The following is a 69,175-nucleotide window of genomic DNA, read 5'->3' on the forward strand; positions in this document are numbered from 1 at the left end:
GGGAGTTCCCTGAGCCCTGGGTGCTGGCTAAATAGCAGTCCACTCTACACCTCTTTCTCATCCTCATTCAGAATTATAACTTTAGGTATCTCTCTCCATAGCAGAGCGTCACTTAACATTTAATAATTATAAGTAAAGGGTCTCTTCCGTACCTAAGCAAAGCAATACATTTTTCTATTTTTCTTTCTTCTTTCTTTTTATTTATTATACAGGAAAATATTAGAAATAACAAAGTTACAATATAAAACGGGCCTGTCTCAGTAAAATAGATGATTTCCAGCAGGTTCCTGTTCTGCAGCACATATAACATTTACATACAACACATAACAGGGGCATAGCACGTATAAGTCAGTGTTTGCAAGTGTATGTGTTGAGGAGTAACAATTTATATGCTTTTTTGAACTGTGTGATGGATTGTAAGGATGGATGGATTTTGTGAGCAGTAGTAAATCTGCAACCCTATTGCAGAATCGCAATAGTTTGCTGTTCTTGCTCCCCAATGGTGGAATGAGCTGTCCCTGACAACAGGGCTTCAGATACCCTACACGTCTGCTGTAACAGTCTGAGAACTCATCTGTTCAGAATTGATCTTGGCCAATGAAAAAAGACAATATAATATAATAAATATAAATATTAAAATAAATATAATAATAAAACTCTCATTTTTAAAACGTAGCACTTGATGCAGTTTGCTTATTATATCAATTGAATGTGCTTGCATTATTCTTGCAATCTCTGGGTTTAATCTTCATGGTTAAAGGGACTTATTGTAAGTCAAAAATTACATTACTATATACTATAAAATATATTCTTTAAACCCAGCATGAACTGAATTTTGTCCATGCAAACAACTGCCATCAATGCAACCATACATGATGAACCCACATTTGAATTAGGTCTGAGAGTACACTGCTATTACACTGTCGTAATTATCTTGGAATGATAACGCAAGCATTTATTGGCATCATTATAATTACAGGAGACAAATGCCATGCCCACAAAAAGTAGATCTGCCCGCATGTTGTGTATGATGTGTATGACAAAATATCAACGTCAAAGCAAAACATCCAGTGTCTGTGAAACCTTGCTGAATGTGAAAATGCTATTAAGGAAAAACCCTGAAACCTTATAATTAGGGGACCACATAAGAGAAACATACTAGTATTGGTCACACACAGTGTTTGCCCCAAGTTAATTTGATCGATTACTCTTAAAACCAAGGGACCATACAATTAATGCAAGCCACAATCAATACACCCACTGCACATCCATCCATTCTTTATCGACATACATAAAATAAATGGCAGAGTATTTATGGAATCACTATGAAAAGGTAATGCAATTCCAAATAACAAACTAGCTCCAGTAACAAAACACCTGGACCAGTACGCTACGGTACTGCAGGTGGTACACGGGATGTTATTCTTGATGGTTGAGGGCATACGGCCAATAATTAAATACAATGTCATTCAAAAAATATGGATTTATTTATGGGTTATGTTTTATTATTCATTAATCTTGACGTGTCGCACAAGCATAAAGGGGTACCGAAACGTCTTCATAAAAATTGACATTAGAGGTGAGACCCCACTGGCCTAGACCACACAGAATCACCCCTGGGATGGCTTACATTACCCAAATGGGAAAGCAATAAGCAACGGTTTCCTCTGTGTTTGGTATACGGCAGATAAGGAACCAGTGGAATATAGGAAGGAGCACAAGCAAGTGTATCAGTCATGCAAGTCACAGCTAACATTCTCAAGGGCTGCTAAATTTATGAGGAAATCAAGGGGAAAAATAAGAGATATGCAAAACGCAATCATGTTTTGTTTATGGGAATTCTAACTTTGATCATGGCATATAAGACGTGCGCGACACGTGTATATATATATATATATATATATATATAGAGCAAATCACCAATGACTTATCCTCTTGTATTCATACATGAGGGTTAGCATTAGGGTAAGATGCTTGTGGACACTGATGGTTAAGGGCATACGGCCTACATTTAAATACAATGTCATTCAAATTGTTAATGTGAATAAGCTGTTATGGATTTATTATTCATTATTAATTTAATAGTGTCACACAAGCATAACCATATCCACATGTTAATGATGGGTGGGGATCGGACTGAGATGTTGAAATGCAGCTGTGCCAGGGGAAGTGGGGTCACACGCTGCAATTTTGTGTTATTTCCATTAAAAAAATAAACTTGAAGAAAATGGCTTGCCCTATAATTTTCCAGCTTTGGAAGACAGTTAACTTGGTTTGTCCCAGGTCCAAGTCAATAAAACCTTAACCCATAGAACAGTTGTTTTTTTATAAAACATTCTGCCTGATTCTGTCAACACTCATTGAATATTCCTATGCTGGTTCTCGTATGTGTTTAAGATGAAAAGAGTAAAAATGTATAACAAAATAAACATATACTACAAATACTAACACCACTCATATCGTTAAGAGGAGGGTGATGATTAAGAAGATGATGATGATGATGATTATTATGATGATGATGCTGCTGATGAGAGAAGACAAAGTCTTAGAGCAAGATGAAGAAGAAAAAAGTGGGAGTAGCAGCAAAAACGTGTGAAGAATCAAGAATGAATACAGCATCCCGGTCCGTACAACCCTAGCTCCTCAAACTCTTGATCTAGAAGTACTACAGATACCACTATTTATTGACCTTACCTAGTGAGAGTGCAAACACACACACACACACACACACACACACACACACACACACACACACACACACACACACACACACACACACACACACACACACACACACACACACACACACACACACACACACACACACACACACACGGTAAACATGGTGCACGAATCACAAGTCCAAGAATGTACAAATTATAGGATATGCTAACCAACTTTCCTGAGCAGCCATATTCCATTAAATAAATGCCATAATAATAGAGAGCGGGACTTTGTTTAGTCAAGAATACCAAAAACAGCTCCAGGGAATTTGTCTGGGAATTGCTTATTTGTGAAACAATAGTGATAGATGTCACAATGCCGGCTATCAGTCAACCCCGAGAATTACCCACTAAAAAAACAAACACATAAACACATGTATTTATATTCATAGCAAACACCAATCTTGCGTGAGACTTTGACTTGAATACTTGAAGTATCGATGCAAAAGTTTCTTGTATGGTCGGGCCATGTACAGTGATGTCCTTTGTCGGCATTGTGTAAGGGTGTTGGGGACTGCTCAACTAAACAAACCAAACAATGAACTACTAAAAACAGATCAAGCGTATGAACAAACACAGCCTTCTACATGTGAATGTTGAATCGGCTATAAATACACAGCTAGGGCCATAATTGTTTTCCTCTGCCATCCAAACCAATGTGCCTATGAGCCTAGAGGTCCATTGCGGCACACTGATGGACCACATCATGGGGAAATGGCTCTGTACCTCAGAGCTTGGGCGCACCGCCTGTTGAATGCAGAGAGCCTGATCCAAAACACACACAACCATTGGGGCACTGCTCTCACTCTTTCTGGCTGCTCGAAAACCTCTGTGTGTGCAGAGCAGGAGCAGCCTTGTGGATGATGCTACTAATGTGACACACGGCGTGGATAAAATATTAATAAAGGTGAGAAGGAGGTGGGGCTCGGAAGATCCAACATGTTCACGTTTTGTTCACTTTGAATGATGAGGCTGCAGTGTGTGCGTGTGTGTGTGTGTGTGTGTGTGTGTGTGTGTGTGTGTGTGTGTGTGTGTGTGTGTGTGTGTGTGTGTGTGTGTGTTTTTGTGTGTTTTTGTGTGTTTCATGGGAAAGCATGCATTTACACACATCATAAGGCTAATTGTTTGGGTTATGTATAGTAATGCACTCTCTCCAGGGAACAAGAGGGGGACAGTAACAGTATAGTAGTACCTTAAGTTTCATTGATGATGCTGTGTGAATCACTCTAGAAGACCACAGGGTCAGAGTGTAAGCAAACTGGGACCATGCATAGACTATAGCTGTGGGGAGCCTGATTGCGATATCAATATTTGGCAATATAACAGATCTTCTTCATAGTATTCGTGTGTTGGCAGCAATACACACAGGACTTGAACATTGTACATAATAAACCTTGTGACCCCATGTACACAATCAATAATGCATGATAATAACATATTGACAATAATGCCCAGCATTAAGCAAATAATTGCATTTTCCACCCTTTCACCAACATTTTTTTTATCAATATGCCAGGACATTACTTACCAGACATATACTGCCGAGTAGTGAGATGAGCAGAAAGTCCAAATTGTGGAGCAGGAGATTGGATCCCATGCCTGACTTGAGGCTCTACTCTGAACTCCAACAGTCGATTCAGGGCTCAAAACAAACGGCGATGGTGGCGAGATCAAAACGAATGAATCTACTTAACTATCTTCAGACTGGCACGAGGCATGTCCCCTGCATCTGGCCTCTTGATGCCGATAGTGGCTTGTGAAATCATAACTCTATAATCTCTACTTTGGCCCTCAAATTTCCCCCCTCTAATCTATACCCTCAGATTGTGCTCACTCTATTTCTCTGCATCTGTCTCTTTTTTTCTTCTTCTGAAATTACATCCACATGTCAGAACTATTTATGTCGCTCTCGGTCTGCGGTGGGAAGTTCAAATGATTCTTTGTAGGGGGAAAAAACAGCGCTGTATTTTTAGGGCTTTTAAATTTCCCCTCGGTCTAACTTAAACACTTCAGTATGGAGCCTCGTTGTGTGCCATATCCCAGCCTTTAGCTCCGAAATGACTTTTTTTTGTCCAAATGTTGTGTCAATGCTGGGAAATAAAACGCCATCACTCCATCACGGATCGGAGACAGGAGTCCATACGGTTCATGTCCCCATCAGCGATGGGATGGACTATTTAGCAGCAAGTTGTTGAACAGAGTCTCATATGCTGCAGATAGTAACAAATAAGAAGTGGAAATGTGGAGAACACATAACACGTTGTTCTAGTAGAAACCTGAATGAATCAGAAACGTTGGGACTATGGCACTCTCAGTTCGTCCTGGTCAACTCAAGACATTTACTTTGCCCACGGCTCGCTTTGTGGTATCTCAGAGCATCGTGAAGTTAGCGTATTAAACAGCTTTTGGCAGGACAACAACAAAGTTTACACTTCGCTACACAACGTAGGCTATGAACCCTCCGAGTCACACTCACTGTTTATTCATACTGCTGAAGCTAACGCAGGGAGTCCGGAATACGGCCAGATTAGATTTAAGAATCACTACTTACTATTAAGGGTAGCCAAATATACCTTGAAGCACAAAAAAAAAGCTACTTCACAAACGAGTCCTATTCCTGTGCAGAGTTTATTGGAAGTTAACTTAAGTTAGTTGAGGAGAGAAAGCGTCTCCAGATGTGGACGGCAGCGGCTCGTGCTCCCTTCTGACCGCGCGGGTGGAAAAGGGGAGGAAGGAGACAGGTAGGGTGGAGCGTAGGGCTCCGATTGGTCTACACCCTCTTACGTTGGATTAAACCACGAGTCGAAATGACATATTTTCTCTCCCCCCCCCCCCCCCAAAACAAACTTTACATTAAAAATTTCGCAGGGGCTTTGCTTGCCAAACCTTTTTAACAACATGTCAGATTTGCATCTGGCTGGCACAAATGCGTAGGACAGAAGATCTCCAAACACAGCAGTCCTCTATTTGGTTGTCGCCATATTCTTACGAATGCATGCTTTAAAATAATGCTGGAAACATTTAAAATCGGTATAATGCACCGACTAAGGCAATAACTGATCGATGTATCCGTTTTCTCCTTAGACTATGGCAAAACTAAGATAATTACATTAAACAAGTTGAAACTCCACCTTTTCAAAGGAATATATTGAAAAAAGTAACTCAAGGCAAGGCAAGGCAAGGCAACTTTATTTATATAGCACTTTTCATACACAAGGCAGACTCAAAGTGCTTCACATATAAACATTGTTATACATTAAAAAAGAAAAGAAAACATATGCAAAGAAATTAGTAAAATAGAAAGTTAAAAAGGCTTTTTAGTAAGTAAAATTGAAAGTGAGTTAAAAAGGCATTTTAGTAAAATAAAGCTAAAGTATTTAAGATTTAGCAGAAAGCTAAAGCAAACATAAAAGTCTTCAATCTTGTTTTGAAGGTGCTCAGAGTTGGGGCAAGTCTTAAATCCTCAGGGAGTTTATTCCAGCTATTTGTTGCATAGTAACTCACACAGCTGTTGGCACCTGGGCAATGGGCATAGGCATGCTAATCCAAAGTATCAACTGTAATATGCAACTGAGTGGAATGCAATGGATATAACAATAACAATAATGCTATTTCATCAATCACTGCTGGAAATTGGGTTTTTGCAACATAATGACAAGGGCATTCAAATAAAGATCTTTGGAAGAATTCGGAAAACAATATAAAGATGTGTTCACTGGCTGAATTTATATTGATTATTCACATCTAACAAGCATCTAATCTATAGGACAGATCACTTCAGGCTCTATGACCTCTTAGCAAATGCTGAAAAAAGCAATGTTGCATCATTCAGAGGCAGAGCAATGGGGTAACAGTCCAATAATATTAGTACAATTATAACAGTGATTCTTTAACCAAAATATGTATATGTGTGGGTTTTGTATGCATATCTGTATGCATGAATGTTTATGTATGTATGTATGTATGTATGTATGTATGTATGTATGTATGTATGTATGTATGTATGTATGTATGTATGTATGTATGTATGTATGTATGTATGTATGTATGTATGTATGTATGTATGTATGTATGTATCTATGTATGTGTGTGTGTGTGTGTGTGTGTGTGTGTAAGTGTGTGTGTGTGTAAGTGTGTGTGTGTGTGTGTGTGTGTGTGTGTGTGTGTGTGTGTGTGTGTGCGTGCGTGCGTGCGTGCGTGCGTGCGTGCGTGCGTGCGTGCGTGCGTGCGTGCGTGCGTGCGTGCGTGCGTGCGTGCGTGCGTGCGTGAGTACGTGTGTGTATGTGTGTGTGTATGTTTGTATCAACTTATGTACAAATGTGTTTTTTCAGTTTTTATTATTTTTCTTTCAACAAGTTGCTATTTTTATTGTATTTCTAGGTTTTATCTCAGTTCTGTTTGGTTTCAATTTTTATGTTAAGAGGTTCCTTGTCGTTTTTATTATAGTTTTAGTTGAAAAGATCTCATTCTATAAGTTTTATTACTAACCCTTTTTTAATTAAGGATTAAATAATTAATTAATTAATAAGTTAGAAAATATTAAAACACCAAAGTGCCGATACACAATTACGAATACAGAGCAATACCAATTAGTAGAAAATAAGAGAGAGAATTAGAAACGAGCCACAAGCATATACCACAATAGATTGTAAATTCAAGTGCATCAAGCTGCTGCACACTTATATTTAGTTTCCATTCAACTATTTCAAGAATTAATACTTTTTTGGAATGACTATAAAAAACGCTGAGTTGTGCATTACTGGATATATCAACATACTTACTGATACTAATGGTTACATTGGGATTTATAAATTGTGGCCATTAGTATTAACAGAAAGCAAAAATAATGCTGTCAACAGACAGATACAATTCCCTCCACAAATGCTTGGGATCCTCAGTATTGACCTGAGTCGTGGCTGTGCGCCCATTATTTACAGCAAGATAGCTCCTGTTTCTCTAAATGAAGAGGTTATGGGTGACTCCGACCTTAGAGCAGAGCTGCTACCGCAGAGAGCCATGTCTGACAGTGTATGTTGCTCATCTGTGGTCGAAGGCGGTGAACTTCCTGAACGTTGTCGAACGGGGCACGTCTGAATCTGTAAACCCTGAGAATTCAGCTGTTCAGCCTTGCTGAGATATGAACAGACCTTGGTACTAGTGGACTTCTGTTTTCCAGACTGCATCCATACAGAAGGGTATAAGTTCTGTATTAGGTTTGACACATTATTCACTTTCTCTGTTGTGTGGTTGGTGGTAGAAGTTGGGAGATTTAAAAGTCAGGACAAATTAACAATGTCCGTGTAGCCATAACTGAGTTTGCTTGCTGTACTGTTGGCTAGTGTGTTCATAACAGGATTTATAAAAAGGGTAGGGTTAGGGGCTTTCTTTCTGGAAAATATTGATTGGTGTAGCTTAAATAGTTGACCAACAGGGATCTTTAGAGTATACAGTATGTGCTATTGTCTTAGAAATTGGACAATTTCACGTTGCATGAGGGAAGAAAATTGTATTGAACTGCACAAGGAGTAACAAATACACAAAACACCAAACTTAACAGACTTCTAAAACAGCGTCTTTTATCACTTACTTTCTTACTAACTTAGTGAGATGCTCGTTTACTTTGTACAACTGCCTTTGCAGCCCATTGTGACAGACTGCTGATTTACATTGAGCCAACATATCTATAATACATGCGAAAGGAGGGGGCTTCAATTCCAGAGCGATCGCCCACCATATGTTTCTGACACATGGAGAGTAAATGCTTGGCAATTTTTAGAAGAAAAGGGAAGAAAGGACGTCACCATAACGTCAAAGTCCTCCTTTTGTGTTGTCAAAACAGCATGGACGATGTCATTTCAAATCACATTGTAACGTGTCCCCTTAGTGCTTCCTCGTGTTTTCTAACCTGTGCCCAGGCAACTAAAGGCTAAAGATGTACAATCTCTTAAAAGATAACAAAAGTTAAAACAATGAGTGCTGGAGAGCCTGCTGGTACGATTTCACTCAGTTAGCTTTGAGATTCATGGAAGATCTTACCGATAAAAGTTATGGGTTGTTATGCAATATTGTATCTTAGTGGGCACGACAAAAATCATTTATACAGTGGTTTTATGAAAGACCTAAAGTCCTTTGAACGACAATCAATGGAAAAACATGAACCAATTACATTTCTTAGTCTGATTTCTCACTTTACTATACCTTCTGCCTTTCAACAACTGACATCATGAAAGAACCACCTTTCAACCTGTCACATCCTTTTATCTAATCTCCCAATGTCCCTGTTTCCCGGGGAGAGGGAAAATTAACCATATGTGTCCGTGTGTATGAAACAGTGGGACTCAAACAGCATGATGAGTGTCAATGACAACGTGTTGCATGTGTTGGACAACGCATCGCTTGAGTCTCAGCAGGCTATCAGAATACTGTGGAGCACACTGTTTAGCAGGGAGTTTAATCTTTTTAAGATGTATGAGTATTATGTCTGTCTGTCTTTCCTTCCATCCGTCTGTCTTTCTATCCATCCTCCAAAGATGAAGTCATTGTAAGTCACAGCATTGCAACACAATTATATGAAATGATAGGTAGTGATATCCCTTTTTCCCTGTTCTTGGTCCTATGACCCAGGTCAGGAGCCTTTCCATCCTATTGGTCATAGAACCGCTGTGCTTCTGATGATTCACCTCCTTCTACAATGATTAGCATCCACCTCAAGTCTGCACGCACCTGCTGAATGTTAGAGCTACTAATGGACGCGCAGCAGTTTGATTCAAATTGATTCAGTTAGAATACAGTGGCTGTTATGCCCCTGTAGCGATATTTATACTGTTTATTATTATACATTTTTCCGGCGCGACAAGTTTAGTCATCAATGCAACACCATCAACATAAAAAAACCTCAATCCATATGTTCTCAACGTGCATTATATAGTTTGTATCTTTTAATGCAGTCTTCTTAAATAGTAAGGTGTGTGAGTGAGTGTTTGATTGATTGTGATTGTGCATGTGTGTATGTGTGTGTGAGTGTGTGATTGTGTGTGTATGTGTGTGGGTGTGTGTGTGTGTTTGTTTGTGTGTTTTCTAGTCAGCTATGTTTTGTCAATAGTGTGATGGCAATCAGTCAGTAGACCACCTATGGTCAAGAAAGCAATTTCTGAGCATGTGGAAACTGATGGCTATCCCCTGGATGCTTATTTTCTATTAACACAGACTGAGAAAACAGGGGCCAAAAGAATGTCATACTTGATGATGTTTTCTATCCAGGTCGAACAGAGATAGTAGAGCAGTGGCAAACGTGCTTGACTATCTGTTATGTTTTTCTATTTTAACTTCACACAAAAAAACATCATACATTTTAAATGGTGTCCAATTTCCCACAGGACTTGAGAACAACGGTTATAACATCCAAGAGGAACTCTGGTTGGAATGAAGGTCAAATCAATCACATACCAAGACGCCGCTTATTGTCTTGACAGCTCGACCACTCAACCCTCCCAGAGGTGCATGTCTGGAGACTGGAAAATGAAGGGACTTCGTCGGGCTCCCAGATTGTGGGTGGCACTCACGCAAGTGTGGCTTCATCATATAGCCATAGTAACCATAGTCACCCTGTTCATAAATGGAAGCTGCTGCCATTTTTTTTAAATACAGTATATAATTTTTTTCCTTTTTAAATTATCTTCAAAGGCTTTTGTCATTTTTAAATTATTTCAGTTTTTTAACACATTAGCCTTGATTTAAATAGCTTGCCTTAGAGACATGACATTTATTTTCTTCGGGTTGTTTAAATTGCCTTTGATTGGCTGTTTGGGGTTACTGATTAAGGATCTGATTGGCTCGCAAATCAAGGTATTGCTAATGTGTTGCTTCCACATAAATTATTAGATCGAACAGACAGGGAGAGAAATCCATGGCAGATCTATTGGGAAAACATGTTTCTATAATTATCCTTTCCCTGTCAAAAAAAGCAAAGAACCGGACCGCTTAAGGGAGTTGATTGGCGCAAGGAACAAGCCAGATGCTTTTCAATATCAATGGAAATAATTGCCCCACAATGATTTAGTTGGAGGAAACAATAAACATTTTATCAAACATGCGTTTGAAACCTAGATGGCTGTAGTCTATAAGCTGTTTCAGGGCTTGTGTACAGGGAAAGGTGGTCTTAAAACAAATAAAAACAATGTCAGATCGATCAGACTCAGGGGCAGCCCAGGTCAGTAACAAGGGAGGAGAGGGACACCGGCACACTGTTGTGATGTCGACTGGGGCCAGTAGATTTCCTCTCTGGAGGACCATATAATCATATTGAATTTAATCTGATGTCCTTCACATTGCACACAATCGTGCAAATGCAACATCTGTATTTCTACCGTGCTTGGTCACATTGACTTATAGACACAATTTAAAAGTGTGCTGACTGACATGTATAAAAAAAATGTCTGAAAGTGGGGGCAGGATATTGGTAGCAGTGGCTATAGCTTTGACTCCAAGCCGTAAGGTACTGGGTATGATGCCTAATATCCACACCCTAGGAACTTGTAGGCATCCCTGAGCAAGATGCCCAAACCACTACCTGCATCTAAAAACAACGTTGGTCACTTTGGCTAAAATCTGCTAAATGAGAGCTAAATCGTATAGTGCACTTGAGTATTCACCGAAAAATTGGGCTTGATTATCTAGGAAATGTGTGCACATCATTAGATAGACACGCTGTCATCCTGTTTCAACCAGTTTTTCACCGAGCAGTTGAGTGAAGTGGGGGTCGCGCTGCTACTCATTAAGATACGGTGGCCCCAATCAAAAGCCTAACTCCTCAAGAGGAAGGCCGTAATTGGTGCAGCTGCCCTGAGCACACACATTTCACCGTTACAAAAACTGTCCAACAGGTTGGAGGAATACGATCCATGAAATTAAATGAATGAGGAATGGATGGTTCGGACATTTAAAAAAGGACAAAGACGATAACCGTGGAATGGTTCAGGCATGTAGGCCCTTCAGGATTTCCAGACCAAATGTGTTATGTGTTACCAGGGGAGGGTACTGTAGTTTGCCAGCTGGTGATGCTCACAGACATTGCATTCACCAATTGATTGTCTTAGCCACTGCCTGATATACGGTTGTTGTTCAGACAAACACTGTAATTGAACCTTTGTTGTGGGTTAGACCAATTAGTTGTTCTACATTGGTCTAACCAACCTGGGTTGCATGCATTGTGAAACATCGTTACAAAGCATGAAAGGAAAAAGATAATGCCGATCTATAGGTAGTAACATAGTAAATCACCTAACGTAGAACTGTCAGGCACAATTACAACTAAGAAAGCTTATTGTATGGCCCAACTTTGATGTTGAATCAATTATTTTGTTGTTGAAATGTTCATGGAAGTGTGACTAAGGGCGGGTTGGCAGCTATTTTATCAAGCTAAGCCTTTATTATCATTAGAATAATGCTACATGTTTCCCATGCGGTCAAACTGAATTAGTTTTAGGGCCGACTTTTAAGCAAATAGTAACATAGCAAACGCTGCTCATGAACACACTAATTCACGCACACACGCACGCACACACACACACACACACACACACACACACACACACACACACACACACACACACACACACACACACAGAAACACACACACACACACACACACACACACACACAAACACACCACACACGCACACACGCACACACACGCACACACACACACACACGCACACACACACACACACACACACACACACACACACACACACACACACACACACACACACACACACACACACACACACATACACATAGTAGTGTTACGGTAAATAATTCAAATTTGGATAAAAAATTCTCATCAAAAGAGTAGTTCAAAAGAAAGAGTTTGTGGCCGCCTCTTGGATTAGCAAAATTATGACAATGAACTAGTCATCAGACGCCTAAAATAACGTTTGCAGTGGCACCACAACGCCACGGAGAGGTAATCAAGAGAAGTATGAATATTAATGTATCTGCCAGAACGGTACACTTGTTTTGATATGATTTTCCATAATCAATTCAAACTGTTAGATCATTCTTAAATGATTGTAATATAATTATATTATATAAATATGAATATTAATTCTCCATGTCTAATTATTTTATTGCAGAACTGCAATTATTTGAATGGTCACTCAACACAGCTTGATTTATCAATTTATATAGTGGCAGACATAAAACTTGATTCACCAGACATCCCTGACACTAAACCTTCATCCCCATTCATACAGGTTAAGACACGTGATAAAAGTAAAACACACGTATAAGACCATCAAATGAATGTGAGAGGTTCAGCAGCTCATCCCAGGGTAAAAGCTCTTGCCACAGCTCATAAAGGCAGAAGAGCCTCATGGACATAATTCCACTGAACCACCCAGTCTCAACCAGTGGTCTGGACCGGATGCAACCAGTGAGCACTGGGCCGGGCCCACTTCTAAAATAAAAGTGCACTGCACAGCACAGCTGCAGCTGAAGGTCACCTGCCGGGCCCGTACAACAATTGGCATTGTAGAAAGCTGAAGTGTTTCCAAGAGACATGCCAGGAGAAACAACAGGCCGGTACAGAAATAGCAGGCAGTGCAGCTCTGGGATGGCTCCTGTGACGCCCCACAGTGGATCATGACGGGGGATTGTTGTTCTGAGCTGGCAACGGTGATTACCAGATAAAATCTCTAGAGGGGTCCCCCTTTCTAGCCTTATGTCATTTTTTCTTCCTCTGTTCCGATTGTATTTATTTGCTCTAAGTGGGCGGGCGTGCGCCAGGGCCCAGACAAAACCGGTCATGTGTGGGTTTGGCCTAATAAGGATAAAAAAGCAGCCACTTCTCATTTAATGACCCCGGCATACGGTGATCTGATTAGTAGGCATGGTTCAAGACCATGATTCTGCACATCAGCTTTGGGCTTTTGTATGTGCTGCAAATTTTCTCTATGTTGTGTTATTTTTGTGTTGTTGTTGTATGTTTTCACCTATTCAGGTTACAAGCAATCATTGCTTTTCCAAACTGTCTTAACTCCTGCTGACCTCGGGAGGGCTGAGTTTCACCACTTGCAATTGATTGAATCTGTAATTATCGTTCCATTGACATGAAAGAGAAGAGTTGATTCTATACATGACCATGGCCAAGAAAACATGCCCACGAGTAGGCTGTAGAATGGTCACAGGGGATTGAACATAGCCACCTTTCACTGGAGGTCAGACACCCTTGCATACTACCACCATCATGCCTTTCCAAAACAAAAGGACTCAATCCAACTCCTAATCCAAAACCATAATGGTCAACTGTCAACCTGTAAAATGGTTTTCCAGTCAATATTACTCACTGTACTGCTAGTAAAAGCATCATTACTGTTCTAATCATAGCAGGCAGTTTGAAGACCGCAACCTGCGGTCCTTATGTTAAGGAGTGGCTGTGAAGTAGTGAGGTGATACAGTTAAAAGCTGCTAGGTCCAGATTCTAATCAGCTGCCGGATATCATGTCATTAGGGGATTGTCACACACCTTGAATGTTGGATAACGATGCATGTGAATATATGCTATGTATTTGAATTTATTTCAAGATAAAGACCTGTTAAACCAGCCCATTTTACTTATCTTGATAAGGTTAGGTAATTGAAAGTGGTTGGAATTGTATATTGTTTATCTGGTTCATCTACACACCCTTTTCAAAGGATCATTCTATTACCTTTTCTAATTGTTGAATGTTTCACATAGGCCTAAATACAATTTATACAAAGTTACACAAATAAACCACTACCTATGATACATTTTGTATGTATATATATATTTACACATTTCTTTTTTTACAGCATCATGTTGACAAGCAGCTGTAGCTATATTATTATCATATAAGTATTAACATCAAAAACAAATGTTCATTGATTGTCTGTCAATTGTCATTGACAGATCCAAATAAACATATTTTTGCAAATCTGAAGGAGAAGACCTCGTTGCGCATTATGGCTGCTTATTGTCGTCGTGTGATAGGCTCATCTCAACAGCTGAATCTCAAGTCTGGTCGTCATGACGTCATTGCCCGCAACCCCCTGACCTCCACTTCACTCAATTGGCAAACAAGGGGTGTGCGTGTGTGTATGTGTGTGTGTGTGTGTGTGCGTGTGTGTATGTGTGTGTGTGTGTGTGTGTGTGTGTGTGTGTGTGTGTGTGTGTGTGTGTGTGTGTGTGTGTGTGTGTGTGTGTGTGTGTGTGTGAGTGAGGTCACTCAAGGTCTCTCCATTGACTCTAAGAAGGTTTCAGGCTCCTGGGGGGGGGGGGATTTACTCTGCGGTTTGCGTCTCTGATGTCCCACTCCTAATCACGCAGGCCAACATTCGCGCTCCTTTGTCTTAAATAGAATCACAAAGGCATCGCCTTTTATAGTGCTCGGCCTATTGTTGGCGGGCCCTGGAGGTCACGCGCCGGTGTGCGGGCTGGGAGATGACACCTGTGGTGGCACAGTAGATAAATGGGCCCCGCCAGCCAAAGGGGCTACTTTCCACCATAGCGTGCGAAACCCTTCGGCGGTGTTAATTCGTCCTATCCTCACTCTTGAAAGACCCTCGCAATGGCGCCAAAGAAGAAGGAAGAGCCCAAGCCGGTGGAAGCTCCTAAGCCTGAGCCCGAGCGCCCCAAGACGCCAGTGTTTGACGCTGCATCAGTAAAGGTAAATAACCGATAGAAAGCTTGGATCTATTGATCACAAGTTGGGTGTGTTCTTCTGTTGACCTAATCGTGTTGTATTGCAAAATAAAGGTATTCTAATTCTATTATTGCAATAACCAAAGAAAATCAGAAATCCCTTTCGATTTGGAGATTAGACGTGTGAATGCGGTGCACATGCTGTGATGCATGGTTCTTACAGAGCACCAGGGACACCATGTGACATAAACACAACAGTGCATGCAGACAGAAGTATTGGTAAACCCGAGGTAACGTCATCACAAACACGTTCAACTCAAATAAAGGAAGTTTATTTCGATTCGATTTGGATGAAAACATTTCATGCATAGTTTTGCTTAATATGTGCATACGTAGCTGAATAGGTCAATAATAACTTTATGTAAATGGATCCCTGTTACTATTCTTGCAACTAATTTGTCATGCGTTAAATGTGTTCTGGTTTGTGTCAGTCTTGTTCAGTGTAAAGCTATGGCTTACTAACTATAGCATAGTAGCTAAGACGGAACATCATGGAAAACCGGTCTTCTGCTGACTTGGCGTCCTTTGTCTAGACATCGGCTTGGTTTAGGGGAGCAGCCATGTTCTGAAGCAGCGAGGTTACAACCACAAAATATGATTTTCATTATGTCTGAGAATTGGAGACCACCCACCATGTCTGCTGCGGGAGAACTGCTTAGGAGAAGGGAAAAAAGAGGCGGATAATTAAAACCAACAATGATCCATTTTTAACCGTGTGTAGATAAGTGTTGTGATAATATTTGTACTGTTTTTATAGCGGTCTTGGGTGTGTTGCCGTGCTGAGACAAGAGGGCTGGTTTGAGATGTGGTCAGGAATCCAACATCAACATATTCAGTGATAATCAACTTGGCTTATGTTTATCCAAGTCTAAATGGGGATTTGTTTTTAGGATTCCTAATGCTGCATATAAAGATAAATCTATTCCACTCCTACAGTTTATTTGGACCTACTTTGTCTTTTGATAACAATTTAATAAAAATGCAAAAGCTTTATCTTCATAGTTCAATGTTTAAAGGAACTTTGTATAATTAGGCTATATATAGCATTATTATAATAATATAATAATAGCCATAGTAGTAGTAGTGGTTTAAGGCCTACCTTATATCATATATCATATTTTTAGACATATCACACCTAGTTGATCTTAAGAGCCCTACACAGCGCGGACCACCGTTGGTCAGCTTTCTAATTACACCCCTTCATGACCCCGTCTTTGCAATAATAAAAGAGAGAGTCAGACAGCGCCCTGCCTGTTGTCTAGCGGTCTGGGGAGAAGAGGCTGTCGTACTGGGACTCAAGGTTACCACGGAACAAAGCAGAGGAGAGGAATGCAGATTCCTCGAATGAGCGCAGAGAAACTTGAGTGGCTGGAATCTTAGTGTGCTCCGGGACCGGTCGGGGGGCGGTTTAGAAAGCTCTGGGTTTTTAATAAGGGCCACAGGTCGTTAAGAACGGGCTTCCCCTCTCCTTTCCCTTGTTTCTGTTTTCCTTGATTTATGTGTCACTGCTTGAATTCCTTCTTCTTGGTGTTTGTCTCAGAGCTCCAGAACAACGCTAATGGTTTCATGTGCTTTGCCTCCCCTCAGTTGGAGTTCACCCCTGAGCAAATTGAAGGTACGTTTGGGCTTGTGGTCCCAGTGGTCCCAGTGGGTCCAGTGTATTGGCCGCCAGCTATTTATAGAGGGATAGAAGAGCTTGTTATTCGCAGCAAGGACCAGCTCCAATCCGTTTCTGTACGAAAATGTCCAAGATCAATCGATTATAGATAAGAAAGAAACACAACAAGGCAATCTAATGTTGTTTTTGGTTTTTGTTGGCGGTGACATTAATTTGACATAATGTAACCGTCTCATCAGCACAAAAAACGAATGAACAAAAATTCAAAAGGGATGCAGGGAGTTCATAGGATGCATTATTCACCGTTTCTTGGCTCGGTTTCTTTTCCTGTCAGATTTCAAAGATGCCTTCCAGTTGTTCGACAGAACACCCGCCAATGAAATGAAGATAACTTACGCACAGTGCGGCGACCTCACCAGAGCCCTTGGTCAAAACCCAACCAACAAGGAGATCATGTATGTTCTAGGAAAGCCCAAGCCAGAAGGTAATTATGGAGCCCAATATATGTCCTCATTGAATTCTTTGTTGTGTCCGTCCTCTGCACACATGTAATGAATAGATTGAATACAAAAAAGGATTTGAATAAGTCAATAATAACACCAAAACAACAAATGATAATGACAACAGTGTGCATCTGTATTCCATTCAATTCAATTGTATTTGTAATGCCCTTAATCACCATTAGTGTGAAAGGGCTTAACAGGCCAAATATTTATGACAACACTTTCTCTTCAGAAATGCAAACCAAGATGCTGAACTTTGACGAGTTCCTGCCTATCCACCAGCACTTCTGTAAGGGGAAGGACAGCGGGACGTATGAGGACTTTGTTGAGGGTCTGAGGGTGTTCGACAAGGAGGGCAACGGTACAGTCATGGGCGCTGAGCTCAGACACGTTCTCTCAGTAATGGGTGAGTAGGTTTCCCTTTGAAGAGGTGCCACACATCAATTGCAGATGATGAAAAATTAAACATAAATGCGGTGATGACAACAGTGTAATGGGGAGGTGTGCATCGGACCAGGCACGGCACTGACCATACCTAGACATTAGCTGGACATTTCCCTGAGGCTTAGTCCTGCACGTTTACACAGCAGTGTTTCGTCTGCTGTTCTGTTGTTGTCGCAAGCGACTGAGGAACATTTTTGGGATTCATCATGTCTGAGACACTTTTTGTCAATGTCTGTGAAGCGTTCATTTCTCAACTCTTTAAAAAATGAAATTAAACATACTTTTGGTATTCCTCAGTGATTATTATTGTTATTTTTATTTACTTATTTCTAAGCTATTATTTTAAGATTCATATATACTTTTTTTTTTTTTTATCTGTCAATAATAAAGTAAGGCTATGTCTCACTCTAAGTGAACGTTGTTCTCCCATGTGGGCCGAAGGTGAGAAGCTGAAGGAGGACGAGGTGGAGCAGCTGATGCAGAACCAGGAGGACGCCAACGGCTGCATCAACTACGAGTCCTTTGTCAAACACATCATGGCGTCTTAAGGTGAGGGAACTTCTCCTCAACATTAACTCAAAAACGTATTCTGAGATTTTTTAAGATTTGTGACTTTTAAGGTCAAACAAAGTGTCTTAACCCCCCCCTCATTACCCTCTTATCTTCCATCAGAAAATGATGACTTCAGAAGGCCGGAATCGATGTATACATCCAATTCTATCTCCCAGTCTTCACTTATGCATATTGCGTTACAAAGGACTTTTCAATGTTGTTTGTCTTGATTGAGTGCCCGACTTGGAGGCAAGAAACAGTACACATTTGTTGCACATAAACCTTGTTCATATTGTAACCTAATTAAATTCGGAAATAAAGGATACGTTTTCCAACAATTCTTTAAGATGCTTTTTGACAGTACAGGAGTAAAGTTGAAGCAGTTCACAGGTCATCCAGCAGAGGGTGCTATACCCTTTGATAGGACGTTCTAAGATCACTAGAGGAGCGGTTCTGCATCTGGACATGAGTAGGCCCTCATGTTCAGGGAGACCACCGAATTGAGTCCGACATGATGAATGTTAATGCGTAGAATGTTTAGACACATCCTAAAACAAACGGACAAACAGTGTTATGGATTATATCAAAAACAGGCTAAAGGTTTTCTTCCTCCCAGTTAATGAGGAACAAAGTGTGCCTGTGGTAAAGAACACTTTACCACTCTCTATAATCTACTAGTGCTGGATGTCCATATTTAAACAACATTTCACGGATGCCTGTCAATTGGATAAATAATCAAATCATCTTAACGAATGAATCCATTCAACTATTGAGACAACAGGTATGTTTTGGAAGAGTGGTGGCGTTAACTCCCAAATCAGTTTAAGGCTAGTTTATTAGTGATTACTTTCTTCTGCAAGTAGAGGGCGCTATTTCTTTAGGTTGGACATTGTTATTTATTAGATTTTTTTCTGCAATTTTATGCTAGAGTAAGATAGTAGGAAAGTATCGGAGATAGAGGGGCGGACATGCAGCAAAGGACCACGTGCAGTTATTGAACCCGGGTCCCTGCCATCAGGACTGAGCCTTATATGATACGCGCTCTTCCGGTGCACCACTGGGAAGCCCCAGGGTTGGACATTTTTTAATTAAATCCTGTATGCCATAATTGCAACAGTTAGTTCAAGAGCTTAAATAGATGCTCATGTTAGACATGTAATGTAAATATTCTAGGACTTACCAATCACATTATCCAATATTTTGCCTTTTTCTTGTAATTAAATTGTTATGGAAGACACACACACACACACACACACACACACACACACACACACACACACACACACACACACACACACACACACACACACACACACACACACACACACACACACACACACACACACAACCACACACAAACTGAATAACCATAATGTATGTAAATATAATTTCTTTGTATTGCAAAAGGCCAGCTGATACCGTGTTCTCAGAATGGGGTGCCGTCACCCAGATTGGTTAACATACGACAAGAAGTGTGCTGAACCGTATTCAGCCTCATAACAGTAATACAATGCATGCACTTGCACCTTAAGTTTGCACCGCTTTTCATTTATTGTTTGTGCGACCCTGGTGGTGTTATGTTTGTCCTTCAGCTTTCTGCCCTGTATAACTTTCCTTGTCTCCCAAGATAATTTCCTTTCATTTCTAAACCAAAGGACCACTGAGATCCAAGGATTAAGGGACGAAGTGTCGAGCCTTTTCAGAGTTTCCCTTACTTCCCTTCAAACGTGTGGCTTTCAGCAGGGCTATCACGATGGGACTGTTGCCTTTTGTGCTTATTTTTCAGGGGTATTCCTATTCTACGTCCACATCCACATTCCCCTAGCCATCCTGGGGGAAATGGCATGAAAGCTGATGTCCCAAACTGACATTTACACTGATCAAGCTTGAATGGTTTGATGAACAATGGTTATTTATAACTTAGCATCTCTAAGGTTTGTTTGATGATTGGTCAGGACTATACTTTCCAATCTGCCTATAAGCCAGGTCCTGGCAGTATAGAAACAGTACTGAATGGCACCAAGGATGTGGAACATGTAAACCTTCTTTTGGCAAATGGCCAAAGAATGCTTTTAGGGATATTATTATTTGATTTATAATATTTTTTTAATAAGGATACATTTTTCCTTATGCTAAATCTCTGTTTCACCATTCATTAATCATTCGCCAACATTCGCAACATGTTGGACTGTTGAGGATAAAACTGAACTGGGCTTTTTGAATGTGTGATTCTACGTTTAACATTCCCTTCTCTTCTGTCAGAAATGCAGTATTTGTCCCAGATCATATACATAAGGAATTGCCATGCCGGTCATTTCCCAGGGTCCCTATGTTCACAGATTTATGTGGCCTATAATAGGAACATACAGTTATTGTTAACTTGGATCTGAAAATCTGAACGGGTGTTTGCATGTATGGGAATGTTCAGGGAACATAGCATGAGGTTGAACATAGAGGCAGAGGAAAATGGTCAAATCTTTTGAAATTGTTACTTTACCCTCAGATTGTGCTATGGGGCATGTACCGATTGTGTTCACTGGTAAATGTTGGCCTTTTCACTTTAAAAACTCGTTTTACCTCATTGGTTGAACCTCATAAATAACTTCACATTCTTAACAAAACTGCCATAACTTACTGTTGTTAAGATCATCAAAGAAAATCGTCAGAAATAGGTCGAAATCGACCCGCAGAGGACTTTGTTTGTTCTGTTTATCTAGCTGCTAGGAAGCATCATGCACCATGGGAGCATAGGACCAAGGAAGATAGACCCTGAGAACATAGACCCTGAGAACATAGACCCTGGAACATAGACCCTGAGAACATAGACCCTGGAACATAGACCCTGAGAACATAGACCCTGGAACATAGACCCTGAGAACATAGACCCTGGAACATAGACCCTGAGAACATAGACCCTGGAACATAGACCCTGAGAACATAGACCCTGGAACATAGACCCTGAGAACATAGACCCTGGAACATAGACCCTGAGAACATAGACCCTGGAACATAGACCCTGAGAACATAGACCCTGGAACATAGACCCTGAGAACATAGACCCTGAGAACATAGACCCTGGAACATAGACCCTGAGAACATAGACCCTGAGAACATAGACCCTGAGAACATAGACCCTGGAACATAGACCCTGAGAACATAGACCCTGAGAACATAGACCCTGGAACATAGACCCTGAGAACATAGACCCTGGAACATAGACCCTGAGAACATAGACCCTGGAACATAGACCCTGAGAACATAGACCCTGAGAACATAGACCCTGGAACATAGACCCTGAGAACATAGACCCTGAGAACATAGACCCTGGAACATAGACCCTGAGAACATAGACCCTGGAACATAGACCCTGAGAACATAGACCCTGGAACATAGACCCTGAGAACATAGACCCTGAGAACATAGACCCTGGAACATAGTTCCTGAGAACATAGACCCTGAGAACATAGACCCTGAGAACATAGACCCTGGAACATTGACCCTGGAACATAGACCCTGAGAACATAGACCCTGGAACATAAACCCTGAGAACATAGACCCTGGAACATAGACCCTGAGAACATAGACCCTGAGAACATAGACCCTGAGAACATAGACCCTGGAACATAGACCCTGAGAACATAGACCCTGGAACATAGACCCTGGAACATAGACCCTGTAAAATAGGCCCTGGAACATAGGCCCTGAGAACATAGACCCTGGAACATAGACCCTGAGAACATAGACCCTGAGAACATAGACCCTGAGAACATAGACCCTGAGAACATAGGACCATGGGAACTTAGGACCCTGGTTAGGACCTGGTAACATAGGACCTGGAAGAACAGAGCCCTGGCAACATGGGATGCTGGGAACATGGGACCCTGGGAGCATACACACTGCGTTTATATTGGAAGGGATATGAAAAGGCCATAATATTTACACCGTTATATTTAACTGTCTTTTCATTTCAATGACAATTATTGTCATGTCTTTGATTAATGAAGTGGAGTTGAATGAAATGGAGTTGAATGCAACAAGGCTAGCCTGGCTTCCATTTGACAAATAACTGCTTTCGGCACATCCGCTATCTTTCCCAATCGTAGCTATTGCCACTTGGTATTCCTCCACGACAATAGGGAGAACACATCAATGCTAGCAGGGAGATACTTTTCACAGAGAGACCCACTGGGGCTGGGAAAACAAATTGTGTTGTTTCCAGGACACGCCCAAGATGCCAACAAATAAACAACGACAGCAATACATTGAGCCAGCGGACTGCACGACTCCTTTAACAGAGCTGTGTAGGATCCCTGGCCCCGTGTTGCTGGGTTGAAAAAGTGTCTTAACTAGAATATATGATAGGCCTCCGACACGACTTATTAAACAAAACAAAAATGTCCTGATGAGGGTGGCTTATTTTCTTAAGTGCTGACTTGACCTACTGTAGAGAGAGCTTGGGGCACACTAGGGAGAGCAGATTGCAGATGTCTGCCAAATGAGGCCACGCTGCACGTTATTAATAACCGTTAATTGTCGTTGGAACTGAATCAGGGTCTGCTCGGATTGTGAGGAACTGCTTATCTCCCTGTGTCCTGAGGGGGGAGTGGGCCTCCTCAGATACATTTCATGCTCCACTTCACCCGAGCCCAACCCCGTGGTTACATGACAGAACTAAATCTACAGGCATATTACATAATGTGGCTAGTACTCTGCTCAGACCACGCACAATAAGCCAATCATTCTAATCAGTGATAAAACATTAGAATGATAGTTACATCTGCATGCCTCAGTGTCGGTAAGCCTGCAGATGCCCAGCCCAGACGTCCAGCATCATCATCAAGAGAAATCTTTATCGAATCATCAGCCCTGTGTAAACACTTTTTGAAGGCATGCCGTGTAATGCTTCAAGACAGGGAAAAGAGCAAAAACATAGAAGCACGTCAAGCGAGCATTTTCCATTTGTGCAATTCATGACAAGAAAGTACGACGGCCAACTTTATCGATCTGACCCAATATGCTCGGTTCATTGAGTAAACACACATATCCAGGCTGTTTTAAAAATTGTCGGCTATAGGATCCAACCACCAAGTATAAGATTTAATTATATCTTTCTTTTTACATGTGAATGTACAAATCTCATTTGATCACAGACCAGTACATAATATACAGATACATGTTTTTCGTACCTACAAATGTACATTTACATTTGCTTTTGTAAGGCAACATGGGTGGATAAACACAAACGTTTCAATTCAAATAAAATAAAACTTAATAAAATGTATACAAGTACACCAATGACAACTTATTGAATCACAGGTCACGGACACAATATATAAAACATTGGTAACACTTTAAGATAAGGGTAATCAACCATGAATGAACATTATTTAATGCAGTAATAAGCAGTACCTTACAATTAAGTATGTCTTTATTAATGTTCTAGTATTTGTTTACTTATGGTGGTATCTTAGGTATTCATCTATACATTATTTATTTTATATTACTATAATACTTTAATATATTCTATGCTAGAACTATATGAACACCATTAGTAAAAGATTACTTGACCATTAGTTAACTGTTAGTAAATGATTAATACTGCATTAACTCAAGGTAATAACGGTTAATTAATGTACCCTTATTGTTAAGTGTTACAAACACAGTTTTAAACAAACATGCCCCCACTCTTATGGTCTATGTACAGTGCACAGCCGGAACAGTATGTATTTTTATCCAAGTATGTTTGTAGATAAGTAAATACATGTTAGACTCTTGGTGATTTCAAACAGATATATATATATATATGTATATATATATATAAATATATATGCAAAAATAATTTCCCAAACTGGGCCAGCAGGTCAGTTTCGCTGTACCTGTGTTGATGTTGATGTATTTCCCTAAGTCAGAATGTTCTTGTATGGGTCTGTTTATATATATATTGAATGATCATCAAAGCTGGAATATACGTTTTAAAAGAGAGTTGGTCCAACAGCACGACGACACAAACATCCGTGCATCACGTTTATACACAATACAAAAATGGAACTGCGCAGTTCAAAGACGGATGAATGAATGGCATATGTTCTGCATCTTAATCACATCGCATTTTGGGGCTCTGAAAAGATTGTATCATTGTGAAAATGTTAGGGCTAAATTGGGAGCAGGGGAGGTCGCTGCCAAATTACACTCATGATGACAAAATGTCTTTAAACCAAATGACATGACTTTTCAAACTTCATGCAACTCAATAATAATGGGAATTACTACCATCTGTCACATTGTTGAATTGTTTGGCACCACTTATTCATCATTGAGGAAAGATTGGTCTCATTTCAGTCTCATTTCAACAACAGTGCTCCGACCTCTGCTACGCATGAACCAGGCTGCTTATCTGGGCTGCTTCCTATCAGCAGCCATAGCACGCCGCGGCGAGCTAATCCAGGGAACATCCTCCTATTGGCAGATAGAGGGGAGACCATGGCGGCTTCCCAGCTACATGTCAACTCCCCGAATCCCCAAATTAGGGTTCGCCCTGGAGGGGGCCGGCTATTTCGTAGGGGTCATTTCCATTTCCAGGACCAGGAGGTTTTGACCGGAGCAAGCCTTTGAAAAGGGCAAACGTAGCTCTACTCTGTCAGCAAGGTTTTTATCTCTTGGACCAGACGCATTGGTCCAACGGTTGGCGCTTCAGTGAGAGGAATCCACGCAGGAAACCAAACCAAAGAAAAAGCTCACAACTGATTTGACATAAGATCAGCCTGGGGCTTGCTTCGTATCAGAGGGCATGCAACAACGTTTCTGTTTATGCTGTTTACATATCTTTGGGTTGAAGGGGGGGATTATAATGACCCCCGACGTGCATTATTAGCATAACGTAATGGGTATAATTATAGTGGAGATTGGAGGCATTGAAAGGCTTGTGAAGGGCTCATTCATCAGCCTCCAGGGGATATGAATAGAACAACTAAACACACGTGACTGGTCCCAATGATCTAAAGAGTGTGTTAAACAAAATCCAAGCCAACTCAAGTCAGAGTCAAACAGTCCACAAACAGATGGGGCTTGAGGAGAAGATGCTCACATTGTGAATTAGGAGGAATAACAGCAATGACGGAACAATACAATCGTGGCACTCCTGTTGCAATAACTTTTTGGGAAGATTGGAAAAAGGCAAGAGAAATTCTTTGAAACAGGATGAATAACTCCAGACTCTAACGCATACTGCTTTGTTTGTAATTGAGGCAATCCAATGACGAGTGTGCTCAAGGGGCTCTTTGATAACAACAATGTGGATTTGGGAGAATCAAAGCCCTAATCTTCATCAGGCGGATTCCCCTGCTGTTGTAAGACACCTTGCCTTTCCTCAGAAAATGATCATGCACTAATTGTATCCGAGCAATTGTCCTCATGAAAGTGGAACAGACTCTATGCCCCGGTTGCCAGACACGATACCATTCTTTATGATCTGCAATACTTGGAAATGGGTTCCAGTTTTAAGTAAGTCACAAATACATAAACAATGTACTCTTCAAAACGGACACCAGACATATAAATACACAGAAACACGACAAGCATAATGCATGGGGTCCACATCCCAGCCACTCTTCATGGCTCCTCTTCCCTCACAAATAAATTAGAAGGAAACGGTCCCGATGCGTCTGCCATCACACACTGGGTGAACCCGTCAGACTTATGGATTTCAGTCTTATTTCCGCCTCATCGATGGTCCGTACTCGACGACAATGACAAACACAAAGTGAGTGTCTCCGTGGCAGCGTTGTTTCCACCTCAGCTGCCTCCTCCTCCTCCTCCTCCTCCTCCACCTGTGGTAGCGGCGGAGGCGGCCCCGTGGCCCTGCGGCCCCTGGGGTCACATGGCCGTGGTCTGCTTGATGCTGTGGAAGCTGATGCGGCTGGGGGAGGTGGGGATGGACATGGCCCGGGCCACCCGCACCCGCAGGGCGTGGTTGTCTTGCCAACGGTGCCACCTCTTCCTCACGGCGGAGCGCACCTGCCGAGAACCATGTCACTTGAAAGAGACCCGACGTGCGTTCACGTCTGTGTGGGAGTGTGTGTGGATGACGGCTGGTTTATGCAGCCTCACCCGGCCCGAGGCAGACTGATTGGGGGCTGGGGAGGCTGCTTAAACCAGCAGTCATCCACACACACTCCCACACAGACGCTTTTATCCAAAGAGACCTATCGACTTCGCTCAAAGAACCACCAGAGAATGTTAAATTGGAAGTGCTACATCCAAGTTTCTAAAACACAGCTGGACAAAGTACAGAGAAGCAAAAGCAAAACAAAATCATAGTAATCATTATTTATGCCTGATCCAGATGCATTTTATGATGCGTACATGCCACAGTACTTAAAACACATGTTTATTGCTTGCTTGGCCATTGGGACTTAACGGTTTGCTCGGAAAAGCAAAAGGGTAATTTCAATCAATCTTTTAATAATAATAATAATATATAGTTGGATATGGTTTGTTTTTATGAGTTGGCCAACATTAAATAATAATTGAAACAAACAAGTTGAAAGGTAAGGATAGCCTCGAGAGCGATGTACAGGGGTTAATGAAACCCATTTGAACCTTCATAGAGGAAACAATTAACATTTCAACTTGACATTTCAAATGAAATACATGAGCGAGCCATGGAGGGCTTTGGGCGAAAGGCTGTCCACTCACCTCTCCGTTTAGGAAGCAGTAAAACACAGACACAAAAAAACCCTGGAACAGACAAAACCACAAAAACAAAGGCAGCTGGGTTTGAGTATGCAACCCTCACAACACCCACTGTGTATACAGACACAACCTCCAGAGGAGAGTGGCTCTCAAGACGCCGTAATGCTCTGCACGCCGTCTCCACTGATGAACGCAATCGAATATTCCCAGAAGACAACACGCTCTGAAATGTTTTCAAGACGACCGCTGTGTGCTTGTGCCAGTTTGCGTTGGAATTGTGCAAGTGTGTGTGTGTGTGTGTGTGTGTGTGTCTGTTTGACGGGACTGCAGTGGCCTCGACTGACTTCAACTGGTTCCTTGTATTTTTTCCCTTGCCTGACTCATTCCTGACGAGTGGAAGGCAAATACCCACGCAGAGAATAGCACCCACTCCTCACATCTCACGCTGACAGTTGAGCACTAAGCATGGGCTACAGGGAGGCCTGATGCTGGGAGTTGGGCTGTGTGTGTGTGTGTGTGTGTCTGTGTTTGTGTTGAAACAGTACACAAGCATCATCATCATCATCATCCTCATCATCCTGTGCCCTCACTTCTGAGCTGAAAGCTCTCGCCCAAAGAAATAATGGAACAAAAGTAGCAGGACGTGCTCATGATGAAAGGATTCTGATTCGATTAACTGCGTGGTTTCCCCGTGGCCCCAGCCCTCCCCGGTCATTACCCTGCCCCTCCGTACCTGAAACGACTGCAGAAAGGAGTTGAAGTAGATGAAGACTATCTGAGAGATGTCATCTTCTCCAGGGTTCACGAAAAAGAGTATGTAGGTGATGCCCAGCAGAGGCAGTAGAACCAGCGTTGCCTTCACAGCCTTTCTGTGAGGAAGAAAAATAGGGAGAATGATAAAAAACGGTAAAAAACAATGGTAAAAAACAACAACACAAAGGCATATGAATGGAACAGACTCGTGCACAGGTCAGTAAGCACACACCAGAGCAACACAGAAATTATTCTAATGGGTTTATTACGGGTTCAACAGAGAAGTTCACTCATTAGAGATCAGTGAACCTGAAATCACGAGCAGTGCTATGGTTGAGATTTATATTTCTTCATAATAATTGCAAATAATGACGCATGAACATTGTGCACTATTTTCTAAATTGGGGATTTTAATTGGAAAGGTTTACGTTTACCTAGGAGACCAAGCGACAATGTGTTTGTTTCCCCCTTGAAAAAGTAATCGCCTCCAATGTATTTGCTCCAGTTCGAATTGAGCACACAATCCCTTTTAAGGTTTAATATATCAGTAATTAACCACTCCTGAAACTCAGCATTAACTGGCCGTTTGAGCAGGTAACGGTGTAGAAAATGGGTAAGAACCGCTATATTGATGCGGCTATAGTATACATACCTGTACTGTATGGTTTCAGAGGTGGTCGAAGCTCTCAGTTTGGTCATGAGAATTCTCACTATGTTGAAGAGGAAAACAAAGTTTATCTGCCAGGAATACAAAGACATGAATTAATGCCAACACAAGTGTTAATTAGCCACACTAAAAGTGAACAAATATAAGGGTGAGAAATTGGAAACACCTCATTATAAATAAACTTGGTGAACAATTTCATAGCAAGGTAGGCTCAGTTGAACAATAAACCACAAACATGATGGCATTTTAACACCTATTTTTAGCAGCCAAATGGCACAAACAGACACCCTTTGAGTCAACAAACTGCATGCTCAGAAGATGGTGGGTTTCATTCATTGATTTTCCTCTCCAGGCATTCAGTTGACCTAATGCTTGATCACATATTTCACAGGTCTGAAAATGTTAGTGTTACTTAAATTCACATTCAAAATACAATGTTTGGGACATGATATGTGACTAAATAAAATTAACGTGTGACATTATGAATCAGGTTCAGAATTACTCACCAACAGTACCAGTATCACCGGCCCTTGGTAAATATAGTCCACATATTTACCAGGCTCCTTGCCAAACCAGCACCTTAACACATGAATGAATGCTTTGTTAAAACCCAGGTGTAACCACTGTAGTCATATGTCATGTGCAGAGATGCAGAGCTTAAGTGGACACTTACTGTTCATTTTCATAGTAGAGTTTTCCAATGGCCCATGCAACGATAATAGGACATGGAATACCTAATCACATGGAAATGAAACACTCATTTTAGAGTGTGTTTGCAAAGCACAATTATGCAGTAATGAATGAGAACATAAAAGGTCATCTTAAGATGTTTCAAGTGGAAAAGGTAAATTACATTTTGAAACATCGGGAGGTGGCGTTGTGCTGGATCAAAAGTAGTGGACGACACCACTTCTACTTCGAACAAGGACAACACACATCCGCCAATTTACCTTGCTAACAGGGCAATCATTTAATTCAAGCCTCTCACGGACACTATCGCCGTCATTGTTCAGTCTCACTATGTAATTGAATGCAAATTGTCGTTGGGTCATTGCATGATGGGTATTAACGTTTCGAAATTCACGATATGAGGCGTAAAAGGCCATCATGGTAGGAAGCAGTTGAAATGCTCCTGGGTGTACTTCTGTAGAGGGAGACTCATTTGTGGCATTGTTTGACAACATCTACAACTGTATCCTGTCTTTGCTCCTTCCTCCTCACGAGTTCCCTGGTGCCAAGACAGATTTAAACTGTTCCACTTCCTGTGATCGGCAGAAGGACGCTAATTAGCGGCTGTCTTGAGACTACCGAAAAACGTAGACTCATTACTCGATAGGGTGGGTGAGGCTGCTCTGTTAAAGAAATCATTATTCGCAGAATGCTTCAGGACTCTCTTTGCAATATTCTTCTCCTCAATTAGCCAGCATAGATACACCATTAGAAGATGGATGGTGGGTTATTTCAACACCATCTGTGACTTTAGCAGGGTACTGCGATGGATCATTGAGTCCCAGAGGATGAACTTAAATCTCAGCCAAAACCACACCGGTGGATCATACATCTTTACCAATCTGCCTACGCCGCATATTGTACAGCTGGAACATTGTGATAGTGTATTCCATTTGTCAATATCTCTGTTTTAAATATTTCATTACTCTAAATCTAAATAGTTTGACCTATAAACCTATTGTAGCCTACTGACGAGTTATTCCTTGAACACATATTCTGCTTATTAAGATTAAATGTTCTATTTTCTACACATCGACAATGTTGAGTGCTCGGTAGCTGCTGGGGCAGCATATGCGAAGCACGTATGCACTCACACTCATCAGATGCTTAAGTTAAAATCATCCACCAAATGGCATATACATACATACATCTATATTATGTATACATTGTTCTCATTATTCGTATTATATCGTCCTAAACGTACAGCTTTACAGTACACCGTGAGTGGCGTGCATCCCGCTGCATCTGTTTGCGTTGGCTCCATGAAAGCATCTTTTAATGTGAAGCACATTAGTCCCAGTTCTTCCTCTGTGTGTGCGCTGGGCTTACAATGAGCGAGACACGCACCACCCCAAACGGCACTGCGGCGGCTAAGTGAGCAGCGGAGAGCGCTCGCACGCGGCCCAAAGCGAGAGGGTTGGGAGCAGAGTGTTCAGGCAGGGTCTCCCGCCTTCCGCTCCGTGTTCTCTCTAATAGCGCACGTGGAGACGGGCCATTGTGTATAATTGATGTGGTGCTAAACTGTACCCTACATCTACTTCCCACCGCGCGCAACACACAGTTTCTATCTCTGGAAAACACGGCCAAACCGAGCGCGACTCATAGTCAACGGGATTCTCTCCAAGATTCGGTGGTTTCAAATGAAGTGGGAGACGTTTGACTGAATGATGTGTAGCTCTGTGACATTGTGAACCGTTCCTCACAAGAAGGCCTTCATTCAAGCGAGCCCCGTAAGCTGTGCTTTTTTCTATGAGTGGTGGGTAGATAATTCTATGAATACATAACCACCTGAAATAGATTTGATCCTCTGAAAGTTTGTGAGGATGTTATTTAGACATATTTTAATCCATGCATCCCTTGCTCCCGTGCACAAAGGGCTGGTTGTTTGTTTGTTTCCCGCTGCACATTGTGTGTCTGTTGTACTTACACCATCCAATGAAAAGGAAGACCCACTTTCTAAGCTTGTCCGTGGAATAGGTCATTACAATGGCTGTGTGAAGGTAGCATCCTTCAACAAACATCCAGAAAAAGTTAGTCACCACAAAGTAGTTGTAAATGGTCGTAATTAGCCGGCACCAGGGCTGCAAGAGAGGACGGTAGTTCAATGTCAATCAAAGACAAGCAATAATTCTGTAATTTCATGTTTCATGAATATATCAAGTCTATTAATAATATATCCCAATGCACGTTTTAGGATAAAAGGTTTTAGTTTTTACCTCATTGCTCTCGTGAATATTGTGATCAATCAACTGTAGCAGGAACCACATGACGTTTCGTAATATGAAGGTGGTGATTAAATTCCAGTGGATGATGTTTCGAAGACATCTTATGCTCCTATGGAAGAGATCAGACAAATAGACATCAAAGGAGTATTGTTCTTGTTAATATTTATTATACTATAATGAGTTCATGCAGCTGAAAGACATTTTCTCTTTCGGCATGATGTAAGAGATAGTTAATGCTGATTTGTCTCTGCTTCTGTCAGAGCAGATTGGGGATACATTATAAGTAAATAGAGTAAGAAATACAAGGTCATGTCTGTGTGTGTGTGCGTGTGTGTGTGTGTTTGTGTATGTGCGTTTACGAGACATGGTACGCCTTAGTTGTAAACATATCTGTACATATGTGTGTGTGCGTGTGTGTGTGTGTGTGTCTGTATGTGTATGTCTGTTTGTTCATGCGTATGTGTGTGCTTGTGTGTGTGTGAATGCATGTGTGTGTGTCTTTTGAACACACAGCATGCGTTTCACAGGGCTAATGCATGTTACTGCGCTAAACAGCCGGATCTGCTCGTTTGACATGAACGAGATAATGACGAGGACGGCTGTCATTGGCCGTTAACTGAATGTCCGTGACTGTTTGTGAGCCGTCATATGCGTGTAGGATGTTTTTGGGAAGGACTATTTCTGAACTTGCCTTAAGCAGAGGAAGAGAATGAAGGCCACAACCAGGGCTCCCACGGAGATACAGTGGCCGAGGTAGTTGATGATCAGAGCGATCTTATAGTGAACCGGGTATTTCCTCTGCAAACACATTTTGCTTGGGTCGTTATTACAGGGTTAAACATGACACGATCAAGTCAAAGTCCCCCCCCAGAAAGTCTAGATCGAACTGTTTGAAATGATCACGGTGCATTATATAAGGAGACCTATATATGAAAGGAATATATGAAAACGGTAAGATGGATCTACAGTTATGAGCTCCACATAGGGCTGGGCGATATGGGCCAAAATGAATATCTCGATATTTTTTTACTATATCTCGATACACGATATATATCTCGATATATTTTGAATCTCCTCTAGAGCACATCATAAATGTTCGTTTCAACCATGTCTGGCATAATGTTACGTCAGTAATAATTCTAGTATTCCTGAAATATAAGTCTGCATGTAGATTACATGAAACAACATATTGTTTAAACTCATTAGTGCTTTGTATTGGAACAATTTAGAACTTGCACATAAGAAAAGGAAAATCACAGCAAGTTAGATTTACCAACACAGCATTTATTCAAACCGTTAATTATTTATTAACTGTTTGCATAATAATTATTATATATACACTGCCAGACGACGGATCCAATGCTATTCTTTTTCAAAACCAAATCCTCAGTTTCCATCCTTTTTTCTCTCTCTCGCTGTTCTCACTCACCGGTCGGAGGTACACACACCTACAGCAGCGCGCCGTCCAGACTACGTCACACGGCGCGCAACCGGCGGGGGGAGTGAGTGTGTTTGTGCCATTGCATGTCTTTACCTTTTGTGGAAGAGGGAGAGACGTCGGAGGCGCACAGAGCTATTGGCCGTGATATTATAGAATTATATTATATTATATACTATTATATATAGAGCTCCGGGAGTCGCAAACGGCAACATTCACTTTCTCCTCCATACTGCAGTTCACCCTGGACTGCACTGCACTGAGTTTGACGGTTGAACGCTGATTGGCTGTTTACGTTACACATGTCACTCAGTGGCCACGCTGTTGAACGCTGATTGGCTGTCATCACGAGAAATTAAAATACATTTCAACTCGAGCGAATTTGACAAATCAAAACTTGTTGCCGGTTTTCTCTCGCGAAGAATTCGCCCGATACGCGTCTACATTCACTTTATATGGGATTTTGTCGCCCCGTCGCGTTTGGTGTGAGCGCACAATGAGTATGCCGGCGGCGGCAAAAATAAACAGATTACGTGCCAATTTGTATTCGATGTTCGCGACAGGGGAATGTTATACATCCCCTGGAGAACATCTCGCGATACATCGCATATATTCGATATATCGCCCAGCCCTCCACATATGCTGTATAAAGGCTGCTTATACTGTCAGATCTCATGTATTGAGAGGCATTATTTCTCAGGGGGTGGAGGTGACAGGTGTTGGGTGTGGTTGGTTCTCAGTAGGTGGAGGTGAGGGGGCGTGGTCGGTTCTCAGTAGGTGCAGGTGTCTGGGTGTGGTCGGTTCTCAGGAGGCAGAGGTAGCAGGTGTTTGAGCGTGGTCGGGTTCTAGGTGAAGGAGGGAGAAGGTGTTTGGGTGTGGTTGGTTCCTAAGTACATGCATGTGTTTGGGCGTGGTTGGTTCTCAGTAGGTGGAGCTGGCCGGTGTTTGGGCGTGGTTGGTTCTCAGTAGGTGCGGTGCTGATCTCCTACCTTCTCCTCCAGGATGGGCTCACAGCTGGAGTAGTTGCTCCTCTCAGCCCAGGTGCCGTTATCCATGCACTCTCTGTATGCACTTCCTGTAAAAGGAAGGACAAATGCAGACGTATATATATTATCTAACGTGTTATTACTTATTCTACTAAGTGTATTCAGCAGGTGCTTTCTCCAAAGTGTCTAACAGGGACACTCGGCAGAGGTTTAGGCCTCTCGGTCAAGGATGCATCAGATAGGTGGTGGATATGGGGATTGAACCCAGTGCAAGAGCTGGTGGGGTTTGGGGATTGAACCCAGTAAAAGAGCTTGTGGGATTTGGGGATTGAACCCAGTACAACAACTGTTGGGGTTTGGGTATTGAACCCAGTACAACAACTGTTGGGGTTTGGGGATTGAACCCAGTACAACAACTGTTGGGGTTTGGGGATTGAACCCAGTAAAAGAGCTGGTGGGGTTTGGGGATTGAACCCAGTAAAAGAGCTGATGGGTTTGGGGATTGAACCCAGTAAAAGAGCTGGTGGGGTTTGGGGATTGAACCCAGTAAAAGAGCTGTTGGGGTTTGGGGATTGAACCCAGTAAAAGAGCTGGTGGTGTTTGGGGATTGAACCCAGTACGAGAGCTGGTGGGGTTTGGGGATTGAACCCAGTACGAGAGCTGCGAGCCGAACAAACCTGCCCTCTAAAGAACAGTTCTGGGAAAAGGATAAGTTAAACCTCACTGAAGTGATACAGTACAGTATGAACAGAGCTTAGTATGCATGAAACACAAAAAATGACCAACTGAATTCTTTTCACCAACTTATATTATGTTCAGAAAATACAAACTAGTTTAATAGAGTTATTAATGTTGTGGTTAAATAACAGGTGATTCATATTCAGGCCAGCAAGCAAGCTTCAAACTCAGTTGAAAGTTTCATGCAGTAATTGGTCAATGATACTTCTAAGGAATACAAAGTAAGGATTAACATTTTAATGTATGGTTGCTTTATGCAAAGCCACTGAACCCCTCAAATAATTAGTATATCTTCTGATAGAGCTCTCCATTATCATCTTGAGTGCCTTTTGAGGTACCTTTTTTCCCAATTCGCTAGTGACCTGTCAATTGACGTCCTGGTATGAAATTGATATAGCAGATCTGAAGAAGTCTCTTATATGCTTTTAAATAATGACAAAGATGGCAATGATAGTCTATAGAGTCTGTGTTTTGTTTAAACACACACTTGATGATGAGAAATTTGTCAATCTATTTAAATTAACAAAAGGCTGTAGAGAGTTCCTCTAACTTCAACTACAAGAGCAAGTTTTTAGGTTATAAAAATAGAATTAAAATACAAAGTACAAGCGAAAGAACGCACCTTAGAGATTCCTTTCATTATTCACCTTCAATTTCCTTTCAACAGCCAGTATGTTTATAATAGTAAGTGGTCGACAAGAAACAGAATGATTGGATGTCCTTGATGGGTTCAAACTCCGCACTCCAACAGTTTAGGAGGCTGGTGCTCTGTGCAGAAGACAGCCAGGTGTTCTGTAAACATCCCCTCGCGTCGATGTCATGAATACATCTTATCAAACACTCTGGTGGTGCTTTTCTCTCCTAATGAAACAGATGCAATTTGCCTACTGCTGAACTGGTCATGCAAATGTTGGTATGAAGATAAATCGTCTATGTAACTTTCCAAGTAGAAACATGATACTATTGTCAAGTGTAGAGTGCTGGATTAACAAAATATATTCCAGGGAAAGGTCTTTCCATTCGTTTTTACTGAATATTCTCCTATTGAAAATATATTCTGTTTTGTTCACAGCCAGTGCTGTACATGAGTAATCTCTTACTCAAACATACTAATCATGTATAATCAGCAGGACAGGCCATGGCTCTATGTGTGAGCCCCAGTGCTAAAGATCCAAAGATATCCCAGAATATTCAGTCCCTGTGTGCAAAGTGAGTTGCTATGTTGGAAGAGCTACCGGAATGACAGCAGGTCTTGTTGGGGTTTGTCTCTGAGCTTTTCCACTGAGGCAGGGCTAATTTAAAGTAATGGTGAAGCCAAAGCACATTACACACGCGCTGCCCATCTGTGCAGTGCACACAGCACAGCTCATTGTGTTCACCTATGCCTTTTTTCCTCCCTGTGGCAACCTGCGAATTATTGAATTAACGCCGCTTTGATGGATCGCACATCACACATCGTTGAACGTACACTGAAGTGTACGTCCATCATTTCATGCAATTCAGTTTTCATGCAAAGTTTTGTTTTGTATCTGTAGGTTTGTTGAATAGTTTTAGTTTTATGCTCTCTGCTTTGAGGTTATGACAATGACAGCCGTTGTCTGAGCTCTCCTCCTTCCTGCAGGATTATCGAGTCTTTCATTCAGACGCAGTAGTGAGGATCATTAACAATTCTCACTCTTCCTTTTACATGAGTTCCTCTACATGTGAAACTACACGATGCAAACATAATACTGAGTCTGCCAAAATAAGTCCACTGCTCAGACTGCACATTCTGCTCCAATGACGATGCTAGTTATTTGAACATGAACAGATGTGCAGTTATTTATATTTGTCTGTGTGTGAGGGATCATTTGTTTTCTAGCATTTGTCAACATTTGCCAGCTCATTTAAGGACATGCTAAGGCAAACATCAGCTGAGCAACGAGCTGTAATGTTACTTAAAATCCTTCTTTGTTTCTTGTCTTAGTTAATATGGTGATGCGGTTGATACAAGCCTAGAAGACTCAACAAGAGAAAACGTGGATCGTAAAAGCATTCCTTTAGCTAAATATAACCAACTCAGCGGGTGGATCCATTTCGTTTCTTGTTCCTGCAGTGCAGCGAGAAGCTCACTCACGTTTAATCGCTGGATTGGTGTTCAAGAAAAAGAACATTGTCCATAGAAAGCCTTTTGTACTGTTCTGCTGCAGTGGCAACGTAGCCTGGATAGCAGTCAGCTCTGCGAGCTCATGTTTTATTTGCTCTGGCGTGTGCGTCTGGCCTTCCTCCTGTCTGATTTCCAGCAGACCTGGACCGGGTCAGGCCAATCACAACCGTTCTATAATATATAATGTGATATAATTTGGGTTTGCAGGTATAAGATGATGTAGAGGAGCACCCTATGGCAGCGCCGTGGAGGAATTCTCATACACAAGCTAGATGGCTGCGGCTGATCCTCACACACCTTTGGTCTGATAGGTTGTCCGTCCGTCCAATTGTGTCCAGAGGCACTTTGGTCTGCGCCCTTATAGCGACCCTTGGAAATCTAAAATTAATTGAGAGGTCTGGTGGTGTCAGGCTGGTGGCGACGTGTGTTAATGTTGAGGCTTTGCTTTACAACGTCTGCTTAATCTTTTGACACAACCAACCTACCATCTCAGCCCTCACCCACTCTGCTACCATGGGGTAGTGACCTGAGTGATAGTCAGGGCTATCAGTGTCGCTGTGGGGAGATGATCTGTTTCAATGTGTCCTGTCTTCCACACACTGTTCCTGGAGGTCAGCCCAGGCTGTTTCCATTGTCATGGGAGGGAGTGATGCTTTTTCACTGCAGCAGCCATGGCTGCCAGACACACACTACATAGAAATAAATATGCATATTCATTTTTTGCAGTGAAGTCATATAACTAAAACAGCTTGACTGATAAACAAGGCAAATGTCTACCAAACATTTCCCTTGGTGGAATAGCTGTATAGTGTAAAAAGACCTGATTATTATTTATATCTGAGGAGTTCAGAAGTTAACGATAGCAAAACAGGGATAACTAACGCACACTTTTAATCAATGGGGCTGTTTTCTTACTGGCACACTGCATGTGATGCAGATACAGACAATTCTACAATACTTCAAATTTATTATTATCAATTAATACTTCGATTCATTTTTTTTTATTATTCATCTCTGAAGGGCTCTACATATCGAGTACATATAGAGTTCAATTTGATATATTTTATTTCTGTTTGTTTTTCACTTTTGTTAGACTCATCTCTTAGATAATCCATTACAACTCAAATCACCCAGCACAGCTTTGGTTAGGTTCCAGTGTGCAACATACACCTGAGCCCTTCCAGGCATGCCTTTGCTCATGCACTCGTCGGAAAATAAATGTCATGACCCTGAAGGGAGCAGAGCAAACCAGGGCACATTGTTACACAGTCTCTCCGCCGGCTGGAGGCTTCTGACATTGTGATGCATGACAACAGCAATCAGTGTGTTGGGTTCATGAGGACAGCGTTGGATTCACAACGCTAACGCGCCACAGGGGCAAGAGGCAGGGTGTTCCCCCATCGTTTTGTTTTGTTTCCTCAGACATTGATTATAGCTACTTAATAAATGGTTTGTTTGACAATGGCATAATGACATAATCTAGCAGTGGGTGTGAGGTGGAGCTGGGATTTGCCGTCAGAATCTGTAAAGGCCCTGGGCTTGGATTACTGAGAGAGGTAAATATATCACTGGGACGTTTCATTTTTGTAAATGCAGTAACGGGGCTGGGAATAGGTGAGGCAAATTATTCATAGAAATAGATATTTTATGCAACTCTTCTGAACACTTCTTTGGTAACTTTTGCCTTTATTATCTTCTTGAAAAACCTTTCTAAGCAAATCAAACGTTTCGCTTGGCTTCCAATCCCATGGTATTAAAGGTAATTCAATAGGAATGACTACTTTACATAAGACCAAACATTTCTGCTGAGGAATTATTAATTGCTATGCATATTTATGCAATTATAAGACAGCATACCGATCTCTTTGAGTACAGACAAGACAATATCCCCTAGACATCCCAGGTCGTTATTTTTACACTTTCCAAGGGGACGCTACAAACGTTTGACAGAACTCAAACACGTAAGCTCCTTATGAAAATGTAATAGAGACTTGGTATCTGACTTCAGCGCAGAATGCCTCTTCAGCAGCCGTCTTTGCTCATGGTTGCTTAGGCGTGCTTTAGAGCACGCCTAAGCGGAGAGGTCCGTAAAACAACACACTCCAGGGTTGGATCAGAGGAACAGGCTGTCAGAAATGTGGAAGAATTCCCGGTAGGTGGTTTATTGTTAGTCTCTTTTTTTTGTTCCTTTTAAATGCACTTGCCACAAAACTTTACCATTACATGAACGTTCTGAGACTCCCAATATGATAACCCTTTAGCGTAACTTCTCCCATCACTCAAGCTTTTATTGTTTTTCTGTTTGCAAATGAAAACGTCCGGTTTTTTTTACTGAGAACTAGGAATTGAAGGCTATTGACGGCTTCCTAGTTACTGTTTTAATAATCATATTGTTTGATAGACTAATACGGTATTTATAAATTAGAAGGGCAAATCATCCTGTTTTCCCAACTTTGAATTGTTACCAAAGAAGTTGTCTGTCTGGCAGCATTTGGATAAAAATTACGAAAAATAGGTATGTGAAGTGTAAAGTAATTAAAAGTATGTAGTCATATAATTTAAATGGGAAAAGTTATTATTTTTTCCAATGTTTTTCCCTCAGCACAAATCAGAGTGCCATCCATTAGGACCCATTTGATTAAACACAGGACAAAAAAATCAAAACCTCAAATCTAATCTTCGGCCGTGTGTTGTCTCTCTACCACGGCGGCGCTCTGTGGCTCATCCGGTATGCTGAACGCTTTATATTGAAGCTCTGCAGTAACCCAGTCGGACTCTGACCAAGAGTGGATCTGAAACCCACTGACATTCTCCAAACAGCACTTACTTGATATTTAGGCTAGCAGGTTGAGTAGACTGCACTGTGAACAAATCAGTTAATCCAGAGATAACTGTCAGATTTATTTTGATAAATAAATGTCCCCATCGTCCAATCGATTTGTCATAGAGATGGTTGAATTTCTGTCAATCAATATTTTATTTGGTTGACTACAGCTCTATTGGGAACCAAACAACAGTAGAAGGATGCTGCTCTTCCTCTGGCTTAAGATTTTGTGCCTGTGTGTATCTATATGTGTGTGCACATGCATGCATGTGTGTGCATGTGTGTGTGTGTGTGTCTCTGTGTGCTTGTGGCCTGTATGTGTGTGTATGTGTGTGTGTTTGTGTAAGGCCTTTCACACATGAACTCCCGATTAACTCCAGAGAATCGGGATAATCAGTAGTTGCCCTTTCAAAAAGTGTGTTCTGTTTGAAACACATTAAGGATGGCGAGGGTGGCTACCAACTCTTCGATGCTGACTCTTTTTGCAGTGACATCAATACTGCATTTATTGTGATGTATCCACAATATCAACAGAAGAGTGCGAAGCAGACAGAAGTTGGAACGCAAAATATAGGTGAGAAGAGAAAAGTATGAGGCAGCTAAACTCCGTGCTGTCAAATTTCACTCCAGCCGCATGACAGAAACGACATCAACACGTCAGCAACACGTCAGCAAAAGCAGACTCACTCCGGCTCCCTAATTCTCCAGACTTTACAGGGGCAGATTCTGACACCAGTTCAAACATACAGCCCCGGCGGGGATTATCAGGAGAACGTCCGACTTTCGGTGCATGTGGAAAGCCCTATGTGTGGTTTGCTCTAATCTTGCTAATCAAACCATCTGTCTTATTATTGTACTGGCCACCTACGTTCAGTTATAATAACACAGCCAAAGAGAGGATGTGTAGAGAGGAGTATCACAAAACATAACACATCCTGCTTCTCCAGGCTGTCAAAGTCACACTTCTAACACACCAGCAGCTCAAAGCTACTCACGGCACAAGATATCTTGAAAAGAACAATACGATGACATGGGAAATTAATTGTAAAAGATAGCAATGCCAAACTAGACTTATCTTTGTCACGTACATTGTGCTGATGAACTATTATTGAATAATGCCTCAAGGGAGGGGAGTCAAATAAGATAATAATGAGTATTACACTGCGTTGAGAGCTTCTATTTTGACATTGTCTGCCTTCGTGGTGTCAAGGAAAGTTACTTGCGGCTTCTATTCTAAAGAAGCACTTGATTGGGGAAACGTCTCCAGAGAAAGACGCTCAAGCCTTCTCCATGTCACGTGACCACGTGGACAGTGGAGTTGTCTCAGTGGATAGTAACTCGGAACTCGTTGTGTGGGATTTTGAGGCACACGTACTAGGGGTGTAATGTTACGCATATTCGTACACAAAATGTGCGTGTGTACTGTGTACCATGTGTACAGAACTTAGGCAGAATTGTTTTAACCACTTTATGTGCAGAATGCCTTTGTGTGTGTGGCATCTTAGTGTCAGGCCAGGCCAACGAGGACCCCCACCAGGCCAAAACAAAGATTAAAAGAGAAGAAATGCTGAAATATAAAATGTAGTTACAAAAAAATGTATGCATTAAAAATAAAGAAGAGATATCTTGATGCAATGCAAGTGCCATTTCTAGCCCCTTAAATGACTGCGGAGTGAGAGCAGGCGAACGTATCAAAGAAAAAAAATGCTCAACATTTGTCTCCAAAAGTTACGCTAACGATAGAGAATCTCGCCCTTCTCGCATGGCCTACGTCACGCCTGATGAACAATAAAGGTTTCACGCAAATTAAAACTGTTTAATAGCCACGATGCGAAGATGCTGCATATTCTGATAATAATGGAACGGTGAAAAGACGGACAGAATACTTTCAGATTAATAGCTTATGCTCCGCCGCTTTACCAAAACATCCCATGTATTGAGAGGATTAAGGTGTACTGGAGGTTCGAGCGATGGCTGTTCGCGGATGAGGGGGATCTAATAAGTGGGTGTCTTTTGGAGCATTTAGTAGCCCTGCTCAATAACTAAACTAGGCTATCACCCTTTTCATAGAGAGTTTTAAAAAAAAAAACTACATTTGCAAGTAAACAACACAAGTGCAAGTAAACATTGGCTTGTATTGCGACTGCTATCGAGATGAATGATAATAAACAATATATATAAATGTAGTATATATTAATTTTTGTACTTTACCTCTTTGGATGCAGTAAAAAACAGTGTGTTGAGAAACCTAAATAGGCTGTTACCTTGGCCACGTCCTACAACTTATAAAGTCTCCACATTGGTGACTATGACAAAGAGACCCGAATGTGATGGCTGAACGGACGTATCCGCTTGCGAGAGCCTTAAAGAATCAACCTTGGTGTTAATCAAATGAATGTCGTCTTTTCACAAAATGTAAATCGCATTGTCATTCAACAGAATGATTTTAATTTTTTTTGTCATTTTAAAAATCTCACCCAAAACTCACGTTCACTGTGAAAGGACCTTACAAGCCGGGTAGTGAGTCAGGGCTCGCCATTACCATGGACCATAAGGCTAATTATATGAACCCTGTCCAGAGGCGGCATTCATATCATATCCTTTTTGCCTAATATTTAATTAGCGGTTAGGTGAGCTCTACAAGACAGAGGAGAGAAAGAAGCCTACTCTTCAGATGGTGAAGGAAGAGGTAGCCGCACTTCACTGGATTCCGGGCCACTTTTGTGCTGGAGGACCAATGAGCCCAGAGATCCCCACGTTGCCATTGTTAGCTAAGCGCTGCCTTGCTGTACGTGCTGCCTCTGTCCCTAGAGAGAGGCTGTTCTCCATGGTGGAAGACATTGTTAGTGCCAGCAGCTCTGCCCTTTCTGCAAACAATGTGGACATGTTACTAAGTCTGTCAAAAACAACATGAAAATACAATGAATCTTAGTACAAGCTGGCGATTCTAAAGTTACTGTAAAAAAAGTTATTTCTTACAGTTAATTTTCTGAATGCTGTATACCTTTATGGATATTTATTTAGTACCTTTTTTTTCCGCTACACCACTAATCCATGCACAGCATTTTATTAAGTCCAGTTCAGATCAAAGATTAGCGATGAAACTGCTTGGACGTCCAGGCTGTGACCCGGTTCTGAAACTGGCCCATTGTAGTGACGTGAGCTGTCTGTGGCTACTGCAGCATCAGAGGCAGAAGGCTTACAACAATGTTGTGCACAGAGTTGGGAGCTGGCAATGCACCAAACTTCAACGGTTGTATTCCCACCTGGAGAGCAACTAATGAATAATAACGCTAAGCTTCTTGGCGACAGCTGAGAAACTAAATATCAATCGATATCACGCTGGGATATTTTATGGTCATAATTCCCCTTTTTAAAGTAATTACCATTGTATCCTTTGGTGTGCCACATTGTGTCGCTGAGTTTTGCGGTCATCGTCTACCGGAGACATTGAAGATTGAAAACAACTATCTTTTAAGGATTTGATCAAGTGAATTTCTTGAGACACCAAGCAACGGCTTCAGACCCTGTGCAACTAACCAGATCACACTGCTGCAGCTCTCTCTGCATTGTTCTGAAACTGTTTCCTATCGTCCCAAATATTTGAACTGAACTGCGAAAAGATAGAGAACTGTATTCAAATCCATCAACTTGCAGTGCCTTTTTTGCAGAAAAGACTTCTCATCACTCGTCTTGAATGGATCGTTATTACAGATTCTGATGAAACCCCTGAAAATCACAGCGTGAAATAAATTGGTCGTAAGAATGATCAAAACAATAGGCGGTAGCATAGCAACAACTCAAAGAATGCTCAAATCTCCTCAAGCCAACTGGAAACAAAAGGGACAAGTGAGCAGCAGTACTTCGGTCACTTGCTGGGTTCTCCAATTGACTGTATGCTGCAGTGTGTTTCTGTCTGCCAGCCTGCTGTTCTCCCGTAGTGCACAGCATGACTCAAAAGCCAGATGCAGCCAGAGCAGCAGCAAAACATGCAGTAGGCTGCCCCTCACACATCTTCAACCAGCGATCGCCGGCCTGTCTCTCATTTGGTGTCAACTTCTTCTCAAGGGTCACTGGCTTTCATTGACCCAATCAAACCAAAGACAGATGTTCCAAACGCTCTGGCTAAGCTCTGGCTGATGGCACGCCAAGCTCACCCCACTGCAGTCCTATAGATGGCAACGTAATGTGGCACACCCTCGTGAAGACACCCTCCACACTTCCTGCTGTGTTTCTGCTTCAGCACCGCAGAGTTGTCCAGCAGGATGGACCCAGCAGCCACACTGTAAAACCTAACAGTACATCTTACTAAAAGAACTAAGTAGACGTAACTTAAATCTCAAAAATCGTTGGGGTTACTCATTCACCTGAATGAACAGAACTTAAGAATCAATAATTGATGTAATAACTCTTTTGTTTTGAGTGCTGCTCAAATATGGAACATTTTAAGTCTAACTTATGTATTCCAATGTGTTCCATTGACTTATTTAACTTAAGTGTAGCTATATCATTTTCATTAGACTATATAAGCTACACTTTGTGTAATTCGTTTTTATCGCTATCTCTATTATTTATAATCATTTCTGATGATTATGCAATGCCCAATTAAAACAAATAATTACTGTGACATAATTTCAATGATCACAGTGTAAAGATTTAAAGTTAATCACAGAATATTGGCATAAATAAATAAGCTTATGACACACATTTTCGTTCAACCTTTTTTGATTGTGTCTCAAACAGCTTGTGTGTCTTTTAACAGGCGCTAGCTCTTTATATTTGGGAAACCCATTTATCAAAAACGGCTGAATCCGAATACTCATACTTGACTACTATATAGTATGCATTTTGCAGTACGCCAAAAAATATAGCGCGTCGGAATGCTCAGTACGCATTGTGTAGTACGCAAGACGTTTCCGAATGCGTGCTACCGCCAAAGTAAACCACGGAGTTCACTACGCTATCCCACAATGCAACCGGAGTCTGGTAACGAACGAAGAAGAGATGGCTGACCCGACACCAACAGAAAGACGTCGTAGAAAGCGTCTCAAACCAAAGTTGCAGGCATTGAGAAATGAGCTAGAGTAAATTATCAAGATCTTTTTTGTTTTTTTATTGTTCCTGATAAGTAGTTCTTAAAAATTAAAAAAATCACAACCTTTCGGTCAAGGTTCAGAGGGACTGAAGCTTTGTAATTCTTTTTCTAATTAGTGATACTTGGCGACTCCTACCCCCGGGGAGTCTGGGTATTCATAATGTTTGGGGAAAAGTGGTTTTATTGTCTTTGTATAACTTGTTGTGTTATTAGGTTAAGTGGGGTTAACGGGTTTGGGTTCTTTATTGTTTGTGTGTTAATAGTGATGTGTAGTGTGATCGGGACCATTAGTGAGAGTGTTGTGTGTGTTGGTCAATTGTGCCGTGTTTTCTGTTGTGTACGTGGGTTTGAATATAGGCAGCTCTCGTGGTCGTGCGGTGTACTAAGGCACGAGAGTTGCGCCGCCATTTAAACCTGGGCTCCCGTCTCGTCCTTCCCGCGCTGCTCGCTACAGTAATTTGAGTTGCATCAGAGATTGGTGAATCCATTGTGTTCATTTAACTTGATCGGTTTAAGGCAATCGGTTTCCTCAAATGAATTGAGTAGACAAAATGTAGTTTTAAGTTGTCGCAACTAGAATGTAATAAGTTACATGAACACATGTTATATACGATGAATTAATTGCTGCATTTAAGTGTAAAAAGCTAATTCTTTACATTTCACTTCAGTAAATGGAATTAGTAATGCTAACTCATAATACACATGTCACAATAACTCTAGATATAAGAGTTATCTTTACTTAAATAAATTAAGTACCAGCAATTATTTTATGTGAGTTAGTAAACTTAAATAGTTCAAGGCAATCGGTTTCCTCAAATAGTTTAAGTTGAACTAACTTGTCAGGTATTACAGTGCAGATAAAGACTATTTGATTTTATTGTCACACCAAATCCAGTTGAATACGGAATAGCAGTGAATCAACCAACCGTAGTGGTATTAATAATTGACACACTCATTGCAAGCAACACATTGCATGCATCAATGGCAAAAAACCTTTTGCATTCACGTGCTAATACTCTGTGCTCTCTGACTCTTTTAAATTGGGTGCAAGAGTGATGCTCTCGCAGGCGCTATATTAAAACACTCAAATATGACCCTCATTTTAACACTGAAATCGACATTCTGTACATTTTATGAATCTAAGAGATATAAGGATAAAGAAAACAAAAGAGTTCAGTGAGAACACGAAACCATTTGTTGTTTGCCCTCTAACAAAAAACTTTGACACGGATAAGAGGTGGGGATACTTTTTTTCCCCTTTGAAAGAGTTTAAAAAGCAGTGGTCCTTGGGCTGCACTCTCCAGTTATCCCATTGATTGGGAGCACAAGTGGATGTTCTGGGACAGGGGAGATGGACTGTTATTAAAATCAAGAAGAGCCCAGACTGGGCTAACGAGGAGCAATTCTAACACTTCATCTGCCCTGGGACACTTTGTTCCAGAGGACAGCTCTATGACATGCACTGGAAAAAGGGTTTTAAGCCGTACTTCATGTGATTATTATTTTGTAATTCAATTCAAATAAACATTTTTTGTTTTATTTTTAAAATAACTTTTTTTTATTTCAAAATACTGTGAAATATAGATATTTTTAATTAGGAGCTCAATTAAGAAATATCCATTTTGACAAATGTAAAATTTTAAGGTTGTGTATTCAACTGATTAATAATTTTGTCATTCAATCCAAATATTTTTTTTTTGTTTTCTTCCTAAAACACTGTTATATTTGATTAGGAGCCTGCGCATGCGCATTAAATACAAAGATGCTTACGACTACTGGACCAAACCGCAGTGTTGCCAACTTGGCGATTTTGTCGCTATATTTAGCTACTTTTCAAACCCCTTTGGCGACTTTTTTTCAAAACAGCGACAAGCGACAAATCTAGGTTCTTTTTCAGCTGCTATTGATGACTTTTGGCGACTTTTTGAGGTGAAAGCACTAGCCTTGACCAGAGTGACGATGACTCACTGGTTCTGTGAGCTAGGACAGTCTGTCTGTGTCTGGAGGGAGGTCTGGAGTAGGTCTAACTCTGCCATTTAGATTGTTAATATATTTTGTATATTGTGTGGCGGCAGTAGCTCAGGTGGAAGAGCGGGTTGGCTGGTAACCTGAAGGTTGTTGGTTCGATCCCCAGCTTCACCAAGCAGAGTATCGAGGTGTCTTTGACAAAGCACCTAACCCTGACTGATGTCGAATCCAGACAGAAGCGCCCGAAGGCCATGAAGCGGCGAGAGCCGAGCGGGAAATTTTTTTTTATTAAAGTGACAGACAACGAAATTACGGAATTCACTTCTAATTACGTTATTAAGGTTTTTCTTACGGTGTGAAACAAGCATCAGAAATTATGCTTTATAATAAAAATATAACCAAGCAAAATAGATAGTATGAAGAAGACTTGACCGCTGACATCCTAAACTAATGAAAAAAACGATTGCCTTTGTATTAAGAGAAATAAATCCCATCCTATTGGGTCGTTCTGCCACTACCGGCTGGAGGAACTACATAGAGTTTCTTCTAGGGCTCTCTGCTCTGTCTACCCTGGGGCCACTCAAAGTCTCCCAGAATAACCATTGCAGTGCTTTACAATAACTGAAACAAACATGATATGGAGGCTTAATATATAGGTATGGCATGATAGAAATCATGTAGAGAAAATAATCATTACAAGAGAACTACTGCTTCACAAGGAGAAGTATTTCATGTTAGATCTAATGAGAGAGCAACATATCAGAATAAAAACTTTGAAAGGACTATGCCACAAAGGGAAAATATTAAATAATCTCAAACGTTATTGTAATGAGATCTGGACGAGCTGTTGATTTTACTCTTGTTTTGAATGCAGTTGATTGGCGGGATTGCCGTGAACTGTGGATTGATCCATCATATTGATCTTGTCAAACTGAGCTAGGAAGATATTGGATATTCATGCTCTAGTCTGTAATAAAGCAATCTCTAGCGGGGGACTGCTGGGACGTTGCACGTCTTTGGATAGCCTTATTACGGGCCGTGAATCATGGAATCATTTGTGTTTCTGTTATTTTATCATCGGTTCTCTTATGATGCTATGGTTGTGTTTAGCCTATGGATCAGTCGTGGCTGTCGCTTAAACCTGCTTCCGTAAGACAGTTATCGTAATTGTATGTCAAGCTGCATTTTTTTAATTTAATTTTTTTGTTTTTAGTTATTCTTTGCTGATAAACGTATGCGTATGAGTCAATGAAAGTACAACATTAACACCCAGTTCAGTGGATTAAAACATAGAGACCCAGAATCAAGCATCAAATAAAATACCAAAGGCTTATTGTAGTGCTCAGGATTATCCCACAGACGAGTCCTTGGTTGCTGATCAGATAACCCGTTATTGGTCCTATGGGGGAAATTTGAGGTTTACAACAGCAGCAGCAAGAGAAACACAAGATAATAACAACATGAACATATCTAAAAAGCCTGCAAGTTTCTAACAAAACAAATAGGCAGTCAACTAGAAAACGTGTGTGGGTGTAAACAGATGTTTAAATATATATAAGACAGGTAGTGGTTGAATATGGACAGTGATGTGTCTCATAGTTGATAAAACCATTAGGATTTGTAAAAAAATGCATACGTATCTACTGATCAAAGTTTTACATTTTGTGTAAATACCAAAATAAAATATATATATTGATTTTCGCATTTGCAATAACACTAATATTGACGAAAAGAAAAAAAGTAAAATTGTTTGCTAAATCTGTCAAAAAGTTCAGGGTTTTACTGAAGCTTGAATCTGCATTATCGCCTATTACTCACAGAAGCTGCTTCCACCTGTCTGTTAACCGGTAACACAGAGCGGCTCCAAGGAATATTGTTTATTTAAACCATTGTTACGGTTTCACGCCAGCATCGGGCGGTACATGCAAGTAAATGGGTTGTTGAGCTGAGGTATGTAATAAGATGTGGTTTATACAACAGAGCGGCTTATTTAAGGCATTGAAACATCCAACCCTATTTTACCGCTCCTGCGGCTTAGAGAAAATGCAGCTTTATTCTTTAAGAATACAGGAGTAAGGGTTATAAGGGCATTATGCTTAACATCATTCAGAGGTCTAGGATGATGGACTGTGAGGTTAATCAACTAAGAATTGAAAAAAAGCAACAATCCATTAGATACAATACATTATGCATATAGATTTGCATTCATAATTCACTAAGTGTTTGACTAACAAACGACACACAAGTTCACACCAGCACATTGGAGAAATGGTTTTCGTGTTGTGTGTGTGTCCGCTTGTTTTTTTTTATGTGTGCTTGCCTGTGTGCAAAGATGTCTGAGCATGTGTGAGGGAATGAGAAGAAAGAGAGTGAGTGAGGGGGAGGGAGTGAGGGAGAGAGAGAGAGAAAGAGCGAGAGAGGGATGGAGTAAGAAATAGTGAGAGTTTGAGAGAGAGAGAGAGAAAGAGGGAAGTACTGAGGGAGAAAAAAGCGAGAAAGAGGGAGACAGACAGAGGGAGGGAGGGAAATGAGAGATGAAAGAGAGAAGGAGGGAGGGAGAGTGAGAGAGCGAGAGGGAGGGAGAAAGAGAAAGTGACCTTAGGTTATATAGCATATATCAGCTGCCTGTATCGGAATGGGGATAGCAAGAACCATTCCATCAGTTGTATTTGTGCTATGCGTTAAGCAGCAGGCCTCGGTACATCAATCTGAGGCAGACAGGCCAGGGGGAGAGGCTGGACCCTGAAGTGTTGATAACACTCGGATGATTGACTGACTCGCTAACCTGCCAACTAATCCACTATTGAGTTAGCCCCTGAAAGTACATTTCAAGCACTGCTCCTGACTGAAGACATAAGGCTTAATGAATTAGGGCAGATTACCGCTGTTGTACAAGATGAAAATTGGCAGCTGTGTTGGGATTGAGGCGATGGGAAAACTGCATCAACAGAATGCGGGATTTACAATATTCTATGGGGAGGGTCTTACCGCAACACTTGTTTACGAGGGAAACAGTCCTTCTGTGCATAATTATGTGCGAAATGCAGCGTACCAAATGGAAAACACTGCTCACGTAACGAAGAAATGATTTAATTAAATAAATATTATATAACGATATTATTTGATTTGTAAAAAAATAAATAAATAGACAATAATGTTGAGTATAATTTCTAATTATAACACCAATAGTTACCTTATTGTTAAATTATAGAATGGACAGATAACACAATCAAATAATGTGTTCTTTGGTGAGTGTGCCACAGCATGTTCCCACTAAACATTGGATGTCCGATACTAGTCCATCGGTCCATGACCAATTCTGGACATCTATTTGACGTCAAAATTAGGTCCACTTTTTGGATGTCAAACCATGACGAAACTTGGACGTCATATTGACGTTCAACATTTCACCTTTGAACTGGGTACATATTTTGGACGTCATTTGGACGCCTATGACCGGTGCAGGAAATGTATACATGATGTAATATTTTTTTGTTGTTATTTTACATTTCCTGGTTTATTTATTTTAAGTAATCAAGTAATTTTTCACTTCATATATTTTGAGTGAGAGCCAGTGATCTCAAACAAACCAGACGAGGACAGCTCCCTATCAAGAGCGTCTGAGCCAGTCAGTACGTTTACATGCACAGCTTACTCAGATTAAAGCCATAGTTCGACTTTGCTCCTCATTTGGACCACTGCAATTGTCAGTTCACTTCGGGTCCACATTATTTCTTCGACCCTTCATTTCAATAAATCGCCGTTTCTCTTTTTCGATTGCAACAACCATAAGCATATAAATAAAATATAGAAGTCGTATAAAAAAGACGTTTAAAATTTGTCTAAATTTGATGTTGAAAAGACGTCCACAAACAACCACATTTGGACTATAAATAGCCCTTACACAGAGAGGTCCCACGGACGTCAACATTAGACGTTCGGTAGACGTCGAATAGTGTTACAAAACAACCCCTTCCAGTGGACCAAAATTTGACAACCAATAATGAAACAGATATGACGTCGCTTGGTCGACACATTGCGCAGTGGGATATATCCTGATTCCAAGCTACAGAGAGAGAGAGAGAGAGAGAGAGAGAGAGAGAGAGAGAGAGAGACCAGTCGCTGCCAGCTGCAACTGGGGTCAACTCAGGGGTTGCATGACAGCTGAACCCCCTTTAGGACACATGCAGGCAGATCACAGATAACCCAGAGAGGTCCTTGCTTCAAACATACTAAGCACAAAAGAGACTTTTGGCTTAGAGATAGGCCTTGGAGGAGATGGAGGACACCTCACACAAAAAATACACACACACTAACAGTCGCTCCACAGAGCTAAATATGCTGGATATAGAGATCAACATTGGTTCCTACTTTGGAAAAGGGTAAAGCTGTACAAAAGGCTAAAGCTATTGTATCCTTTTGAATCACGTATTGTCAGGACATTGACAGAAACACCACAGATTCCACTTCCACTGGCAATGCACAATGTGAAAGTGGTTTACAGTTGATTGAGCTGCTCATTGATTTTATGTGGGTTTATTATTGCATTCATATTGTATCACAGCTCGAGCGGGAAATGTGTTACTTGTGACTCTCAGATTATTTTCTAGAATAGTGTGGTTGTCAGGAAGTAATGCTGCAGCATAACCAGTTATACGAAAACAACAGCGCTTTCAGGTACTTTATGCACTTCAAGCACTTCAGGACGCACTGCTGAAACATGAAGCTCCTTATTAATCAAGTGATCGTCGGAGATGAACGAGATTTCATTAATTGAATTAGTGTACAAATGAGCATAATACACACAAGGAGCATGTACAAGAAGTTTAAAACAACATCTGTCTAAAAGAAATCACATGCTTAGGGCAGACCAAGTCAAATTTAAAACGTTTTGGGCCTGTGGGAGTCTTAATGGGGGGCGGGGATGGAGAAAACTTGTTTTGTTGTCAAACTGGGTACTGCAAACCCTGCAAAATATTCTGCCGTTGTCAACAAGGACATTGTATTTATGGTGCTTGCGGCTGGGTGAGGGGGTTATTTTCTTGATGCTGATGCAGACCCACTTACACTTGCACTTTTACAGTTGGTTTTGGGCGGTGTTGGTAAGGTGGCACTGGTGACGAGAGAGGGAGGGTGGGGAGAGAGAGGTGCCGCCAGTGACTAATGCTTTCTCCCACCACCAACTCTCCGGGCCTCACGCTGGAGGATGAGCAGATTAATCACATCCCTGCAGCCTTCTCCTTGTTTGTCATCATAGTCTGGTGTTAGTCACTGACTCCCCGGTCAAACTCAATTGACTACGGTCTACTACATATTCTTGAGAGTTTTTAAAAATCATTAGTTTGTGCTTATGAAGTATGTCTTACAAAAGAATGAAAACATCTTAAATCTTGTTATTTTTTGTTGAACCTTCAAATTAAAGGTTAAACACCATAAATGTTTTTATCCAATATGTCTGGCTTGAGTGACCTTGAATCTGCAATCTGAGAAAGTTCTTTATGCACAGTGTTGCAAACACAATGAAACTATCAAGTAGCTGAGGCTAAATGAAGTGAATCCCCCTCGGCCGTGACAACAGCAACAAAGGATGACAAATGTATTGATCCACTCCTGCTTATGAGGGCCTGGGCAGAGTCCTACCGGAGAACGGTACATGGTCAGTTAATAGTGATGCACTGTCGGTCAATATACACCCTGTCGCGTGATCAGGGGAACAACGTAAACCTTCTCATCCTATAGCGATGGTTGAGAAGATGGCAATGCGGTCGATCAGGGAATTCCAAAGATGTCATTGCTATTTCCGCGCTACTAATGGTTGAAGCCCGGTTTATTCAGACTACACCGTTGAAAAATGGTGCAAGACCAGTGAAAGCTATCTAGTGTTGCCTGAAAAGGTTAGTTTATTGGTGATAAAAATGAAAAACTTTTATATATATATATGTATCTATATATATACATATATTTATATACTTTTTTATTATATGCTTCATAATATACTCCGATAAATTTCAGGTCAGATTTCAAAAAAATTTCAGGTCAGATTTGAAGAAGCTACTGCTCAATATAGTCCTCTCTAATCCCTCTCCAATCTGCTACCTGTAATCAGGGAATCGGTCTGAAAATTTAAATTCCACAAATCATATTTCTTTACTCATTTGGCTCGTAGGAGTATTCTTCAGCTCTCATTACAGCTAAATCAACCTGTTAGTTTACTTGTTAGTTAAGGGAGTTTCTTCGTGTTCTTTCAGGGGCTAGGGATATGGGGCGGTATAAATATATATCCTGCAAAGCTCTATGAGACTGGGACTCTGGATTAAGGGCTATACAAATAAAATTGATGACCAAATCGACCAACGCCACGCATTGGCCTTTTACAGAGTAATCGACAGGCACAGGACACTCACAAGCTGTGTTTATAGTGGCAGACAATTTGAACCGTGAAGAAAGGGCTACTGAGATTCAACAGATCAGCTTTCCTACGCAAGGTGATAACATGGTAGACCATGTTGACACCTTTCCAGGAATGGCCTGAATCCAATGGCCCCCCGCACCTCAATTTTGCTGCTCCCCGCTCACAGGCAATGACTAAAGCAGGGAAAGCCTGTGATGCGGTTCTTCTGACATTGGTCCAACCACTCATACTCTGCCCGACGTCATTGTTCTATCCACAGAGTGGAAGGAATCAGACAAACTTTAATGCAAAGAGGCCATACAGGGTCAAAGTTGAGTCCAACTACAGGGGCTCAAACACCAAAACATGTGGTCCGGATTAAAAACATCAGGAATTAGAAAAGGAAACCAACAGTGGAAGTGTCCGATCTCTCGCAGATAAACCAAACCCTTCTACGTACGCTGTCTCTTCTGTGGACGCTGTCTCTTCTGTAGACGCCGTCTCTTCAATGTATGTTGTCTCTTCTACGGACGCTGTCTCTTTTATGTACACTGTCTCTTCATGTACGCTTTCAGGATAACTCCCCTACTGTGGATATGCAGAAGACCAAAGGACGTCCATGTTGGGACTCCTGCCGGTGCCCTTGACCAAGGCTGTGTGTAGCAGACATGGTCCCCGGCGCTGTACTGTGGCTGAACCCCTGATCCGACTGCTGCTGCGATGGTTAAACAAACCAGGACCCTTGCCCATTTGAAACATCTACCCAGAGGGGTATTAAACCTTCAAAAGGGATAATCCACAAAAAACACCTGGCCCTCAGGGCATCCCCGGCAGATCACTCAAGGTGTTGACAGACACACAGACAAGATGTGTGTGTCCCTGAAGACCAAACCACTCTGCTTAAATGACTACCCAGTGCCCCATAGCCAGTGCCCCATAGCACTCACATCCGTCGTCATGAAGTGCTTTGAGCGGCAAGTCAAAACCAACCTCACTTCCTCACTGTATGACACCCTGGACCCACATCAACTGTTCAAAATTACCTAGGACTTAATTAAAAGATAAATATCAACATGGCAGAATGCACTAAAAAAAGTGAGTGTGTAGTAGTTTGCTTAAAGTCTGTGGCAACCATAAGCAGCAGCACATTACATCTATTACAACATCTTAAACTGAGGCACGCAGCAGAGTGGGAGATGTGTGTTATTTATTTTGCTTTTGTTAATCATTGTAATCCTTCAAACAAAATCCAAACTTGATTTTTTTTTTTTTTTCACTTGGAAAGTCTATTAAAATCGATAATCGGATTTGGTTTGAAAAAATTGGAGTTTTTATTTTTAGACCAAATCCCCCAGCCTTAGTTCACGCACAGCCATGCAGAGCCTGAGTATACTTAGGGATCACAAACACCCCAGCCTCAAACTGTTCACTCTCTCACCTCCTGGAAAACAGTGCAGAATAATCTACATCCAAACCACCAGGTTCAGCAACAACTTTTTCCCACAAACCACAAGACTCCTGAACTCAGCAGCAATACTCCTGCACACATCCCTCCCATCCCTGATTACACACAGAACAAAAGATATACATCTATCCAGGCACACAAAAATACACTCTATTCTATTCAGAACTATATTCTGACACACACATCACCCATCTTACCACCCCTGGTGTGTACACTCTGAACAATACATCACTTTAAACTAAAACCATTTCTTCTTCTTGTGGATTTGACAAATTAAGAAGAGTCACTTATTACCAACGTTTTTCTCCTAAAGGTAGTATCTGATCTGAACTACGCCAACTAAGCCAGATGTTGATACTTTACTGCCAGTAGCATTCAAACAGGTCGCATATTTATGAAAAGGCCAAAAGGAGATGAAAAGGAAAGAGAGGAGACTTTATAAAGAGCCCAATGGCCCTAAACTCAGGGGGGTCTTCAAGGAAATGCACCTTTATCCCAATCCCAGACATTTTGCAAATCCTGAAGAATGTAGCTGTCTCTAAAAATGCCCATGCATTAAAAATGAAGTCAGAGTACGCTTGTGAATACAGGAGTCCGCCGTAAGCTTGGGCACTTGACTGGAAAGGACTATTTTTACCGACTATGAATAGCGTGGATCTGCGGCGTATGACTGTGTATGAGTTTGAATGAATGCGTGTGTGTGCAAGTGCGCGCGCGTGTACGTGTTTGTGTGGCTGTAGGTCAGGGAGAACCGAGGTGTAAGCCTGGTAAGGGATCCATCTAAGGCCCCAAATTACAGCCAGGCCCCGGCCAGCCAATGAAAGGCCATGTTTGAGCTCCCTGGATTAGAAATGGTTCTCCAAAGCATGGGTAACATCCATGATAGGAAAACAGTGATGAGAATAATGACGATATAATACAGAGGGTCCCACTTCCATGGCCTTAACAATGATTTCCTAAATTATGAGTTAACTATTACAAGTTGTATAATGATGCTATATATCTTACCTTGCAAACACTGATCTGGTTTTAGATTAGTCTCAGACAGTTGCCATTAGCTGATTAATTCGTCATATTCAAAATAATAAGTATAAAAAGGTCTTATGAACAGACCTTGAATCAGGTAATTTCCCTGAAAATAGAAAATAAATAATAAACAACCAACAATCGCTATTTGCGATTAACCTTGGTGATTCATTTCGCTCCAGTCATAGGGAGGAAAAGTATGTGTTGCATAATTTTTTCAGGGTAATTTCCATCTCAATTTGAAATTACAAGAATAAATTCATTGATCTCAGTAGTTTGAATAACATGCGATGATTGAGATGATTCAGAAAGCCGGTGATGAATAGTTGAACGAATAAATAAATAGCTCCAATGAAACAAAGTCACTTTTTGGTCAACATTAATTATATTCTCCTCTTTGTTGAAGAATCAGCCAATTTTTGAACTTAAGTGCATCTAAAGTGCCGTGTTTCCCTCATGAAGAACAAGTGGCTGTGCACCGATTCATTCATGTGATTTAAAATGAACTGACAAGTTCTGTTCCCGACATGAAGCGAGGGAGATGGTCTGCTGCTTGCCCTACAGATCGGTACCTGCTGCACAACATAAGTTCTGCTCGGCCGTACGGCAGAGACTTTATTAACACAGATAAGAGAGCCAATAACACCCCATTGTAGGGGCAGAGATCTTGTCTTTAAACTGTAGCCATGGACAGCATTGTGTGAACTAATAACGTGTCTTCACAATAGGCCTATACATGAAGGAGCCATTTATAAGAAAACAAACATGATGGACTAACTTCTCGAAATGACCCAATTTTTTTTGCTGTATCTCGGGAGTCTTCTTATCTGGCTGAGAACAGAACATGTGACACATGGGAGTGTATATAGTGTATTCAACAGCTATTAATGCCACGAATATACGTTTTATATTGACTTCTAAACGGGATGAACACTGGCGTAAAAAGGGTGCAACTCCTTTTAAAAATTCATAAACCTCTTAAGCCTCTCGCATGATATCAATATTGTATCATGTTGATATATGTTGAATGACATGGAAAGCCATTTCACTATATTCCCACAGTGAATACTTCAGATTTCCATTTTTTTGAGACATTGACCCTTTGCCTTTTTTTCATCATGACCTCTCATAAAGTTTCCTTCCAACCGTTTATAAATAAGATCTATCGAACAGCACAACCAGGTCAAACAGGATGTGTGTGGTCGTCTCAGTGCCAACAACTGGGTCAGAGGATCGAGGCGTGTCCATCTCGGCTTTCTCCCCCTGGGCAACCTAATAAGCTTCTCTGTAGCACCGCTGGTTGCACTCCGCTCGGGAACTCACCCAGGACAGCATCTCAAACGGAGAGCGGTCTATTATTAGTTCTGTTGGCGGATACGAGGGCAAGGTGGTTAGAAAGAAACCACACAAAAAATCTAACCGGACGCGGTAGGTTACGATCGACTTGATGAACACACGCCCTCTTCTCTACGACGGCTTCCTACAAGGCTGCGGCACTGCAGAGACAGACGTGTTTAATTAAGACGTGAACTCGTGCTCTCTGAAAACCTATTCCTGCCATCGCTATTAATACGCTCCCACATAGTGTGAATCATCGTGTGTGTATCCTACTCTTGAATTAATCTCAGGATCTTGAATCGTCTGTTAATAACAGGATGACACTGTCATCCTATCACGAGGCTCCGAGAGTGGCGATGTGGTATCTGTGGAATTTATTTTGAATTTCATGCAATCAGACCTGTGACTGAAACAAGCGATGGCCTCATTCTTTTACCGTAATAGCACTGGAATACTAAATGTAAAACAGATATCACTTAGAATCTCAAGGGCCCATAATTCACACATGCAGCTGAAGCAAGGCTTCTCAGTAGGTGTACTTGTTCTGAGATTGGCGGTGTAGAAAGGCACCGGCGATGAAAACCAGATGCGGTCCGTTGAAGTATTGAGGAGCCCTTGAGAGACATGGCTCAGTTGTCATGGCCTTAACGTTTAGCTCTGTGCTTTGAGGTAAAAGACGAACCCATTCAGTTTGAGAGGCAGTGGAGGGGGTGGAGGTGGTTGTGGGGTGTCGTGTCGGTGCCGGTGCAGGGGGAGGGAGTAGTTGAGCTTTCAGTGGGGGGCGGTGGAGGTGGATCAGGTAGTGGTGAAGATGTCGGTGGTGGTGGCTGTGGAGATGTTGGAGATACTGGTGCTGGTGTCAGTGGTGGTGGTGTCAGTGGTGGTGGTGGTGGTGTCAGTGGTGGTGATGCTGTTGGTGGAGTTGGTGGTGGCAGTGGTGGTGGTGGTGGTGTCAGTGGTGATGGTGGTGTCAGTGGTGGTGATGCTGTTGGTGGAGTTGGTGGTGGTGGTGGTGGCAGTGGTGGTGGGGTCAGTGGTGGTGATGCTGTCGGTGGAGGTGGTGGTGGTGGTGGCAGTGGTGGTGATGCTGTTGGTGGAGTTGGTGGTGGTGGTGTCAGTGGTGGTGGTGGTGTCAGTGGTGGTGGTGGTGGTGGTGTCAGTGGTGGTGGTGGTGTCAGTGGTGGTGGTGGTGTCAGTGGTGGTGATGCTGTCGGTGGAGGTGGTGGTGTTGTTGGTGGTGGTGGAAAAGGGGGCTAACACATGAGCAGAAAACAGGAATATAATTACGGTATATTAAAATCCTCTCATATATTAAAAATGTTCTCCCAGCCTTTTAACAGTGAGCTGGAGATTATAATGCAATTAGCCCCGTTTGTGAGGTCCCCAAGAGGACTTTGTGAAGAGGAACTGATGCTGTTTAGACATGCTGTGCAGCAGCAGCAACCCACTGCACCTCCTGTGAGACCCACACATACCATCAGCCAGAGTCCCACTCCCCTGGGGCCTGAGTCGGTCGGACAGGTCAAGGTAAGAATGGATGCGTGACATTTGTTGAAGAAAAACAATACATAAATAAAATGTAATAAACTGTGATTTCTCAAGAAGTTCTGCCGGTTTTAGTTCTATCGTTGGAGCGGATAGAGAGAAAGTGATGTGAAGAATGAACAATGCTGATCTACCCGCTGCCAATCCAATATCCATTCAGAAATGTACCTATGGTGATGCTGCTGGATGGCTGTGCTTGGCTGCAGTGCAATCAACACATTGGATCTACTGCCTCAATGACACATTCTCCTGATCAACCCAGTCTTCTATGCTCTGTGCACAACGCATCAAACCCTCCATCTCAGATTTCCATTACACTAATTGCCATCCATTTGAAAAAGCCTATGAGAGATGCATGGCTTCACTATAGAAAGCAACTGCAAAAGAGTTTTCATGTGCCCACTGCCCCTCTTTTTGTTGCAAAAATCACCTGGGGATACTTATCGCTAACAATAGACGAACGCCTCCGTGCTGTCAGAGTTTGGCCCTTCAAGCGGCCAGCAACATGTCTGTCACAGAATGTGTTGTGTGCATGTGCGGTGGCAAAGGACTGCACTTTGCTCAGAATTGATGGATGGAGAAGCCAAGGAAACCGCTATTAAGAGTCTGGATTCCGGCCGGTGAAGCAAAGGGGACGTCAGGGATTACTTTAACCTCCTTTTTATAATGTGACATAAATGAAGGCACATCTTTGATGAGGGGGTTCAGATTAGTATTCCAACACTACAACCGTGGACATTATAGGGGTGATTTTGCAGAGACAAAATATCCCTAGAATCCTAATTTCTCCGCAATATCTAGCATTCCATGGGTTTAATCTGAATTCATTTCTGTTCCATCAATAAATATTTCCTTGCGTATTCATTAAGTTCCAGACAGTGGTAGGGCAGTCTGTGGCAGGGTAGCTAGCCTACTTATGAAAGCATAATAAATGCAGGTCCAACCTGCAGGTTACATCTGCAGTAAACCTAATATAAATAGGCTACATTTGCAGTAAATGTAACATATTTGTTTAGCCCATTTAAATCACAGTTTTCATGAAGACAAAAAAATAGCTCTTCTAGTAAACGAGAAGGCATACTTGTTGTGTTGTACTTCACCCCGTTGATGTACTCGGGGCATGGTCTCTCTACCATCCGCCCGGTGCTGCTCCGCGGCCAGCAGGTCCCAATCTCATCCGTTGTGGCATTACAATATGAACCTTCAGACAGCAAAAAAAATAAAAAAAAACGACGCTTAGACAGAAGGAGGCACATACGAATATCTAACACAAAAAACCTCGACAGACACAATTTTTACAATGACCACAGCTTACCATCAATATTCAACAATGAGAACGAAATGTTTTCGTAAAAAGTGTCCTGGAAAGCGTCCATTAAACTACAGTTAAGGTCGCCAAACTCCCCCAAGATGATTTGATAAATCGTAGCATCCATAGCGAAAATGGCTGTCCCAAATGTATCGTTGAAAGTGCTGTAAGTCCGGGAGAGGAGCCTGTGTGTGGAGTGACTGACGGCGGCAGAGCGAGCGCGCCTATTTCGAACCTCTATACCAAGACCTCATCCAATCAGCGCCGCGAAGCCACTAATGCACGCGCTCCAACACGCTCGACATGTATCCATACGACCATACCGTTTAGGCGCCGAGCCCTTATCTGTTCAGAATCAATTGAAATGCTCACTTGACTGTGTGAACGTTATTTTCGTTATTTTTATCACATGTTTTGGCACACACACACACACACGCACACACACACACACACACACACACACACACACACACACACACACACACACACACACACACACACACACACACACACACACACACACACACACACACACACACACACACACACACACACACACACACACACACACACACAAACATACACATTTATACAATCAATAATAATATGGCATTATTTTTATATTATTATAATGCAGACCAAGCTCTTAAGGTCGACACCTCCTCAGTCATTTTGTAGCAGGCTAGCAATAGGGTATATGAGGTTGATGGAGCTCTTTAGGCAGCCTGCTGGGTTGAATGCTATAAGCCAATTCTGAGGCCAAATGAAACCAACCAAATGGGCCTATGTATTCCGAAGCACTAAAAAACATATTAGTATATGCTAACGGTAAACCTCCTAAGATGGCGCAATTTTATTGGTTCGCTATCTCGGGATATTCGGCAATATCCCATGTTTGAGGTCTCAACCTCGGGATATTATTTTCCTCGCAAAACATCAAGCTTTGCAAGTGTTTCAAAGGAAAAAATACAAATAAATCCAGGCAGAAAGTGTTATCTTGTTTATTTTTGGAGTGTTCACGTGTAGTAGTATACTAAAACAATTATTCACCTTAGGCTCTGTGAATAATTGGGATAGCCATTAGTTATTATACCCATCGGCTATTCCCGACCATTCACTTCGCCTACGGCGAATAATTGTTGAATAGTGCATAACTAGGCCTGCACCGGCCTCATACTTGATACCCGTTGAAGTGAATGAGATTTCAATGCCTAAGGGGATGAAAATGACATGTCTACAGCATGAAATCAAACATTTAGTGTATCATTACTACAAGGAGATCTTTAATTCATTATTATGATTGTGGTTCTGATATGCTATAATGTGTGCTTCCATTCCCCCTGATGAGGTCTCATCCCCCTGATGGTAAATACGTGATGAGGTCATGATTACACATGTGGCATCCAACATGTAAGACCTTAAAGAAGTTAATAAGGAGCACTTGGTCGTACGTGACTTTCAGCTCCATTCCTCTTTCGTGCCCGTCACCCCTCCCCATGTATTGTGGTACCTCTCACCCCCTTTAATCCCTGTTCATATTCCTACCAGCACATCGTGCAGCTCTGCAAAGACAATCCCCGTTGTAGCCTGGAATTTGGAGCTGTGATGCAAGGGCCCACACTAAAACTAAAACCTGTTAGGAACAGTTTTTGTTTTTCAGATCACCATCGAAATCTATAGGCATGCGCCTCAGCACTGTAAATGAATACAGGACATCTCATTTGACGGAGAGTCCACACATCTTCTTCTCTTCTTGTTACAGTGTACTCTGTATGGGCATTGAGCCCACGCCATCTACCTTGCAGTGTTGACTTTACCAAGTAACCGAGAAGGTATGAAATTGTATGCATAGAGCTAGGAGAAGTGTATGTAAAGGTTAATTCCACCCCCCCCTGTCCCCCACCCACCCCCAGGTCCTATTTGAATGAAGTTGCGTTGGTGGGGGGGATCAGAATGCCATCCTATTACAGAGATCACCCGACCCATAACGGATCCGTCACTCTAATCGCATGCCGTGTTCCATTAACGCTAATGAGAAAACAAATCTTTACTGATTGATTCATGTTGTAGGACGCATCATCGGACCTCAGGGCAGATTATACAAAACAAACGTGTGCATCTACAATTTGAAATCCATCTTGAAAATCTTCATTCTCATTTGTTTAATTCTGCAGTATACTATATAAATGACATCATTTATTTATAAGTCATCCTACTACTATAATAGTCGCACCAGTTACTCAAGTTAGTCATGTGCGCATGTGCGAAGCAGCCTGCAGCTCTCTCACACACACACACACACACACACACACACACACACACACACACACACACACACACACACACACACACACACACACAGCACTCGCGAATTGCATACATACACCGCAAGCACGCACATACACACCGTATACACACACCGCACAAACATACATGGAAACGCACACACGCACACACAAACACTTTAATAATTGATTTGCAATTGATTTTCTGAATAATATGAGGTAGTATTTTCTCTGTAGGAAATGTAAATACCTTACATGTGAATGAGGAGTATAAAGTCTGTATTTCTCAGACCACTTTAGTGGGCGTGTTGATGACGCTTCTGCATGTCATTGAGTGGCCCCCTAAATGATAATCAGCCGGTTGCCGGTTGCCTGTTCGCAGAATGGTTAAAAAATATTAAAATGTTGGCACTGCTTTTAAGAGTCATTTGTGGTGAACGAATGTTATACGTTGTAACGTTATAGGCAAAATGATATTATATTACGCTCTCAGAAATGTGTAACATTATCGACTGGGGTTTCCACATTATTGCTATGGGTTTAATTACAACTCTATTTTCCATAATAATAATGAACAACAGCTCACATACTGAACTTTGTTAAAATGGATCTATGGCATTTCTCGTCCAAAAGCCAATATAAATATAGAGCCATCTAAAAGTTTGTCTAATTGGTTGCCCCAATCAAAGTTAGGTTCTCCTCACTTTCTCCAAATACTGACGATGTGTTCCGACACCTTAAAGTCTGCCCTAAGAACTCAAAACACTCTGGCAAAAAGCATCAAACAAATGCACAATATTAATGGAATATGTAAGTGAGCCCTAAAGACAGTCAAGGCTAGTGAGTGTCTGAATCATCAGGTGAATACGTTTGTTTGTGTTGCATAAGGAATAGTCTGTGAGATTAGATACTCTATTCTGGGTTGAGAACCCCTGTATTTGAGCAAATCTTGATTTGAGACCAGTGCCTGCAAAACTCTGATGATCAGGGCATCTCTTCCCCGATTAGTTAAGGGGAATTCATCTCACCTGTGAATCACAGGTGTGTCACTGCGACAATTCCTAAAAGTGGAGAAACCGGAGGGAGGGAGCAAAAAAGGGGAAAAGTTTTTTGGGGGTTTAAATGTCATTGTGTGAGATTAGTTTTAATCAGTGCTCATGGGGCTACTCAGTTTATTTGAGGCTGAACCCGAACGGACGGCGGCTCCCTGTGTGGCCCGGCCTGCCAGGGTGTGAGCCGCTGTGATCATTCCCTCCACTGGTCGCGTCCTCTGGCTTCTAAGTGAGTCTCGTTCCCTCCCGGTGCTTCCTATCAGCAGACGCAGTTTTCAATAACAGTCGCATGGAGGCAAAGAAATGCCTTTTCTGGTGCCTGATCGCTCAACAGGGTTAAGGCTGCCGAGTACTGCAGATGGCTTCTCAATAGAGAATACGTCAGGTCTTTCTTTAAGATAAATTTGTTGGAATGATATTGATATTGATATATAATGGTGTGTTTTTTTGTTTGTTTGCTTTTTGCCTACATTTTGATATGTGACAAAGCATAGAAATGCTTTGTCACATATTAGAATTTCAGCTTCTGACAGGAGAAAATAAATAAACGAGTTAATGTCCAGCAGTGATCAATTTACACCACCAATCGTTCAAAGCAATTAAATATACCTCTATTCTTATCTCAAGGCAGAGATTATTTGGATGTAATTAGGATGCTAAACATGTTTATGTTTTCATTTTTACATATTTTAGTTAATCGTTCAAAGAAAAAGCTAATGGGGTGATTTGAACAACCAGGACAATCCCTCTTGTTTGTCCAGGGAATGCTGCTTAGTAAGGGTGCTTAATGGGATTCAAGGGGTGCAGCCTGACCTTCGATGTACCTGGAAGTTATTAGCAGTAATGGATTAAAGCTAAACCTAACCTGACAGTTCGTCATCAATTTAACCTCCCTTGTGCTGTTATGGATTTATGTCTTCTGAGGCAAGGCTTCCACTTGAAGGCACGTCACGGTGACATAAATATAGAGGTGCGCTTACGCACTCGGTGGACGCAGTGTTTTGATCAAGCGTGCTTCTGACTTGGCTCCTTGTCCGAATAATAAAAGAGAGACAATTGTCATGCAAGCCACTGTGGACAATGATGTTCTGGAGTGACCTCAGCCGCTTCAAACAGCGGCTGTCACTGAGCACGGACAGTGTTATCGTGAAGACAGCTGAATAAAATATGCCCTACAATGGCAGTGGCCCTCAACCCCGGGGCGGTGAATTAATCAAAGTGGACCCAGCAGTTCAACAACCTGTCCACCCGGTCGTGTTAGTTTCTCTTTGACGGCTTGGGATTCCTAGCCAGTCTGGGGCCTCCCAGTGTTGCCCGCCTGAGCCGACCACGGACGCCAATTCCTTTGTATCATTTATAACAACGAGCAGTCTTTTTTAATTTTACTAACGCCCTCGAAAGGAGGTGACCCACAGGCCTTGCTCACCTACAGTTGAATCAAGCTCATTACAGGGCGATGGGAATGAGGGTTAGCCGCAGCTGTTCTGCTCGGAGGTTTAGCACAAGACCTTGAAGGCTGCGCATGAAAGAGGCAGTCAGCTGAATGAGACCGTGTCTGGCGTCCTGCAGTATGTCTGTATCTCAGCTCCCGGGGTGTTGGGTATGAAACCGGGGCGTGAGGACAGCAGACGATGGAGATGAATAATGGAAGTAAAGGTGTGTTGTTTTCTATCAGCATCCTCTGCGCAAAGTAGTCCTGAGACTTTAAACGGAAAGGTTGTCCCGGCTCTCACTCTGACGCTCTGTGTTATACTAACACCCAATATCATCGCCTGCAGACCCCCGACTATAGGAAAAAAGGTAGGATGAAATGAACACTTATCTGCCTGGTATTATTTACATATGATTTATGTACAAAACAGATCCCCGAAAGGAAAGGAGAAGCCCCAGCTGGGAGCTCGCAGCCTGCTGCTCCACTGAAGATAAACAGGCCGTTAGCCCGTCAGTTAATGAGGAGAGACCAAGGCACTTCCACATGGTGCTCAACATACAAATTGGGGATGACAATTTTGAGGCGCATTATAGAATCATTAAGTGTGTCCCGATTGCTTTAGCTGGCTTTCTTCATTTGTTTCTTAGAACATTGAACAGTGTAGATATGTTTGTGTGTGTGTGTGTGTGTGTGTGTGTGTGTGTGTGTGTGTGTGTGTGTGTGTGTGTGTGTGTGTGTGTGTGTGTGTGTGTGTGTGTGTGTGTGTGTGTGTGTGTGTGTGTGTGTGTGTGTGTGCGTATGTGTGTGTTCAAAAGTTGTGAAAAATAGTTTAGACAAAGGGTCTTCGTCTGCCTAAAGCAGACTGCTGAAATGTATTGCAACATATGTCCTTCACTCAAAAATATTTGAACACATCACTGTCACAAAAATCGTTCAAAGAAACCTATTGAGTGGTTCCACAGGCGAGGCTTTTCCTGCTGTTCTCTAGCCTCTTGTAGGAAGGCAACATTGTGCTTTGTGTGACCGAGAGTGTCATTTCGGATATCCATATATAAAAGTAAAGGCGTTATAATGAGGCCGGTGTGTGAGTGTGGGTGGACTTCTGCTCTCCTGTCTGTGACTTTCACCCCTGAAATGAAAATAACGCCAAGTTCCCATCCTTACTTGTTACCATGCCAGTAGCTCAGGTGGTAGAGTTGCTTGGCTGGTAACCACAGTTGCTAGTTGCTAGTTCGATCCACAGCTCCTCCTAGCTGATTGTCGAGGTGTCCCTGAGCAAGGCACCTCACCCTAACTTCTCCTGACAAGCATCTTTTCGCCTTGCATGGTTGATTCCGCCGTCGGTGTGTGAATGTGTGCGTGAATGGACAAATGTCAGGCAATATTGTAAAGACCTTTGGTTAAAAAGCGCTCTATATATGCAGTCCATTTACCGTCCATTTAGTTGTAAATATGTGTGCGGGTTTGTTTGTGTGGGGTGTGTGTGCAGACGTGTGCATGTGCGTGTATCTTAGGCACCTGGATCTGTTTGATTGGGTAACTAAGTGATTGTGTGCCTTCATTCTCATACATCCCTCCGATGGCTGCTTCATCCAGAGGCTTCCTTGTGCTGTGTTGCATCTCAAGTGACTAATCTGAGATGACCTTTAGCATCTGATGTTAATGGCCCGAGTCTAGCTGAACGCTTAACTGACTGTTTTGGTAGTGCAGCTGACAGAAGACTTCAGTTAATTAAGTGAGTGTTAGTATTTCCTTTTCCATTTACTGCGGCCGTTTGGTCTTATGCCTCGTGAAATTTTGATTTCAAAGTTCGATTTTTTTATTTTTTTTTAGATATAATTTATATTTATGCATTTCAAATTCACAGACAGCTCTGTGGTAGATTTCTATAAGGCATATGCCACTGCATATTGATTATCAAAAGGATTTATTGGAAAGGCACAGCCGCATAACCAGCCATATTCAACCCCATTTCTCGGTGAGATGTATTGAAGCTAATGCTGAATTTCATATTCGGGCTGCATTCAGATGCTTGAACAAAGATCTAAAGAAAGAAATAGCTCGGTATTAAGCTAGTCTTCAATTAAGCTTATTCAGAAATAAATCGTAATCCTCACAGTGGAGTACATGATGGTGGTTGTAAGGAGTGCTATGAGTCTGTTGAAGACGGTCTGCTTCAGTTGAAATGTATGCATGGGACATGCAGCTGGTTCCTCATGTTGTGCACTCCGTCTACAGGCAGAGAAAAGAAACCTTTGTGCTGCTGGTGTCAGTTACAAAAACGGCACAGTTCAACAAAACAGAGGGCTAAAAACAGACTTTACTTATCACCAACGCCAGGAGGTGCTTAACCCTTGCCACAAGCCAAAGTTAAAATTCTGTAGGTTTTCTGTGGTTTTCTTTCCTTTCCCTTTTTTGGTAAAATAATAGAAAAACATTGTGAACATAGTAATTGCTCTTCAATTTTGTCCCTTTGTTTCTAGTACCCAACACACCTGGAGATTATTAAGAGCCTCTGGGTCCCTCTTGGGTTCATTGTCTTGCTGATTTTTATTTTTTATTGAAAAACGTATTCATCTGCAAAACTTCTTTTAGTAGTCCCGGAATAAAAATCAACATGCAGAGACCGCATCATACAAGCAGAACGTCTGTCTTCCGACAAGATAGAGAGCGAACCAATGAAAACACAGCAGCCCTTTAGTGCCTTGGTGCCCAATCCATCTTCACCATCACATTGCTCCCTATCAACATGGTTCATCCACAACGGGCGAGGGGCAGAACGTCGCTCACACACTCACAGACAACGACTGCTGTCAAAGCCCGGGGCTGTCATCCCAGCCCGGAGGGATCACCACGCAAAGGCGGACGTTTTGGAGACAGACAACAGGTGCAGGAACTGAACCACATGTATGTAAACGTTTCCATGGCGATGTGTACAGGCGGTCGTGCAGCGGCAGCCATTAGCTTACGCAGTGTTATGGCTACAAGGTGCACCGCACAAGCCTATGCAATTCAATTCAGCTGTGAACGTCAATCAAGAAAGAGAGCACACTGTGCTATTTGGGCCATGAAATGAGAAGATTAGGGCGAACACGAGGCCTGACACGGCCTCAGTGGAGGGCAGAGATCTGCTGTTCCCCGTTGGTCGCCGCTCTCCCAGTGGAGGCAGTGTGCAGATGGCGTCTCTTATTTTAGACAGTAACCTTTTCACACCGTTTCCAGGCAGGGCTCTGTGTGTTTCGGTCTGTCTGTCGGTCTGTCTGTCTGTCTGTCTGTCTGTCTGTCTGTCTGTCTGTCTGTCTGTCTGTCTGTCTGTCTGTCTGTCTGTCTGTCTGTCTGTCTGTCTGTCTGTCTGTCTGTCTGTCTGTCTGTCAGTTAAATAATGAAATTGCAGAGAGATCTTAAGTCCCTCCCCTCCTACTTGTTATATGTTGTACTGTATGTCCTGGCACTTAATGTACGCACTTATTGTATGTTGTTAAGTTATTGTACATAGTTATGTAACATCATATCCTCTATCTATCGATCATCACCCGCACCAAATCATCTGACCACATCACCCCTGTCCTCATTCAACTTCACTGGCTCCCAGTACACTACCGCATCCAATACAAAACCCTACTCCTCACCTACAAAGCTCTCCACAACCTAGCCCCCAGTTATCTCTGCGACCTCCTCCAAGAATACACTCCCTCCCGCTCCCTCCGCTCAACCTCTGCTGGACTACTATGTATCCCCACATCACGACTCACTTCAATGGGTGCCCGGTCATTCAGCTGTTCAGCACCCAGGCTCTGGAACTCCCTCCCCCACACATAAAACAGTCAGACACCATTACAACCTTCAAGTCACAACTCAAAACTCACCTGTTCAAACTCGCACACAACGTCTAACTGATCACTGTTTTGTTTGTTTTTTTGTTTTGTTTTGTCTTGTTTTTGTTTTATTTATTTCTTATTGCTTATGTTTATTTATTTATTTATTTATTTATTTTTTCCACAATGTCTTGTTTTTAAAAAAAATGTATGATGACTATATGCTCTGTAAGGTGACCTTGGGTGTTTTGAAAGGCGCCTCTAAATTAAATGTATTATTATTATTATTATTATTATCTATGTTGGATACAGGGAATGGGTTAACCTAGTGATTGTTGGTGTTTTGCACTTGGTTCTATGATCATCCTTATTGTACCGACAGCGATATATTGTTTCACTTTCTTATTACAAATTTATTATTGTAAGTCGCTTTGGATAGAAGCGTCTGCTAAATGCCCTCAATGTAAATAACTTACCGAGTTACCGTTCTCCAGCGTGACTGTAATATTTATGGACGTCTATCTGACCAATTTAACAGAATGAGCCGGCTGATGCCTTATTTGTTCTTCTGTGTATCTTCAGTAGTCTGTCACATGCAGGGTTAGGGAGAGGGAGTGGGGCAGTGGCAAGTGCCCCAGGGCCCAGGCAAGACAAAGGGCCAGTAAATATTTTCTCAAATAATATGAATCAAGAAAA

General features: G+C 41.8%; 3 protein-coding genes across 4 annotated transcripts in view; 1 reads left to right on the plus strand and 2 right to left on the minus strand.

The window, feature by feature from the left end:
- Nucleotides 1–5,412, minus strand: part of LOC130387883 (parathyroid hormone/parathyroid hormone-related peptide receptor-like) — a 36,053-nt gene extending 30,641 nt beyond the window's left edge. The window contains exon 1 of the mRNA XM_056597178.1: nt 4,252–5,412. Within this exon, the coding sequence (XP_056453153.1) occupies nt 4,252–4,320 (69 nt within the window). The 5' untranslated portion in view covers nt 4,321–5,412. The remainder of the gene's footprint in view (nt 1–4,251) is intronic.
- Nucleotides 5,413–15,226: 9,814 nt separating this feature from the next.
- myl13 (myosin, light chain 13) lies at nt 15,227–18,558 on the plus strand. Its single transcript, XM_056597387.1, has 5 exons — nt 15,227–15,409; nt 17,032–17,059; nt 17,397–17,546; nt 17,798–17,971; nt 18,451–18,558. The coding sequence occupies exons 1-5, from the start codon at nt 15,311–15,313 to the stop codon at nt 18,555–18,557; spliced, it is 558 nt and encodes a 185-aa protein (XP_056453362.1). The 5' UTR covers nt 15,227–15,310; the 3' UTR covers nt 18,558.
- Nucleotides 18,559–23,452: 4,894 nt separating this feature from the next.
- On the minus strand, nt 23,453–60,083 carry LOC130388023 (corticotropin-releasing factor receptor 2). 2 transcript variants are annotated; one of them, XM_056597320.1, is made up of 12 exons: nt 59,902–60,083; nt 59,668–59,787; nt 34,054–34,139; nt 32,318–32,424; nt 31,618–31,735; nt 31,329–31,482; nt 29,346–29,406; nt 29,179–29,251; nt 28,658–28,743; nt 27,986–28,121; nt 27,256–27,297; nt 23,453–26,574 (listed from the first exon to the last, which is right to left on the minus strand). In XM_056597320.1, exons 1-12 carry the CDS (start codon nt 60,020–60,022, stop codon nt 26,434–26,436), a joined length of 1,245 nt encoding a protein of 414 aa, XP_056453295.1. In that variant the 5' UTR covers nt 60,023–60,083; the 3' UTR covers nt 23,453–26,433. The 2 variants fall into 2 exon arrangements, with proteins under 2 accessions (XP_056453295.1, XP_056453296.1); XM_056597321.1 differs by lacking the exon at nt 27,256–27,297.
- Nucleotides 60,084–69,175: the final 9,092 nt, after the last annotated feature.

This window comes from Gadus chalcogrammus, chromosome 8 (genome assembly GCF_026213295.1).
Source record: "Gadus chalcogrammus isolate NIFS_2021 chromosome 8, NIFS_Gcha_1.0, whole genome shotgun sequence".
NCBI lineage: Eukaryota > Metazoa > Chordata > Actinopteri > Gadiformes > Gadidae > Gadus > Gadus chalcogrammus.

What these genes read in the sequence shown, in the direction of transcription:
- LOC130388023 (XM_056597320.1), bottom strand. Translation starts at nt 60,022, where the DNA reads ATGGATGCTACGATTTATCAAATCATCTTGGGGGAGTTTGGCGACCTT. An exon ending in CTTCCTTTTCATTGGATGGT is followed by an intron (nt 29,407 to 31,328) that starts GTAAGTACAACA and finishes CCATGTGATTAG; the next exon opens with GTATTCCATGTCCTATTATC. An exon ending in ACTGCTTCCTAAACGGAGAG is followed by an intron (nt 26,575 to 27,255) that starts GTGAGTGGACAG and finishes GGTTCTCGGCAG; the next exon opens with GTGCGCTCCGCCGTGAGGAA.
- myl13 (XM_056597387.1), top strand. Translation starts at nt 15,311, where the DNA reads ATGGCGCCAAAGAAGAAGGAAGAGCCCAAGCCGGTGGAAGCTCCTAAG. An exon ending in TTGACGCTGCATCAGTAAAG is followed by an intron (nt 15,410 to 17,031) that starts GTAAATAACCGA and finishes GCCTCCCCTCAG; the next exon opens with TTGGAGTTCACCCCTGAGCA. An exon ending in ACACGTTCTCTCAGTAATGG is followed by an intron (nt 17,972 to 18,450) that starts GTGAGTAGGTTT and finishes TGTGGGCCGAAG; the next exon opens with GTGAGAAGCTGAAGGAGGAC.